Source organism: Sinohyriopsis cumingii, unplaced genomic scaffold (assembly GCF_028554795.1).
Source record: "Sinohyriopsis cumingii isolate HCF-2022 unplaced genomic scaffold, ASM2855479v2 utg000233l, whole genome shotgun sequence".
NCBI lineage: Eukaryota > Metazoa > Mollusca > Bivalvia > Unionida > Unionidae > Sinohyriopsis > Sinohyriopsis cumingii.
The window spans coordinates 376002-448090 of NW_028315880.1; the positions used below are offsets into that span (position 1 = coordinate 376002).

Below are 72089 nucleotides of genomic sequence, written 5' to 3' on the forward strand. Positions count from 1 at the left end.
CCTCCTTTTGTTGGTAATATTGATCTTGTGTTAATTCTATCATTTATTACTGATTATCGCGACCAAACAAAAACCTTTAAAACAAAGTGGTTTCCGTATAAAAAGGAAAAATAAACATCACTTTTAAACGCATTTGGACACAACAACCGGAGCATATCACGCCCTGTAAATAAAGTTGTCATCGTATGCAACTTACTCCATACAGTGAAATAAAATGGGTACTTGATTGGCATTTTTGGTCATCATAAATATACAGGATGTTATTATCGAACGGAACAAGGGAGGCAGCCACTGTTAAATCCCTTTGGAAATTAGTTGTTATCATGATCTCTAACATAACACAAAACATGCTGTTGTTGTAGGGTTTAACGCCGTTGTTCAGCACACGGCAGGCTATACATGGCGGCCAGTATTAATGGTGGAGGAAGAACCCGAGAAAACCCGGAAAGAACAACCGACCCACGAGAAGCTACTGGCAAGCTTTCTCACATACTCACATTGGCCACATAACACATGTTTTTTGTAGTTAAAGACGCATACTCTCAGATATCTATAAGTTACAGTTTATTTGTGTTCGAAAGTTTAGCTTTAATTTCATTACGAATCGTCACTTTTAGCTTTGGTAGAAATGTTGGAATAATATATAATGGGGCAACAAAGGATAAGATGTATAACTCTTCTTATCAGATCCCGATGTCATAATGCAATTTGGACACATTTCTCGAATTCAGACCGCTGCCAAATGTCGCTAACGACAAGGAAGTCCTAGTATTTTAAAAAGCATTTGAGTCATGCGATCATGATGGGTACTGCATCATTACAGGTCACATACGTTTTGTTCCAATTTAACATGGTTTCTTGCGTGCAGAAAGATTTCAGAACGGTTATGGATAACTTTATCTCAGACAAAGAACAATCGTTCCGAGGTGAAATCAATAAATGTTGTGTTTGGAAATTCAAACTCCAGGTTTATCAAAGACATCTTTGGTATCGGCTATACTGAGCCACTGATAGTCATCCTGGATAAATAATGTCAGACAAAACCCTTACTACATGCTGATACAACCAATAGTCCATTTTATGTTAGTGTTTTCACATTTTTTTTGTTGTGTTTTGCTAATATGTAATAGGCGCCTGCTACTACGATATTTGTGTTCAAGGAACGAAGATGATTTTTTAATAAGGTATTAATGATTAAACATCGAACGATTCAAAGATAGCCAAAATATATTTCAAATTTAGAAAGAACTCAATATGTCTAACGAATGATGAAATCGTTTTGTGTTAAATACATGTTGAATTTTGTGTGCTAAATGTCTAAAATTCATGTACTGTAACTATTATGGTATTTTGTTTCTATAATTAATTATTATGGAGTGAAATGTATTTGATCAAAAAATAAAATGACATAAAATACCCCCCCCATATATATATATATATATATATATATATATATATATATATATATATATATATATATATATAGTAAACTAATAAGCATTTAATTTTACAATAGATATTTAGAATTATAAAAATAAAAAAGACTACAGTATGTATATAAAAGAAAATCGAAATTAATTATATAATGTCCCCAAATAACACTTTATTGCATAGGGACACGAGAAGAAGTAGATTTTAATATACTCAAGTAGCAACTTTAAATGCATTAAAATGCAATCGTCTCTTACTCGTAAGGAACAGACAGAACTCCGAATATGCAAGTTTGATATTTCTACCTTACTCTTTTGGGCGCTTACTTATGTAGAACCTAAAGCTCGGACTGCACTCCTTTTGCGTCTAAGGGTTGAATGTTTGGTCAAAAATGTAAATGGATAGAAGGACAATATTGACAAAATATGTTTCATTTTGGACAAATTCATTATATGAACAAAACAATAACAAAAGTGATAAATCAGTCAGGGCAAATAATCACTGACCAGTTCAACATGTTGAATGGGGTGAACAAAGTTATAGGATACATTATTTAGTAAAATAGATAATAATATAATTCAAATAAAACTAGATGGTATACTGTGACTAATTGAGGTTCCTAAGTTGGCAAACGATGACTAAAAACAATTAGAGGGTGAAATAACTTTCAGAATCTTCAAAATGCCGAAAGAACATCTGTACTTTTAAACGTCCATGATTCACTAGTAATTTGTATAAATTCGTCTGGAAGTATTTAGGCCAGTTTTCATTAAATTAAAAAACTAAAGGATTCAAAGTTTATAGCTAGGAGAATAAAAAATATATTTGCGAATATTAATATATGAATGTCAGAAATGCTTTATGAAAGGTAGGTATACAGGCGAGCAAGTCAAACTGATATTCGATACTGTATGCTATTCAGAAGAGAGCAATACGAATGGTATTATTTTACATGTTGAGTTTGAAAAGGTTTTCGACACTGCCTCTCAGAGATTTATGCAGGAAGTATTTTCCTTCTTAAAAATTATATTCTCTCTTAATGTCGGTCTGTCTCACTATATATATATATATATATATATATATATATATATATATATATATATATATATATATATATATATATATATATATATATATACACACATACATACATACATACATACACGTTATAAAAGTGTATGAACGTGTGCTTCAAAGTGGATTTTCATCGAAGTGTTTTATATACGGACACACTTTGCTGATGACACATCCCTCGAACAAATCCTTGTAGGGCACCAACACATAGATCAAATGGGCTTAAAGGAAAAACGTTTGCCTTGCGCACTAAGCAGGTTTTTAAAAATAGTAGGGCTGTATCTTTTATACCAAATACATACTGGAGACAGCGAATATATCATGATCTATTAAATATGTCGCAGGCAAAAATCAAGGAGCGTGAGAAATGTTATCTTTCCACTATCCAAATCAGAGAGATGGTCATTAACTACTCTCAGAAGGGCAGTTTCAGTACTATGGCAAGGGCGATAAGTGAAATTTGCATTGTTAGAAAGACTATTGAAATTCAGGGAAATTAACACTTTTATATTTAACATAAGAAGTGATAAGAAACGGCAGTAGTTTTTAAATCGTTATGGTCAGTCGTCGGTTTCTTAAACAAGGTCTTCATAATGACAGTTGTAAAATTATGGGAATTCCCCAGAAGAAAAAAAAAAAGAATTACTGATAACATCGGTTACTGAAGATAATTTTAAATCAAAGCACTCAAGCAAAGGTGATGTCGCAATCGGATTTCATTCAAACGACTTTGCAGCACTCTTCATTACAACTGTATGTACCAAATCGCTGGAAACAGGTTCAAATGTTGTCAAAGGTTGCCGTTGATATTATCTATCACAACTGTATGGTGACAATGATTAAATTAAAATTGTGTTTACTGGTTTATCTCTAACAGATTGTACTTTCTCACGTAACAAATTTTCAGGCAGATACGGTAGTTCGACAGGAGAATATATATATATATATATATATATATATATATATATATATATATATATATATATATATATATATATAGTAATAAAATTAGAGTATGCGCATTTGGTTATAGCGCCCCGTTTTAAGGAATTCTTAGATATTTGTGATTAATTGTCTGATAATTGGAATTCGGTGCAATCGAAATATTCTTTAGCCCGAAATAATTAGCCAGTTACTAGGAGGAAAAATCACGAAGTGAAGTGTTAGTGAGTTCCCATGATGCCATGGTTCACTAGTAGTGAATTAATTTCAAAACTGAATGAATGACTATGTCGTACCTTAGTCCCTATTAAAATGTAGCGGTGTACATTGGTGGTGTGACTGCAGTGGCAGTATTTACGGTAGGAAACCGGTAAATTACACAAAGGAATAAAAAAAAAAAAGAAGGTACTCAGCAGATACCGTTTATGTCGTCATGGTGGCAAATATGATGCAGTTGTACTGTTGAAATGTGCCTGGGAACCATAGGCCTATTGTTACTTGCCTAAGGTGGCGTAGTTTAAATAGTTCCTTGTGTTAAATGATAGTTGTAAAGTTCCTACGGATAGGTTCTTTCTAGAAATGGGAGTTTATGATACTACGTCATAACAAAGTAGTTTCGAAAGCTAGTGGCAGGACAAAAAATAAATTCTTTCAAATGCAACTTTAATAGTTCCCCAAGCACGCACACACGCACACACACACGTACGTACATACATACATGCATGCATACATACATACATACATACATACATACATGCATGCATGCATGCATGCATGCATACATACATACATACATACATACATACATACATACATACATACATACATACATACATGAAAGAATTTTAGGATGCAATAAAAGGCACTAAAGAAATGGAATACCAGAAGAATTTATTCAAGTAATAGGAACCCCCATAATAGATGTCCTCACAAATATCTGCAACAAAATATGGCAAGCTGGAGATTCGCCCACCTCATGGACCCAGTCTCTGATCATCCCCTAAAAATAGGAATCTGTATTTGTACTAGTACTACCGAACATTCAGCTTCATCAGCCACCCAAGCACGGTTATGCTTAAAATCATCCTCAACATCCCGAAACCCAAGCAAGTGCATCATTGCTGAAGATCAGGCTTTTTCAGAGCAGGACGTAGCACTACAGAACAGATCTTCAACTTTAGACTCCTCTGTGAAAAGCATTTGCAGCACTGCATGTTGCAAATGCAAACATCTGCACGTTACATCTGTCATTCTGTCAAAAGAACGTAATATCTGTGGAGCACCCACTTCTGTATTTGAAACAACGAATATATCAGACGGATCGCCCTTGGTCTTTTAAATCGTATACAGAAGAAACCTCATTTTGAGGTTCATCAGCGTCACAGTGAATAGATAAAACGTCATCACTAAGAACAATAGTCAATAGTTGTAGACAATTGAGACACTGAGATAGAACCCGCACATAGGGTTGAAGGTAACTGTAGCTAAATTAAATTTTTATAACATGTAAAAACATAAATCTCGTTTTATCCAGAGTACTTAAATCGAAGGCCACACACATGATTGGGAAATAGTGTAGACTTTTCGCATGTGATAAAGCGTAACCAGTTTAGAGTATTCCCAGATGATTTGAAGAAGGATGATATAAGACCAAATGAAACCTTCGCTAGGGTGTTATATAATGTATCAAACATGCATCTGGCTTGTATCTATTGATTTGGTTTGGTGTGGATATCGAAAGATATTTCTGGTGTTGATTTATGTTTTGTGCAATTTAGAAAACGGTTAATGGAATAAAACTTGAAATTATGGCATGATGAAGCAAACAGATCAACCCGTGTAAAGAATTCTATGAATTATAACTTTCTTACAGAATGTGAAAAATATTGATATGCTGCTGAAAACAACAAAATAAGACGGTTATACATTCCTTTTAGATTAAGAGAATTTCCAATTCATATATTTATGGGCAGACAACAGATGTCGATTGGGTGCGTAAATCATGTTATTTATTGAAGATGAGTTCCATTTTTGAAAATTAAAATGTTAAAAGTAATCAGAACTAATATTTAAGCTTCTTCTGAAGTACTGTTACGTATGCCCATTTTTTAAATATTTTGATATTATATTTTAACAAATCTGATGAGGTAATCAGAAGAAGAAAAAAAAAAAAACACAGCACAGTATATGTATTTTGCCCTCTAATCATTGTGATGTGTTTGAAGTTATCATAACGTATTCACAATCATGGGCTTGAGGTTAGTTTTAATTGCCATTATTTAGGCCTCCATCCAACTTTTTTCTTCTCACCCATGTAATGGAAAAGACCGAGGATTTTCCGATTGATGATTTTGGTTAAACGAAGTAAGCCGTAAGTGTGGAAAACACAGTGGCAAAAAAGTCTTTGAGTACCTGCTTACATATTGTTTGACGAGGACATTTATGTACTAACCACACTAGTTTAGTAGGTATTTTTATTATTTGTTTAGAGAAGAATTACTTGTTTTGTAACCAGTAATCACTAATGAGAGGCACTTTCGAATTATCTACTAAACGTTATCCGTTTTCGATGTAGACATAGAAAGTAGATTTCGACTTAAATCAGGGAGCTATGGTATCGTGGGTCTTAAAGTTTGGGGTAGGCGAATAAGTTAATAAAGAATTGACCTTCAAGATAGTATATGTATGTCTATTTGATGCTCTTTGCTCTGTATTAAAATGCATCTAATTTCTAGTTTAAATTAGATGGCTGTGGGAAACGATCGATAGTCAATCACCATGTAGATACCAGGTTACCAGGGAATTTACTCAGATATCGGGTTAATACCGAAACAAATATATTTCATGATGACATATACTTTTCCTAATGTTGGGAACTTGATGTATATGTATATTATGTTGCACAAAGCGTTAACCAACTTGAAAATTGTAGGATACTTCCATGGTACTCATTCTAGGGCTGAAAAGAAAATTGTTTTTCGACACAAGCCCCGGGCTGGTGACTGTAATAAAAATTGACATAAGCCCTTACTCAAAAACTACAAGCCCAGACTACAATTGAACACCTCTGTATGGGTGGTATTGCTTTATCAATAGATATTAACAAACATGTGCTTATTATTGTCTTTCAATCAATCTATTTCATGGCCAAAATCATCTGAAAAGCATGGGTCAAGTAATAGTTTGTATTTTATAAAGGTTAAAATAATGAATAGTAATAAAAAGAACTAATCAGAATATTCAATTCATCATGTCAAATATGTTACACAAAGGTGGTGTTCCTATTTCGAAAGACATAGTACACACAGGAATGATGTATGTCCACATTTTGTTTGCCTTATGTGCAAAGAATTAAATGCCCCTTTCTCCCCCATTTTTTGGCTGGCAAACACCACAAAGTAAAATTCCATCAACCATGTGTTCTGAGATACAGCTTTGCCATAAAAAAATGAATAACATTTGTGTGTGCAGAGGTCTCGCTAGGATTTTTGAACTAGGAGTCCAGGACTCACATTTTGGTAAAAATAGGAGTCCCACCATCAAGAGTTGCAGTCCCTTCTTTCCTACAGAATCAACACAGACGTGAGTGCATCTATTTTTAGATGGAGAGGTTATCATAATATAATCACCCACTTTAATATAGCTTCATTACAACAGTCCATTGATATGATTGCAAATTTATGGTTTATTTATTTGTCTACATACTTGTAGTAATTTTAGGCAGTGGTTAAATAGTATCTGATTTGCTGTTTCCCCCCCCCCCGTATTTTCACAAATATGTGTCAAGTCGGAAAACAGATTAGACCTTAAAGCGCATCTCGCGAATTCCACAACATACCATTGTCCCGTATGTTTCTCACCTACATAATTTGCATTTTAAAGTTAAATCTTTAATAAAATAATACCTTGTCTTTGCTTTCAATGATTTGTATATTTTTCTGAAAATATTTGCCAGATGATTTATGGAAACAGACATTCTAATAAACTGGTACATCCCAGACTTAGCGAAGTCTGCCATTATTTCCCGTTAGGCTTCTGGTTCATTTACAGTTTCAAACTAATTTTATGATGAAATAGTGTACAAGAGGCAGTTAATATATATCCAGATCACCGATTCTGATCTTAAAACACATGTTTGTATGTTTCATCATCAAAGGATATAATGAAGGAAATTGATAGTTGCTACATTACTCGGAAAAGGGTTAATGGTCAGTCAGCTATAAAAACATATGCTTGTGAATGGGCAAGAGTTTGTCAATGTAATTGATATCAAAACTAGGCCTAGCTACTGATGTCTTGATGAATACATTTCACTACAACACTAGAACTAAGCAGGCTAAGGTGAGGGGCATTTTAAAAAAAGTATGGTCAGTCAATATACCTATTAAATAGCTCTTGTTCGTCTATCGAGTGATACTGAATTTTGTCAATCCAAGTAAGGACTTATTCCAAACACTAAGCTAGGCGTCACACACTTTCTTACACTTAGCTACTGTCCTCTCTGAACTATCAATTCTTGCAGCTTTAGCACTCTTCTGAATCTCGTTACAATGTTCGTAAGTTTGCCATTTAACCCCAAAATACTTATCCAAATTTACGAATGGCATTTTGTCTAAGTCTCAACATGTTTTGATTCTGAGGTAACATGCACTACTTATTTGGATACATTCGGAAATGAACACAATAATGAAAGCTAAAGTTGTTTATTTCATGTACTTTTATAAATGACTGCATGCGCATCTCAGGGTCTTTCTGACTCTGAACTCAATCACTGTAAATATAAGTGCATTTTTCCACACAGCCGCCAGTCAAAGCCTTTGAACTTGCCACCCAGCTATTGCATCGTGTTCTTTTGGATGTACTCTTATAATGGCAACATGTATGTAGATCAAGGGGTCTTTCAGTCACTGAATTCTGTCTTTGTAAATATCAGCACAGCTAATTGATCAACACATTTTCCCACAAAGTAGGTGGCTGAAGCAGGACTGGCAAGTCTTTGAATTTTGTCGCACACCTTTTACATGCATATGGAGGACTCCCGCCTCAGTGATTTTCAGTGTCCCAGATCAAAAATTGGCATCCAGATATGCGTAATTAAGTGTTTCCGAGATCTCTCTGTGTGTGTGTTTTAGAGTTTTAAGGTAGCTTTAACAATTTTTCAGTCATATCTCTATGATGTCTGCAGTGTGGCAGTTTATAGTGATGTTTAACACTGACATCATGCCACAGACATGTAGCATGATGTCCTACCCAGTCACATTATCCTGACACCAGGCCGACCAGTCCTAACACTAACCTCTTAATGCTGAGTGCCAAGCCCTTTGAAGAGAGGCAGCTGTTAGTACCATTTTTGTAAGTCTTTGGTATGACTCGGCCGGGGATTGAACCCATGACCTCCCGCATCCAAGGCAGACGCTCTAACCACTAGGCCACCGGAGCGGTGAATAACATTTGAACACTGTATCAACAAATGAAATAATCATACATTCTGTTTTATAAATGGGTTAAAATCTGACTTAAAGAAGCATTGCCACTGTACAAAAAGTTGTCAGTAATCTTTAATACACATGGCTTAAACATTCTCATTCAAAGCAGCCATATGTAATAACTTTTGTTCACCTACATGCATCTAGCATCTGTTGATTTACCTATATAGGGTTGTTCCACTTTGTAATATTTATACCTATGCAAATTAGCACAATAGGCTCACCCAATGCAGTCTTCAAACACATTACACAAGCTCTATTGTGAGTCAGTTACATAAGTAATACATGAAATGGTCATTTATTATACCATACTGCTTTGCCTATTAGTTGCCTCTATTTAAACTGCTAGAAGAATAGTTTTACATCAGCTCCAATCATAACTGTTTACCATTATACATGCTAGTGTAAGGGGCATATATAGTGGTGGTATTTTTATTGTTCTATGTTTTTAAGATTACTGAAAATCAAATGTTTCAAAACAAGCTAGTGTCATGCTTGTGGGGGAGTAAAAATCTTGTGTTTAGCATGAAAAGCTGTATTATGGCAGGTCAACTTCTTGAAAATAAATTTCTGCATTTCATTAGCACAATTAAAGTCTTCTTAGGTAAGTTAGATTTTTTCGACAAGCCCTATGGGCACATCACTTAAAATACAGGAGGAGCCTGATTTGAATTCAGAAGGCCCGTGGGCATCAGGCTATATGATTTTTAAGCACTGAATTCTGCCACCTGTGCCATCCAAAAGAACCTTTGTCAGAGAATGCAAGAAATGCAACTGTAACCACCAGTGACAGAGTAGCGCTGGGATTGTTGCTGATAATGGACCACAAGCATGATCATGAAAGTATATGTTGAGATCAGACTGTTTAAACACTGCAAGTGTTCCAGTGAAACCTAATAAATTGTGTACATCAGAGTTTTAAAGTCAACACCTGACAGTTGTGAAAGCCACTAGAAACAAAAACCATCCATACTATACATTTTGACTTTTACTTACAACCAGATTCAATCTGTTGGTTATTTATAAATACAGTAATCATGTGATCTGACTTTTTCATATCATCATTTGACAATATCAGATGACAAAGTAGATAACTGATTTGTTACAGTGAAAGTGATTTTAAGAAGATTGTGATTCTATTGAGAATATGGGATATGGCCATTATTTGGAAACAGTGAAAATTATGGGTGTATTTTAAAATAATATACACATCAGCAATCCCGAAATTTTCCCGAAATCAGCTGATTATGCAGACCTAGTAATTTATTTTGTCATGTGCTGTATATAAGATAAGTAAACAATAAGTGGCACTTTGCTGAAAAACTACAAAAGAATTTTTATAGTGATACCACAGAACCAACAGTATTGTAGGAAGCTACCACACAGTTATTCTTTGTATTGGATTGTTATTGTAAATTCTTAAAATATATGATGTTGAAAAATAAAACTTACAAAAAAATGACCCAGAGTGAAATTCCTCAAGGAATAACCATTCTAGCTGCCCCAACTGCACTCATATAGCATTTTAGTCTTTTTTTCCTTAGAATGAGTAACCTGGACTTCCTCGTTTGGTTACACTTAAAGGCTAATGGTAAAGCATAATTCAATACATTTGGGTGGGGGTTGGTACTCTGATTGTGACGGAATGGCTAAAATATAAGGTAATAGTCCATGTCTTTCAGTTACTTATTGTGCACCATTTAGCAGTGAGTGTTTGAAATAACGACTTGTACTGAAAACAATTCCAGGCATTTTGGTCCACAAAATTTGATACAGTATGCAGTAATATTAAATCTATATAAGTGAAATTGAAATGCTATTGGCACCTATGAATAATCCATTTAGTGGCAAGGAGAAGGGAATTTTCAGTAAAACTTGCAGAAATTGAACATGAGCTGTTTTTATGCAGGACTGGTACTGTTTGCCAATATAGTGCCTAAAACGAGATATGGTGGCCTGTATTGGCTATAAGCAGCATTTTTATGATGAATACAATACCACTATTCTCCATGTATTTTGGTATTAATAATAATGACATAATAGTATAATATGTAGTCATAAATATTATCATGTTCACCAAAATGAAGAGTCTGGAATATTCATATTATCTGCTCATGGTATTTGTATTGTAAATGCTGAATAATATATTGTACTACAATTGGTAATTCAGTTGTCCAAACTGTATTGGTTATTGAATATAGAAATAAAATCTAACCATGTTTTTTGTATCCTTATAAGGATTCAAGGCAAAATATATGAAAGCTAATACTTGGGTCTAATATTTTCCATTTATGAGGGACCTCCAGCCATTTTTTAACTGCCTCCTTTTATTCTGGATTCTAAAGCATCTTTTCAAATCACTACACTGTACAAAGATAGAAACTGATTTATCGAGTATTCAAATTTTATACACAAAAGAACATAATTAGTTAGTAATCACAAATATAGAAAAATGTAAATAAATTGCCACTTATATTTACATAACTAATCATACAAATAAGTGTAAAATACCCATACATGCATTTATTTGGCCTATTTGACACACCATACAGTCCAAAATAGAAAAGAACATAGATATACACATGAATATATGTCATATTCACTGAGCATATTGTACGATACTTCATTTAACATTCATGATTACTGACAATCATGACATACTACATGAGGTACTATCTTGTAAAGTATGCAAATGCTCTTTAATTTTATCACTGTAAATTTCTTAAAATTTGTCTTTTTCTTAATTTGATTCACACTCTTGTTTTGCGAGAAATGCCTTCATGCACATGTGGAAATGCATACCACAGCAAGAATAGTTCTCATATTTGCAGTTAGATTCAATATGCATGGCATGAATGCATACATATAAGATTTATTGAGGATAAGTAGCTAATGGCAAGTGTTTATGATTTATCTGTAGATTGGTATTAGGAACAAGAGAATAACGTTACCCAGTGATCAAAACTTTGGCAGATTAATACTTAGAGAAGTAAACGAAGTGAAAGTTGAGATGAAAGAAGTTGAATGTAACCAAGCATGTAAATAATTTTATAGTATGTATCTCGGGAATGTTTTGTAACTCATTTTGCTATTATCAGTTACCAGTACTGACCACAACTTTACTTTCAATATGGAAAGTTTGATAGCCATTGGGTTACATGTGTAATATGACTGTCAGTCAAGGGACCATGTTTACTTGAAGAAGACCAATATTGAAGCCCCCAGTACATGGCATTGTGATGTTTTCCATATGCATTGTTGGCAAGGCTCATTGGATATGAAAAACATAGCACTAATTGCATCTTTATTAGTCTTCATGCAACAAGATATATGCTAATTTTCTTATTCTACCTAAGGCTTAATTATATAAACAAAATACACTACAAGAAACAATGCAAATGAATGTATGCCATATTCAAAACTAAATACACAAGCTCATATTCTTCATCACACAACATTATTACTGTGCACATAACTCCGCCCAGATAAATTTGAACTTAGTCGCACACTTGACATAAGTTTCAAAAGAAAATTGCGTGCCTAGTTAAAATTGAAATTTGGAGTCATATTGTGAATGAATGTGCATTGCAACAACTTTTCCATTTGATCTAGAATGAATATATTTTGGTATTTTTTTCGATTCTACGAAATTTCGTGATTATGGACTGGATTTGTATGTGACAGTTCCACATGAAATACATCAGATTGGAGAACTAGGGAGAAGCATATTGACATCTGCAAATTTGTTTCTGTTTCTGTCATTGAATGTTTGAAATCATAATGTGGGAAATATATGAAGTCTTTCAATTGCAATTATCAAAAGGACGCTATGGAATTTAATGCTTATTTCATTTTGAGTGCAGTAAGGAGGATGTAATTGCACTTATCGTCGAAATTGCAGTACAGTTTCGAAATCTGTAATCAAGATTGAGAACCTATGACATGGCTCATGTGATTCGGATTTGCAGAACTAAGAAAGTACATTTTGAGGAAATTAACCAGCTAAAGAAGACATTATATAACTTGTAACTTGTATGTTATTTGTAAGGACCTATTCTTGCATCTGTTGTATACTGTAGCTAGCCTAAATCCGAAACATTGTATCAACGCGGAATGTGCTAAAGCAGCTGGTATGTGGCAGTCCACAAAACATCTATTTTAGTTCATTCAGAAACAAATTTAAACAACCACAACGTAAAGCGCCTTTTACTCGAGTGTACCTGATTTATGTACAAATAAAAAGTGATGGCATCTTTGTCCATTGTTTGTTTACAATAGGAAGTAGTTCCTTTATGCACGTGACGTGAATGATAATGTGTATTGCCGTAAGGTTCAGTATCGGGTAGTACTGCATGATTCTGACAATGTAAAGTTAACGGAGGAAAAAATGAGCATATAATAATGTAAAATGAGGTGACAACTGTTTTTAGATATCACAGATTCTATATTGTACACAACAAAAATAAATGTTTAGAATTGTCATTTACTTATCACAGTACAATAATACTCAGAAATTAATGGCACTGTTCTGTTCTTATTTCAGGAAAATATAACCAGGCTTAACTGATTTGAATTTGTGACTATTCTGTGATAAGGAAGAAGAGGTTATTTCTGTAGGATCTGTTCTACAATGGCTGATAATGAGGAGTACGAGATATTGGACTTGTCAGCATTTCGTCAAGACAAGAACTGGCCAAGAGACCTTTTCCGCGATATTTCACGTCAGTCGGTTTATCATCAGGTTTTGATTGGAGGGGCTACTGGATGGTAATAAACTTGCTTTAACTGAAATTTTGGTAGCAAATTTACAAGCAACATCATACATTCATCATGCCTTTTAATATGAATTGTGTTTATGTGCAGAAAAATTGAAGAATTTACAATGTATTATTAAATTTGATCAGGTAAAATGAGTCATAAAAATTAAGCCAAATGCAAGAATGGAATCTTGAAAATGTTGAACAATTTCGTGATAAAGGTATAAATGATGTGATATTTTCTGGCTGTTTGAAAAAACCACATTGCCAAATGGTGCCATATTTTCTTAATTTTCTTTTGTTTTCATGCTACAATGCTTTGTTTGAAGCATACCAGTGATATTTCACTTTGTGAGACCAAAATATCACATGATGTTTGGTTGTCTTACTTTCATTGAAAAATAAAACTCTTATGTTTATTATAGTTTATTTTATTCTTAAGAGTTTGATTAGTTATGATTTGATTGACTTGTGGTAGGTAACCCCAATGGCATGTGAAATCCTATAACACACACAAACACACAGACAGATATATATATATATATATATATATATATATATATATATATATATATATATATATATATATATATATATATATATATCTCTGTGTGTGTGTGTGTGTGTGTGTAAATATATCACAGGTATTAATTAAAGTCTAAACATCATTTAGTTAATTCCTGATTTAGGATCCATGGTAGCTCAGTGGTTAGCATGCCACAATTGCATTCAGAATGGTTCTTCCCATTGCTCATCAGGCTGGGTAGGGTTGGCCATTTTTGGTGTGTTGCTAAGTAAAGCACTTTACTCCAATGCTCTTGGCATCAGTGTGTGAAATTGTTGCAAGTCTGATGGAATGATGTCATCTAATTTCATGGTGGACAGGGCAAAACTTGAATATCCAGTTGATCTGGCCATCTGGATTTTTAGATATATTAAGTGAATTTAGTCTACTTTATTGTATATATTTATGATATTAAGATAAATATTAGAAACAAAGTAAAAATATGAATAATGTTGAATTGTTTTTGATGACCACTTGCGAATCTGGGTGAGACGACAAAGATAAATGACTCAAGAGTAGTATGCAATTATTTGATTCCTGTATCTTCAGTTAAATACGAACACATCTTTGTTATGTCTGATGATACATGCTACCTCTGATTCTCAACATCAATTTGTTGAGTATCTTGGATATCTTGAAGCCACCAGAGGCTGAGAAACTACACATAGCTAATGAGGAATGACCTATTCAAAAGGAATACAAAACGTGGAAGCTAGAAACAGGATGCATACCAAGCCATAAAAATGCTATTAACTGTTCAGCCGCATGCTTCTGATGTGGAATCCATAGCTATGCCCAAAGCATCTTGAAATGCTTGGTTTCCAAGAGTATTCTCATGGATTTTTTAGAATTTATTGCAGCAAAAATATTATATATTTAATTATATTTTTGCCCATTCCAACATACTGCTGCAGAAATTGCCCAAAAGCTCAAATCTAAAAATAGCACATATTCACTATTCAAAACTTTGGCTATCAGCGGTTTTCTTGTTAGCAATGTCACAATCTCACCCATCTCCAATATAAAAGCATCTTTTTTAATTCATTAAAATAAGGAAATTAGTGGGTATTCCAGCATGTCTAAATGTGACTAAAAATAGAAATTAAACAATTTATCCTATGTACAGTACTGTCAGCTGTCCTCAGTGGTGAATTAGACTTTGCCTCAATTTGATTTACTCCTATATATTAAAGTATAATTTAAGCATATCAAAATATTAAAACATAATGATTTGAATTTATATAATTATAAGCATTATTGTCAGTAAAAACACATTACCTAATTAATGTACACAAAGTACTTCACAACACTTGCCCAAAATGACAGAAGGGTAGATCTGTGTTCTGAACTGTTTAAGAGGCACTACCAGCCATATCAGTTGCCATAGAAACAGCCTAAAAGTGTATAACTGTAAGTAGATGAATGTTTCTATTGGCAACTGAAAAGTAATGAAATAATAGTGTTTTCTGCTGATTTTGGCTTAAATCTTAACGGAATATTGTGTTTGCTGCTAGTGACCTGTAAAACAACACCGGTCTACAATTTTTTAGAAGTTTTCTGCTTCAGAGATAAAATGTGCTATTATTATGGATTTTGATTTGCTGAATTCAGATATGACAATTAAAACAACTGAATGGGTACTGTTTCCAAGATGTTTAAATTTTTACATTTTATATCTACAAATGTTGTGTAGATAGTAGAGTTTTAATCATAAATTGTAAACCTAGGTCTTTTCACGTGTTTGTTGTTGCTTGACATGATAATATTTCACCTGTCTTGTTATGTAAGATTTTAAAAATCGGCAAAAGAGTTATATAAATAAAATTTATTGTGAAACAAAAAGGCAAAAAATTATTATGTATACATAAATACATAGTTTACTTTAGACCTTATTCAGTGTGTACTTCTTGACTTGTCTCTTGTATTCATTAAATGGAGCATCACTTGTCACTGTCCTGCAATAGTCTGGAAGCATTGATAGGCTACATTTGCCCTGAGAGCATTTCACCGTTGTTGTAATGTCCTGTTGAAATATCCTGGTGTAATGTCCAGGTGAAATCGCTTGCCGTGCTTGTTGCTCACTGCTCCACACTTCAGTGGAAAAAAATCTAGATGGGAGTGCAATAAATGTATCTGTAGTGACATGTTGTAACCAAGGTTTTGTATGCCTTGAGGAGATTTCCACCAACTCCCTGTAGACGTCGGCCTAGTTGTTTCCAAGAAAATTTGTTGCCACTAACTGGAAGGCTTTCATTGCCATCTTGTCCTTGCCATGCTGCACAATCAAATGCATCATTTCAAATTTCACGAATCTGAGGACCAACAAAGACACCTTCCTTTATCTTAGCTTCAGTTAACCTTGGAAATTTTTCTCAGAGATAATTGAAAGATGCTTGTGTTTTGTCCATGGCCCGGACAAAGTACTTCATCAGACCCAGCTTGATGTGCAAGGGTGGTAACAAAATCTTCCTTGATTCAAGAAGTGATGGATGCTGAACACTTTTTTTCCCAGGCTCCATTGACTGTCTGAGTGGCCAATCTCTCTTGATGTAGTGGGAATCTTACACGACTATCCCATTCACAGAGAAAACAGCAGTACTTTGTGTACTTAGTCTGCAGACCAAGCAAGAGAGCAAGAACCTTCAAATCACCACAAAGGTGCCACTGATGATAGTCATAGTTTATGCACCTTTAAAGTTATTTCATATTTTCATAGGTTTCCTTCATATGAACTGCATGACCAACTGGAATTGATGGCAAAACATTGCCATTATGCAGCAAAACATATTGAAGACTTGTCTTTGATGAACCAATGAACAATCTCCACTCATCTGGATCATGAACAATTTTGGGGGCTGCCATCACACCATCAATGTTGTTGCAGGCAACAGGATCACCTTCAGTGAAGAAGAATGGGACAAGATCATTTCGACAGTCAGGAACATGGAAACCCTAACATCACCAGTCAGGAGATTTCACTGCTGTAGTCTAGAACCCAACAGTTCTGCCTTACTCTTGGATAGTTCCATATCCCTGGCAAGGTCATTCAGTTCACCTTGTGTTGTGAGGTGTGATTCAGGGTGGAGGATGGGAGAAATATGGGTCATGTGACATTGATGGCTCAGGAGCAGAAGTTTCATCCTCTTCCTCATCTGACTCATGTGAGAATGATTCTGGTGCATCAGAAACCGGCAGTCCTTCTCTGTGGAGTACTGGGTATATAAGCGATGGAATGGTTGGATAATGCAGTCCACTTTTTCCTATGAAACACCTTTCCCAACTGGAGACACCATGCAGAAGTAACAATTGCTGATATGACCTGTTGGCTCTGTCCAAATCATTAGCACTGCAAAGGCATATATTTCATTTTCTTATTCAACCACTGCTGAAGATATGTTGCACAAATGTTGCAGCATATATGCGGTTCTTACCTCTTGTTCTGATCTCCAATTTTGCAGCCAAAATAAAGGTGATAGGCTTTCTTAACCATAGTGGTTATACTGTGCTTTTGTGATGCAAACATCACTTCACCACAAACATAGCGGGGGCCCTGAGTGGCCATGTGGTCTACAGCACTCTCTGTTATGGATCACTGCCATCTCACCTCTGTCTGCGTGGGTTCGATTCTCGGATTCAGCCAGTGTGGGTATGTGAGATAACTTGCCAGTAGCTTCTTGTGGGTCGGTGGTTCTTTCTGGGGTTTTCCCGGGTTCTTCCTCCACCATTAATACTGCCACCATGTATAGCCTATCATGTGCTGAAAAATGGCGTTAAACCCTACAATAACAACAACCACAAACATAGCAGAAATTATCTGCATTGTTCACACAAGTATGAGGCATTTCTGCTCACTTTTGCTAAACAGAAATGTGTCCCACTGCAAAATCAAACCCTGACAAATAAAAGAACATGACTGTCTGATTTCTAGAGCTGATATAGGGCAATTTGTGCGACAGTGATGTAAGCTTAGTTATGACACTAGAAATAACATAATGCAATTCAGCTTCAGGTTGCATCATTCATTGTTTTGCCTAAAATGCCAGTACTGTCCAAACCCAGTCATAGATTTATTCATAGATCCAGTCAAAGATGTATTTTAGTTATTTCTGGTTTAAATTGAAATCCCTTCTCTTTATAACTCAATTATCCTCTGCCATTCCCAGATCAAGAGTCATGTATACTGACCCAGCATCAGATTTTTAAAACTAGAGCCAGTCAACAATTTTAAGCATCATTTTCTTTCACATTACATAGATTTGGTAAAGTTTGACTACATTTATGTTGGAAGCATTGGGCTGTAGACCAGTGTAAGCCGCCATGTTTACAGTGTGTCTTAGTCCCAGTTCAGTTGACATGAATGACCCAATTAGTTCAAAACTCAATTTCAGACATGGTGCATCAATTAAAAGTTTGAAAATTGTCTTGAAAATTGTTTCAGATGTTGCTCTTGGTAGAAATGACATGGGTAGTGTTTGGATTAAGATGATTAAGTGCAGTAAAGATACTTAAACTTTTCTTTATTCACCTCAAATTGAGCACTAAATTTATAATAATGCATAATGCCAGATACACAATATTTGGAGCCATTACTCTGCATAAATATGCATTCCATTCAAGATGTGATGATGATAATACGAACTTGGTGCATAATTAGACATACATTGAAGTTCATTTAGTGATACTCCATTGTTTGAGTATTAGCTGTATTGATCCAGTTCCAGCATTCCACTGCTTGAATTCATCTTTCCACAGACAAAAGTTCATGAGTGGCACTACTTTGGATACCAGAGCTTCATCTTTGGAGTCTGGATTGAGTTCTGATACTGTAGTTGAGGAAAAAGCAATGGAAGTCAATCCTGTTTCTTATTCTGACTATGATTCAGACTGGTCATCACATTACAGCAACATAATTTGATGCCCAGCTTTGAGATGAGTAATGCATGATGTGGATCAGCTGGACATTAAGCATGATTGTACTGGTCAGTCATTTACAATGGCCATGTTAGGCTGTTTAATAAGTTTGACATACAATGTAATACAGATATTTATTTTGCATTTCTCATTATTTTCATGTTTCATTATATAAATGATGTTACTAAGGGCTGCTGTTCATGTCTACTTGCATTTACCATTGACTACATTTGTCTTATGTTGAAATGTTGGATGAGTTGGTTAAGACAGGAACAATTAGATTTTCGGGTTACTGGTTTTATGGGCTTGCAGCATTGTTAACACAGTGCTTGGAATGATATAGCCTTTCATGTATTGTGGTGCTGTTATACGCCGCACAAACAAATACTTTTAATTAAATTACCTTCATGGTTATAACTTTTTGTCCTTTAAAATATGCTTTTTTTGTCATTAAACTCATTGACTGGAGAAGGGTCTTATTGTTTCCACAGATCAATAATTCATTCTTCATTTGGTTATTAAATCAGTTGTTCATTGCAACCACATAATGTAGCAAAATTGTTCCCCCTTATGAAAAACTGAATTCACAGTACTTTCCAATGTTTTCTCACGGGTTTAGCACACTAACCATTGAGCCACCACAGTTTATGCATTCAAAAGTCACCACTTATAATATGAAGGAGGTTGCATTGGGGCTATTCACCATCCCATATTATATCCTGGAACTGTCTTTCTGTCCTGAAGCATGTGTTAATCATTTACATTAGTGTTTAGCATCTGTAAAACCTAATGATGTCCCTTTCCGATTTTAATTTTTAAACTTGATTGAAATAATCTCATGTTATCATGCTGAATAGCTTTAGACAGATTAAACAATTTTCTTGGCAAGTATTTGCCTACAACTTTATGAAGAGAGAGATAATCATTTGAAAATTAAAAGGTTTGTCGGAAACGTTTTTTTCTCCTGCATTGTGTAATTGACCAGTAAGCTTGTCACATTGTGTAATGGACCAGTAAGCTGTCACATTGTGTTATAAACCAATAAGCATGTCACATTGTGATGTTGACCAGTAAACATGTCACATTGTGTAAGATGAAAAGATAAGGATGTAGCCATTTAAACTGGGAACATGTTCAATAAACATTAGCTTGGGTTAATGTAAAGGGAAGATTTCTACTTAAAGTATAAAGTTGAATGGGACACTTATTTACTTCCTTGCCAGATTAAACAAAGAAAATAAATATTTTATACAAAATGGTGATTTTATTTGATTGTAATTGATAAATTATTAGGAGAAAAGGGCTTCAGACCTTATCTGCTTATGTATTATACGGTCGTTTCACTGCACTGTAAAAGGAATCAGTAATTTTCATCATGTAGTAACTAAAATCTTGTGCTCATTTTAAATGAAATTTATGAAATTCATAAAGCAATTTCCATCAGGTGCACACAAAACATGCAAATATAAGAACTGATCGACTTTTTACATGAAATATACAATTATACAAACATTGTTTAAATGCATTTGTAAAGTACTTTTTATTTATTTATTTAACAGGGTGTCTGGCTATCTGTTCGTGAAAGTTGGAAAAATTGCAGCTGTCTCACTGGGAGCAACACTACTTTTAATAAAGGTTACAACATGATTTAATTTTATGAAAAAATTTGGTAAAATATATTAATATAGCATCTGCCAGGTATTTAGAATTTGTGTTTGACAACAATCACTCACTTACATTCATACAAGTAATTCCTACCTACTTTAAAAACTATATATCCGATGACATTGAGCTTGAAGTAAAACCAATGGTATTATGTATTCTCATAATTTTGCTTAAAATAATGATGTCAGGTATCTGTCACACCTTCAGCAGTGTTCAAGTTGGTTTGGGTTTCCAATGAAATAGTGATTTGGTTTATTTTTGTGGTTTTTGGCAAAGCAACACAGTTATGCTATTTAGTGGTAAAGCTGATATGATGATAGGATTTGAACCTGCACCCTTCAGTCTGCATGCTAAACACTCACACACCACATCTTACGTCTCTGTTAGCATCCTCTTGTGATATGCTGAGGTCCACAGGAAGTGTATTCGACATCACTGAGCCCACAAGGTATGAGAAAGAAGGAATTTAGTTAATTCTGCCTAGTAATTATCTATCCCTTTTTTAATTGCTACTGTACAATAGATGTTGTATATGCAACATGCAACCATTCATAATATCTGTCCCTCCCATTCTTATTCATTATATCCTATTCATATTCATTATATGTCTCCATCCACACTGACTATATCAGTTCAACAGATCCATTCATTGTATCTGTCCCTCGCATCCATATTTTATCTTTCCCACATATCCACATTCATTATATTTGCACATTTCATTTCACATCCATTAATTTTATCAGTTCCATCCACATTATATTTGTTCCTTTCATAATATTCATTATATCTGTCCATTCCATCCGCATTATATCTGTCCCTCTTATCCACATTTATTATATCTATCCCTTCTATTCACATACAGTATATGTCCATTCCATCCACATTATATCTGTCCTTCTCATTTACATTCATTACATCAGTCTCTGTCTCTGCAATTCAGATTTATTATATATGTCTCTCACATCTGCATTATATCTATCCCTCTCAGCCACATTCAGTATGTCTGTCCCTTCCATTTACATTAATTATAACTGTCCCTTCCATTTAGATTAATTATATCTGCCCCCCTCCATCCACATCATTATATCTGTCCTGTCTGTTCACTTTCATTATATCTGTCCCTTCCATCTACACTTATTATATCTGTCCCATGCATCCACATTCTATCAGTCTTTTTCATCAGAATTCATTATATCTCTCCCTTCCATTCACATTCATTATATCTCTTCCTTCCATTCACATTCATTATATCTCTCCCTTCCATTCACATTCATTATATCTGTCCCTTCCATCCACGTTCATTATATCTGCCCCTTCCATCCACATATTTCATTATATCTATCCCTGTCATCCACATTCCATATAACATTCCCTCTCATTCACGTTCACTATATCTGTCCTTCCCTACACACACAGTGTATGTCCCATGCATCCTCATTCTATCTGTCCTTTTCATCAATATTCATTATATCTGCCTCTTCCATCCATTTTCTTTATATCTATCTTTCTCATCTGCATTCATTATACTTGTCCCTCTCACATTCATTAGACTTGTCCCATCAAACCACAATCATTATATCAGTCCTTTCCATCCACATGTGTTATATTTGTCCCATCCAGCCACAATCATTATATCTGTCCCATCCAGCCACAATCATTGTATCTGTCCCATCTATCCACATTCATTATATTATATTTGTCCCATTCAGCCACAATCATTATATCTGTCCCATCCAGCCACAATCATTATATCTATCCCATGTATCCACATTCATTATATTTGTCCCATTCAGCCACAGTCATTATATCTGTTCCATCCAGACACAATCATTATATTTGTCCCATCCATTCACATTCATTATATCTGTTCCATCCATCCACATTCATTATATTTGTCCCATCCAGCCACAATCATCATATTTATCTCATCCAGCCACAATCATTATATTTGTCATGTCCATCAAATGTTAACTTGTAATTAAAAATCTTTTAGACTGATTGCGGTTTATAATCCATTAGCAATAACAGGTGGTCTACTGTTTCTGATTAATAGACCACATTATGTGGTCAAATTGGTATAATTCATTTACCACATTAGGTTCTTTCCTCCTTTAATACATTCCGTAATCACATTAACATTACAGTGAGGTGAACTAAGCTTGCTACCTTCCAGATTCAACCCAGCTAAAAAGTAGAAAGTTTGTCTTAAGCGTTTTTGTCATACGGACAGATGACACATTTCTCCTCATCCAAGCCTCCTCATTTTTAGTGTTTACCTACAACCCCTAACATCCTCTGACATGCTACCAGTAGGAGCCAGACTCCTGGTTGGGACAGCCTATTTCCTAAAACTGAATGGGTGATCCATGTCATTTCAGTAGGGCTTCTGATTTCATTTATTCAGCCCTGTCCTGTTTCATCCTCTCCCCTTTCTTCTAACAGACATACTGTCAGGTTTGGAGAAAAGCTGTATTCTAGAACAGGAGATATGGTCACTCAACACAAACGGGCAGTAGAGATTGTGCAAAAACCACTGTGATTTTAGTCAAGACTTTCAACAAACAAAAGGCCAACAGCAAGTTGAGGCTGATCATGAGCCTGAATTGTCTCATTACATTTTGTGCTGAAGTTCAAGATGGAGATGGCAAGATCAGTGTGATACTATCAGTCTCCATCTGACCAACATATTTTCTCATGCTGTTATCCACCTGGTGTTGCAAACTTTCTTCATTTTTGCTTACTATGACAAGGCTTACCAGTTTCAAGTTCTGTTTGGTATCAACATCAACCTCTGAGTCTTTACCAAAATCATGGATTGTATTGTCACTCATTTTTTTGGTCAACTTCATCTACAACAGTGATGTGTTTGGAAGACATCTTCTGGATACATCTGATATATGTTATTCTTGTCAAGGGCAGAGACAATCTGCAATCCCTTTTGTATCATCTCAGTTTTTTTCATGAACAGGGAGGGGTCTGACCTTCATACATCTCAGTGTTTGTCAATTTAGGTATACATTTTATGACAGTTCTCAATCTGGTATAACATCTTGTGTTCCAATGGTATGGATCATTGAACTTGAGTCCATATTCAACAGGATTTGGATTTCAGTGCCAGTGTTCTTGCATATCCTTGGACTATTCAGTGCAGCAGTGGATTTAATCCCCCTTGCATCATTTTGATGCAGATTACCTTACTGATGACCTTGCTGGCTCAGTGGCATTCTTTTTCCAATATGTTGTGGGGCTTTGATAAGGTTTGAGGCATGTGGGGTCAGGTTAAAGGCCTCTCCACATCAGTCTACTTAAACTGAAGGCTATCATCAATACTTTTCAGCTCTGGAAGGACAAATTCTGTGGGAACACAGTCCTGATAATGTCGGACAACTCTGTAATGTGAACTACCTTCCCGAATGGGGCATCAGATCACCTGACCTGTATTCAGGTTTGGTAGTGTGCATTGGTATTACCAACTCCATATCAAAATACAAATCAGGCACATTCTCAGCAGACACTTTCTCCCAAAAGGGTAAAATCATTCATATAGAATGGTCCCTCCATCAGTTGACCTGTCATTGGCTTTGTACATATGGGGGGCACCCATTGATCATCTTTTTGTAACAAGTTGCAATGGGTTGTGGCCCTATGCCTACCCACCCATGGTCTTTGTACTAAAAATAAAATTTGAGGGGTCAGACATGCAAGATAATTCTGATAGCCCCACTTAGATGGGACAAATCCTGTGTCAACTTTCTACCTGATCTAGTGATAGGACTGCCTGAGAAGATTACAGCACAAGCTGATTCTGTTCATGGTTGCAGGTTTTTCACCCCTGCCTGAACTGTCTTCTTCATGCCTGGCTATTGTCAGGAATGCCTTGTAAAATGAAGAAGTTAGACCTTTGAGTGTGGAGAGAATCTCACAAATAAAGGACCTTCCACACTGAAAGTTGCTTGAGGACAGTTGCATTTTTGTAGGGACTGATGTAGAGTTGGTAACATTGTCCCTTTTGAATGCCATGATCCCTCAACTGGTCAACTCTTTTTCTTTAGCTCAAAGAGGAGAAAAGGTTGTCCTCGTGTACCATCAAAAGCTACTGCCCTATGATATCTGACCCATGCATCATGTCAGAAGAGATATTGGTCATGATAAAGAAACATGTGGCCAAAATAGGATGCCATCAGTGGGTAATCAGAGAGTCATCATACATTCCCTCACTTCGATAGGCACGTTTCAAGCAGTAGCCTGTCCATGCCCTCACGCATTACTTGAAGCTCACAGAGACGAGACATGGCAAATGCAAACAACTCTCAAGGTGAAGGCTGGGAAGCAGGATATCACCCCTCAAACCCTATTTTCATGGCTAAAGTGGTTTATATACTTGGCATACTCAGGAAACTCAAAAGATCAAGAGGATTTCAGCTTAATTAGAACCGTCTCTATGATCATTGTCTTTTTATCTTAAGTTTTGATCTGATACTTAATACAGACAGAATATGTGTCATAGGAGGGATTAACCAAAATACCAGTCAGTTGTATAATAATTACGGTTTATGTAAATTAAATATATATTTTTTTCAATTTATGGTACTTGCATTTTTGACTTTTGTTCAGAATGTTTTAGAAATCAAATAAAGACAAAATTCTTAGGCCCTTGTATTACTTTCAACCTTTATGGTCATTCAAGTGATACACAAATTCATGCACAGTGGCTTTTATGTAAACATTTCAGGAAATGTTGAAAATTCAATTTTTTTTTGTGTAAAAAATTCTTAACATTTTGGTCATGCTGTCCATAACATTGCCATATTATGTCCATAAGTGTGTTGTAATTAAGGGGTTTATGTTGTGGCACTACATCCTTTGAAGTAATAAGCATGTTTACAAAATTTGGTCATCAGTGTTTAAGTCTGGCTGTGATGGACATTATTTGTGGGTATCAATTTGCTTTGATAAACAAAAAGTCACATTTTTGTCAGTACCATATATACTCGCTTTTGAGTCAGATGCAAAGGCAGACTGTACATACCCAGATATACATTTGCAAAATGTGCTGGCTGATCTAGATCTATGCAGTAATCAGTATAACAAACATCAAAAAAAACCATGATCTGTTGGCATACCATGCAATGGCAGATTAGGGTCTGTTGCTTACAGTTGGACATGGTGTACAAGCATGTATATAAGAGTATTCAAATCTGCAGATTAAGGAAAGGGTTCTACAGTTTTCATTAGGGATGGATGGGTACCCTGCCAAGCTACCTGGACTACCAAGAAATACTTGGCTCAACTGGGTTTTCCACCACAAAGCCCCACCCATCTTCCTGGACATCAGTAATAACTTTTAAAAAAAATGTTTTATGGTTGACAAAAATGGGGTGAGAGAGGGAGTTGGGGAAACTGAACAAAATGGAAGTGAAGAATCCTGGTAAAAATTGATTCAACTGGGTAGCTAGATCTGCCACTCAGCAAACTTTCACATCCATCCCTAGTTTCCACAGACAGTTTATTGTTGAGTCTTTTATTTTGTGGTTTGTAACCAGGATATCAGGGAAAATTGGTATGTCATGGACAAAAGTACAATCATTTTGACCTAAATAAACTTGATGTAAATTAATTTGTCATGCTAAATTTGTGATATTTCTCTTTCATTTTGCTTCTCTTTCTTTTTTTCTTTGAACTGATTCCTGCTACCTTTGTGAAAATTTTCATCTTTTGCTTCACTTTCTTTTTTAAATTAATTTGAGAAAATTCTTTCTCCCAGACACAGACGAAAAACGTGTAAATTTCGAGTATGGGAAATGGCAGCTACGGTCGGTCACGCGGCCTCACTGACATGACGGTGAACGAGTTCTCTCTCGATTTTAAAGCACATAAAATATTCTTCTGTGAAAAATAATTACACAGCTATAACAATCAGACTTTACTCTAAAAATTTTCCACATAATTTATAATAGATGTCTACCTAAAACATAAAATGGTTAAAACTGCTATTAAACGTAACACCACTACATTGCTTAACAATTCACAGCCATGCCTATGCGTATGTGGTCGGCTAGGTAACAGGTGTTCTATTTATATCATGCTGCACTTTGTCAATATGCTCTATGAGGTAAAGGGTTAAATGATTAGGTTCATTAACAGTTTTGCTGAGCCTGCATTGGTTGACAGTAGTGATCAATTTGTTATTTCATCTGGTCGTCCACATTATAGATTAATTTCTACATTAAAGTTTTTTCGATTAGGCTCGTTGTTTCACTTTCCACCTAATGAAAAGGAAGGTATAACAAAAGGGAGTTGCTTGTTTTAAAAAAGTATTGCTTTTACATAAAGGGAATTTTTCTTAACTTTATTCAGATGTACTTGTTTCCTTCATGTTACAGATTGCTCAGCATCAAGGCTACATCCAAATAAACTGGCCAAAAGTCCAGCAGGAGATCAACCAGACAAGGAGACGGATTGAGAGAGATGCCATGAGGCAGTATCCTAATGTAATGAACAATGTAAATAATGGTTTTGTAGCTTTCATGAAATATTTTTGTGTTAGTATTAATATTCTGTGCAGTAAATTACAGTGAGGCTGCATGAATCTAAACTATGGTTAATCAGTTTCTTTTTAAAATCATAATTATAGAGATTTACTACAGATTTCCATCATCATATTTTTTCAATCCATTTTTTATTTATTTGTCAGACTCCTTGCTCTAGCCTGGAATTTCTTAGGTGGCACTATACAGTTTCGCATTTTGCATAGGGTTAGGAATTTAAAGAAAAAGAATGTCCCCGGCTTTCTTCACTGGTTATACTGGCTATTTAAAAAAGACCTTGTATATCTTAGGTATAATGCAAAGAACCTTTAATTCCCTTTATTTTGGTGTATGATTGATGGGTGTACTATGGGTTATAGAGTATACAGCTTGGCCTTACTTCAAATGTGCACCTTTCAAAAAAGTGCTAGCTCTACTTGGTCATTTTCACTTCCTGAACTTCAGAGGTCAATTGTATAAAAAAGAGCCGATAACTTTTTTTACATTTTATATATTTGGTAATTCATTCATTGCATTTTCAGAAGCTGGTATTGTCTAGTCTGGCAAAATTCATTTTCCCTATTTTAATAGCTGCTATGTATAGTGTACTTTAGACTAATTCAGACTGATTTTTTAACACAAGGGAGCAGTCATTTTAGTTAGCAGTGTGCTTAAATCATGTAAAATTTCCAAAAGTACAATATCCAAAAGAAATATCATCCACATTACATTAATGTAGCATAGAGGTATGCAAACGTTCTCTCCACTGTGCATGTTTTAAATGCGAACTACTTCACCTTACATACATCACTCTCTCAAAAGTACATATCATCTGGTGAGCGCCACCATAAAGAAGATGTAGGTATTATTTTTTATGATTTAATTATGTTTATATGGCTGAAACATTTAAGTCGCAAGCATCAAAACAATCCTTATGAATAATTCTCCTGCCTTTTTCCCCACAGAACAGTATTTATGAGCGTCAGAGTCTCTAACAAGTCCAGCCTACCCCCCCCCCCCATGATAAAAGTGAGCTATTTTAAGAATGCACATTACATTTTGTAAACATAGCAACCAATGTTATGCTGAATGACAGGAACATGAAACTAGCCAGAATTATTTCTGAGATATCAACAATGAATTTTACAATTAGAAAAGGGAGGTAACTCATCAGCTTCATAAAGGTCAAAGGTCAAAGTGTAAAATATTTGCCTATTGTTTAATATGGAAGAAGCGAATTCACTTTCTCTTCATTTATTTTTTATTTCATTGCAAATAAATGAAAAGAAACATTTTCACCATATATTTCTGTCACTTATTGCAACAGTTTTAAATTTAAGTTGACTCTATTCCTATATTCTAAGTCTTCTAATTTCCGCATAATTAAGGTAACTACTCACACAAACATACCTCATGGCAAGTTATGTAAGCAAGAGAAAAATGATCATAATTAGCTTATTTTCATGCTTAAATGCAATATGAATGTACCATTTTATTCAGAACATCATACATAATTATATGAAAATAAAAAATAATAATTGCAAACATTTTTTTATTTTCTTTAAGGTGGCGCTATACAGTTTCGCATTTTGCATAGGGTTATGAATTTAAAGAAAAAGAATGTCCCCGGCTTTCTTCACTGGTCATACTGGCTATTTAAAAAAGACCTTGTATATCTTAGGTATAATGCAAAGAACCTTTAATTCCCTTTATTTTGGTGTATGATTGATGGGTGTACTATGCGTTATAGAGTATACAGCTTGGCCTTACTTCAAATGTGCACCTTTCAAAAAAGTGCTAGCTCTACTTGGTCATTTTCACTTCCTGAACTTCAGAGGTCAATTGTATAAAAAAGAGCCGATAACTTTTTTTACATTTTATATATTTGGTAATTCATTCATTGCACTTTCAGAAGCTGGTATTGTCTAGTCTGGCAAAATTCATTTTCCCTATTTTAATAGCTGCTGTGTATAGTGTACTTCAGACTAATTCAGACTGATTTTTTAACACAAGGGAGCAGTCATTTTAGTTAGCAGTGTGCTTAAATCATGTAAAATTTCCAAAAGTACAATATCCAAAAGAAATATCATCCACATTACATTAATGTAGCATAGAGGTATGCAAACGTTCTCTCCACTGTGCATGTTTTAAATGTGAACTACTTCACCTTACATACGTCACTCTCTCAAAAGTACATATTATCTGGTGAGCGCCACCTTACATGAGGGTCAGCTTAAACAATAGGGTTCATTTATGGAATGAAGAAGCATATTTTATGATAGAAGTACTTTATTCGATGCCAATGATGCAATTTAGAGCTTCGTCTTTTCTGGAAGTGTAAACAGGGAAAAAACACATTCATACATTTTTACTGCTTTAAAAAGAAAGAGCAAAAAGATAGAGAAAATTAAGTTAAATAAATAGAAAATAATGGTTTCAATGAAGTGTTTTAGTGGTGTAGAGAGTGGCAGGTGGATGGGCTTTAAAAAAGCAGATGGTGGCACTTAAATGGATCCTGAGGTCAAAATGGAGGATGTTGAGGGCAGAGCATACTGCTGTTTCTACTGTGTTGAACCAGTCTTACTGTTGGATGAATGGGTTTTAATATTTTGTCCCGTTTGTGACATCAATCCAAGGAATAGTTGACTTAATGAAGTGATGTCGGCTGGACTGAACTGTGTGTAGTATGCAGAATATTTGTTGAAAAGAGGATGCCTATATGAAGATCAAAGTTTCTACAAGTACAGATTAGAGTGAGACCTGTATCTTGGAGATAACTATGTTGTGGTTGAATATAAAAAAAAGATTTCAGAAAGTTTGGATTTATTAGCAGATGTCTTTTATGGAAGGTTTCTGTTAAGACAGATTTTGCTTTCTTTTGTTTTTCTCTTCTTAGTAAAATATGCATGGATTAGTTATACTTGGTAGGGCAGTCTAACACATGACTAGTAATATGAAATATATAATTATCATCAATTACTGTGAGTATATGTGACATAAGAAATTTCCAAATCTGATTAAGTCTGATCTCTTGTTCTTTCATGTATGATATAATTACCTTGGGCAAACTGTGAATCAGTTTATTTATGGTCGGTGCAATAGATAATCCTTATCAAAAGATTGATATGATCAGTCAGTAATATTTGGTGCATCCTTGGATTTTGCCCTGTCTAGAATAGAGTAAAGAAAGGTAGAGATTTTCCATTCAACAGTTCACTTATCAGCTTTAATTTGGATAATAAATATAATTAAATTACGAACTAATAATCAAATCCTGTCGGAAAATATTTACTATGACATTTTCTGATGGGATCAGATTTAGTGCAGAGCTATGTACATTTAGTAGCATTGTCTTCGGCACTATGGTTTTCTCCAGAACTATGTAAGTGGTTGGTACCACAGTCTACATCTGACTAAATAAAAGTTCAAAACTTAAACAAAAATGGTTCTTTTATTTGAAATATTTTGAATTCAGAACCAAACCTTCTGCATTAACTTGCAGACACTATCGCATCCATTTCCATTCCAAGAGAATGGCTTTATTAATGTTAATCCCGTGCTAGAAATTTGGAACATACAATACCTTCTGGTAGTTCTGACTACCTTGATCCAAATGAATATTGGAATGCTGGATGAGTCTATATTTATGATAGGGCAAATACATTAGAAACTACCCATTTTGATAAACTGCCTCTTAGAGAAGTATATGAAGACAATGAAGCACTATGAAGCTGCTCACAGTTCCAGGCACCAATTCACATAGTATTTGAATCAACAAATACCCAAGTGACCTGGACCAAAATGTTGTGAGATTAATATTAGGCAATCTGATTACTTGAAATGGAAATTGTTATTGTAATGTTTGCATGGAGATGCAAAAAGTTGCTTTATAAAACTGACATATCTAAAAGAAATCAAAATCATTTCCATGCAAATTTTAACAATACTGTGCACAAGCCACTGAGGGTTCCAAAGAAAATTAAATTTATCAAAGCACCGTGATGAGAGAAGATAGTAGTTGGTAAGAAAAATTTCTCACTTATCTGGGGGTCAAACATTAATTAATGACCTTTGATGACCGTTTTGTTTAGTTATTAGCAAATAGAAGTGGACCAATTATCATGGCTTGAGCAGTTGTAAACAATAGAGAGGCCCAGAATAGTCAATCAATCAGTCAGAAGCATGACTGTGGTAAAAAGTTCCAAAATGTCATGGTAGAGCACCATCATAGAGGCTGTAGCAGGAAACACAAGCATATTAATACTCTTTTGAATGAATGCAGTAACTGTATTGATGCTTGTCTTGACTGTGTGATCTTGAATCACATGAATGAGTACAGTAATTGCTGGTTGTATTGACCGTCTGCCTAAATATTGGTCATGAATGCACTAACTGTAATGCTCATTGCGGTGACTGACTGTGCCTAAATATTGCTCATGAATGCACTAACTGTAATGCTGGTTGTGTTTACCGTCTGTGCCTAAATATTGGTCATGAATGCACCAACTGTAATGCTGGTTGTGGTGACTGTCTGTGCCTAAATATTGGTTATGAATGCACTAACTGTAATGCTGGTTGTGTTGACCGACTGTGCCTAAATATTGCTTATGAATGCAGTAACTGTAATGCTGGTTGTGTTGACTGTCTGTGCCTAAATGTTGGTCATGAATGCACTAACTGTAATCCTGGTTGTGGTGACTGTCTGTACCTAAATGTTGGTCATGAATGCACTAACTGTAATGCTCATTGTGGTGACTGTCTGTGCCTAAATATTGATTATGAATGCACCAACTGTAATGCTGGTTGTGTTGACCGTCTGTGCTTAAATATTGCTCATGAATGCACTAACTTTAATGCTGGTTGTGTTGACCGTCTGTGCCTAAATATTGGTCCTGAATGCACTAAGTGTAATGCTGGTTGTGTTGACCGTCTGTGCCTAAATATTAGTCATGAATGCACTAACTGTAATGCTGGTTGCGTTGACTGTCTGTGCCTAAATATTGCTCATGAATGCACTAACTGTAATGCTGGTTGTGGTGACTGTCTGTGCCTGAATATTGCTCATGAATGCACTGTAACAGGTAACAGATTAGATGGCACAAGTATGGGATTTCTAGATTTGTTCCTTCACATTTTAGACAAGTGTGGGATTTCAAGACCTGTTCCTTGACTTATTGAGAAGTATGGGATTTCTAGGATCATTTCCTGACATTTTAGAAAAGTATGGGTTTTCAAAACTTGTTGCTTGACACTTTAGAGAAGTATGGTATTTTTAGACTTGTTCTTTGACATTTTAGACCAGTATAGAATTCTAGATTTGCTGCTTGACGTTTGAAAGAATATTTTTCAAAATGGATAACAAGATACATGTTACAGTAGGATGAACTCTTTGTCCCTCAGCCATTATTATTTTAAACTGAAATTGGTGGGAGACTGATTTTTCGTGTTTCTTTCGATTAAATACAGCTTATTCAGGGAGACTTATGCTTTGCTAGATGGTTAGATGTGTAAAACATGCTGTTTTCAATTGGCTATTTGCCTGCACATGAGCAGAAGTGTGAAAATTTTACTTCCTTTTTTATGATTATTGGACCTACAATTTCATGTACAGGCTCCTTTTTGTGTTCTTTTTAGCTGTATTTGCTAACGTGAATAGAAAGTTGACATTGCTTGGTATCATCATTGTAAAGCTCCATCTTTTCCCATTTCTCAAATACCACCTGCTTTGGTCTGTTCTCAATTGTAATGATACCACATAGCTTAGAGGAAGGATACTATCTCATGACACAAAAACACAGCATTGAGGATAATGAATTAACATGTGTATGAATTCCACTGGAATGTATTGCCATATTTATCCAATTATAAGCCCTGGCTTTATGACAAGGTACCCTTCCATTTTTAGAATGGTATTTGTCAGATGATGTTTAAAGTTATTAGCATCCCTTTTATGTTAAACCACCACCCCCTTCTTTTTCCTTTCAAGAAAATTTCGGGAAATATTTACTTAGGATCTATATGTATAATACTAAGCATTACTCCAAGTTTTTATTTCAGATTTATGAAGATGCCATTTTAGTCTTCCGATGGAAGAAATACTAAATCAACTTGTGATTTCATGTATTTGATATATTTTGTTATTCTTCTTTGCAGATCAGAGAATTTGTGAGAAAAAATATGTTCCTGGCAGGAAGTTTCGCTGGAGGATTTCTGCTTTCAATGATTTTCTAATAGGAAATGATGTCAAGATGACAACAGTGATAACAAAATGTTTAGATGCATTGCAAAAATGATAAAACGCATGATGAACAGGAGAAATCCTCTGTTAAAATGCTGCATATCTGGAGCCATTATAAGGCAGTGTTATTTTATACATTTTTGTCCACCTAATTGATTTTAATTAGTTTGGTACTTGGATATTACCAGGCATAGCCATAGACTATATCAGCAAGTAATCTGATAATTGGCTTACGTATTAATGGCATTTGACTATAAAATGAATCAGGGCCTGCACAAAACAATGTAGTACCCTGTGCAAAATGGAATTCCCCTTGCTCCCCCACAGTCATTAAAATATTTGCTGATATGAAAACTTTTTAAGTAATTTGTGCAAGTTATAATGAAATAACAAGATTTTCACAGGAAGAGAAAAAGGTTTTGTTTATATTTTGCTACCTTGTCTGATTTTGGCTGCCTTTCCCTTCAGTCATTTGGCACCCCTCTGAAAACAGCTTCCTGTGAGTGTACAGCTTGCACTGGGAATAAAAAGGATATAGAAGACAGTGGCACAGTGACTGTACATATGGATATCCAATTTGTTTTATATGCATAATTAAAACCTCAAATTTTAAAACTAAGAGATTTTATCCAAGAGGTGTCATTTTCAGTTGACGGGTAGATCTGCTCTATATAATGTAGTTTAAATTACAAATATGTAATCATATGTCATCATGGTAACAATGGTTTGCAATACATGTGTGCGATATTTTTCACAGTATTTGTAATTAATCAGTCTTCAGTGAGAATAACAATAAAAAGTTAGACAATAATGTATTCAGATTTTAAAAGGAAATATTGTGTAAGTGCCACAATTATTTCTGTTATATTTCTGTGGCAACTTGTTGGTTGTTGTCTTGTGTTTCCCTATATTTTTCACCATCCTTACTAACAGTGATGAAGTCTTTTGTTCTAATTAATCTTAAACATTACTTGCCAAATCTTAATTTTATCCCATCTTTGTATTTTATCCCATCTTTGTATTTCAATGAAATTAAATGGGAAAACAAAGAAGTATATTTTTTGAGTTGAATTTTGCACAGAATGTTATATTTCAGAACATCAAAGCTTTGTGTCGTAAATATAATTTGACACAACACTTCACAACAATATAATTTGATGCCTGACAACATCAGTATAATCTGACACCAAATAAAATTGATTCAGTATAATTTGACAGTTTACATCATCAATATGTGTTGACATGTCACAACATCAGTTTCATTTCACACTTCACATCATCACATAGTAACACTAAGAAACACAAGGTTCATATAGTTAGTGAAACACTGAATCTCAAACATGCTCTCAAGGCATGAAATTAATAAATGTTTGTTAACAATGTAAATTTGCTATTAACTGCAGATAAATCCTGATTTGTTACATAAATTTTGAATCTAATGTATGCATACTGCATTTAAGCTATACATGTAATTTAAATTACCAATGTTGGATGATCCGTCATCTCATTAATTAGCAAAGATATTACAGCTATTTTGTCTATGTAGTGGGGGTGGGATATTTGGACATTATTTGTTATTGCTCATGACAGTAGATAAATATTAGATAGTAGTATTTGACACACAACAACCAAAAAATTAAAAGACTGAAAAAAGTGTAAAATTGGAGTCTTGAAATTGTGCACTGCATATTTAGTAACCTGCTATATGGTGTTGTTGAATCAGTTGTCATGGTAACCTGCTATATCATTATTGAATCAGATGTCGTGGTAACCTGCCATATGGTGTTATTTGAATCAGTTCTTATGGTAACCTGCTATATGGTGTTATTGAATCAGCTATCATAGTATTTAGAGTAGCAATTTGTTTGCATTATATTTTAATACTTGGGTTTACTTAATTGTAAACACCTATTGCATCTCCCTCTCTCTTCTCCATCCCTCTCTCATAAATTAGATACAGTAGGCTCCCTCTGCAACAGAAAAGTGGCCTTGTAAGAGGGGAACCTTTCAACAGGGAATCACACTGATATTAGTTAACACCTAGTTATAAAGTAAGACAGCCATAACTAATATTTATTAAATAATTATTTTTATTTAAAATCATGTGTATGTTATGGAATAAATGTGATAATACTTATATTTACGTTGTACAAAATAATTATGAATAACCATCGATCACAGTGCAAAGGGAAGCATCAAAAAAACTTTGTCAATACGGCTAGAGTATTACTATCACTGTAACTATCATTTTCTTTTGGAGTCTACGCTGTGATATTCTAGCTATTTCCATCCGTTCACTTTTATACTGTAAGAAAATATATATTGATTTTCTAAAATTTATTTTCATCTTCTGATATCATAATTTCTCAACAAATGATCATATAACTCTAATTTCATTTTCCTGAATTGCTTTCATGTTTTCTTCTAAACTAATACACTTTTGCACATATTGCTAAAACATGTTCTTTCATTGACAACCATGCTGTTAACAAAAACTCTTTATGGCTGTTAGAATAAATGCTCATATACTTCTCTAGTAAACAAAATGCTCAGTGTTTACAAAGGATGCATGATACATTAGTTTCAGTCTGGCACCCTTTCTAATGCTTTTCGTAATCCAATGTAGAGAAGTCACAATGGCTTACATTTCATTTTACTTAATGACAACTGGATGCCATGCTGATTTGAGTTAAACAATAATGTCCCTCTCTGCTGTTTGATTTTGTCATCTTGATAATTATGACAAGGAATGATAATTGTCAAAGTTACAAAACCTAGCATCTGGTCAACACACAACAGTAAGGATAATTGGATTACTTATGGCTTTGTATGGAGTAAACCTAGGTAAATTATTACATTATCAGCAAACTGGAACAAATGTCGATATGTTGAAGTTAGAGATCAACAAATAGTCATGAGATTTCCATCGGTCAATCTCAATATTGGTCTAGGTATGAGGGATCAGTTTCACATTTTATACACTTATATACTGGCTGCTGGCCATGTCAGATGGGTAGCCAGCCTAAAGGTGTACCTTTGAACACTAACTCTTTTGGACCAAGTATTCTGGTCATGAAAAGCAGGTGGTTGCTTGTGGATGGGGTGGGACCATTCCAAAGGGGGACCACTGTATCTAAGTGCTGTCAGTCATACTGTACACTGCTTGGAATTTGTAATGCTATTTGCATTGTATAGTTATGAATGAAATTGTAGTAAAATGTTCTGTTTTAATGGAGTTTTTAAAGGTTATCGTACATTTTACAATCTAAGTGATGCGTTCTTCTTGATGATACAAATTTTAATTTTCAGACCAGCTACAAACATTTTGTAAACATATGGTGCTGGTTACACGTTTGTAACAAGTTGTTTTGCATTGATTATTTTTAAGTGCTAGTTTTGTGTTGGAATGGGATTTGAAACAATAATTTGATAATTTTATTACTGAATGTTGACACAGAATCAGGGACATGTAATGTAGGGTAGATATTACCAGACAAACATGATTTGTATGAAAAACATTAACACACAGAAAGTGGGTCCAACAAAAAGACTCACAAACACAAATTGACACAACAAAAAATTTGAGTTCAGAATATACAAAAGATCGAAATAGGAAATGCCAATTGGAATCTTTTGTTACTATTTTTATTATAGACTTGTTTGGAATTACAAATAGAGCTTACAGATGTTAACATTTGTGGGGTGGAGCGGATATGACACCATTTTCAGTACATGACAGGCTATACAAAGCAGCTAATATATTTGGTGAAGGAGGAATCCAGAAAAACCTTTGAAAGAAGCACCAAGCCATGGGAAGCTACTGGCAAGCTTTCTCACATACCCTTGTTGGGTGAGCCAAGGCTTGAACCAATACAGACAGGTAAGATGTGAATGATCTTTAAAGACAAGCATCCTATACTACGTGGCCTCGCAGGGCCACCCAAAGTTACAGGGCCACCTGAAGTTAAGAGGCCACCCAACATTACAGGGCCACACAAAGTTAATGTACTTCTGATACAAAATATTACTATAGATTTTAATTTTTTGAAGCTGTGTCATTTTTTGTATCATCTGCAATACATAAGCAGGGCAAAGTGATAACTTTTCTGATGGCATCATCATAGGCATCACTGTTGGTTTTGTAAGTAGTAGTTTCTCCGACACTTTTGCATGCAGTCATGGAACTTAATGGGTGTATTTGAGCAAGAATGGATTGATTTAGCTAATTCTCCAATTATTTTGTGTTTCGTTTCGTTCTGTGTCAATGGATGTATTCTTGGAGGGTACTACTAACCATGGAAAAATGTAAGGTATAGTAACCTACTTTTCATGCTCCAGCAATTACATTTAAGTTTGTTTTGTTTTAAATGTAATGCAGTTATATGCACTGTTGATAAACTCAATGGGATTTCACATTGGTGTGTACTACACAACAGGCTAAATTTGGTCACAATAACTTTACATGTTGCAGTGTGTATGTTTTTGCATTTAGTGCAGGTTCAAAGTACTAATGTGCATATAGTCATGAAATGTGATGGTTGCATTTATATTAGGGATAATATTGACCTCAATAACTTTTCTTGAAGTCAGTGACCTACTTTTCTTGCTTTAGTGACCATGCAATACTTTTTAGTTATTCCATGGATGAACAGGTTAGATGTATCATTCATGGAATTTTTGTTCTGGTAAATAAGACTTCACTAAACAAGTTGTCGTAAATATTAGGTATCCAAGTGATATACTTTTGAGTCAGTGCATAACGTACATCTCAAGTAGTAAAAGTATATATCTGATGCACCTAATGTTTTCATTTTCATATAATAATACGTATACTGATATAGTGATAAAAAAGATTTTGTTGAAAAACAAGCTCTTTATAACACAAGTTTATAACTATATCCCCGATCCTCGTACATAATATTTAAGATGTTTTATTAAGGTAATTTTGTTTCTAGTGATCAATTGTTGTGTCTGTCTTTCATCAGTATGTCCCATTTTTTTAAAAATGGTGGTTAGTCCTATGTTAGGTAATGTAAAATATGTACCAGTCTGAGATCCTGAAATTATAATGACCCTTGCCATACTCTTTTTTAACATGTGAATGACATGATGGCCACTTTTTTGTCAAATTTAATATACAAATATTCAAAATAAGACGTTAAAGGTTGAGACAGAAAAAAAGAAATATTTACAGTATCATAAATTATGTCAGTGTCAGATCCAGTTCTGTTGCTTCTTTAGTAGTAGTATTATCCTTTGATGATTCACTGGTTTCAAAAAAGTTCATTTATTTTAAAAAGCTTTGTTATTCTTTTTAAAACAATGTAGGATTTCATCCAACAACAATATTTTGTCACACTATATTGTTTTTAAAATGTAATTCTTAATAGGCTTCAATCAGACTTCCTACCTCAAACCTTATAACACCAATTCAACTAACATTTTCGGTAAAGTTGGATGGAGAAGTTCTGTTGGACCAAATCCACAAATCTTGGAGGATGATAAATCTCATTTTTCCTAACTCAGGCCTATGCTTCACATATTTTATTCACAAAGTATGATGTGCTGACAGTATAGTTTAAAAGAAAACATGAGATGGAGTGAGGGGCTAATGTAAAGTCTATAGTACAGACCCTTGGGCAACTATTCAGTTATAGAGTTTTTGACAAGTCCAAGAGATAGTGGTTCACACCTCTTTTGTCAAACTTTCTGGCTATAGAGTGTTTAAACAATTGATAAAAGCTAATGACCAAGTTTTGTTGGCAACAACTCTGTTGAATTGTACAGAAGGGAAACTGTAAGCCAGACATAGTCACCCCTGAATTAAGCGTAGTCAGTGACACTTTAATTGATTGTCTGATGATGAAAGAGTCTGTAAATTAAACTTACTAACCTTTCAATTTTACTTTGTTAAGGTGTTTATTTGACATTTTAATGGATAAAATCAAATCAAAGATAATTTTTGATCTGATGAAATTTTATATAGCATAGTACCAATGTCTGGTTCTTCAAAGTATATGCTGGTCAAAACTTTTGATCTGCTGAACATATCAGGGAAATATAACGATTTCAGGATCTCTGGTGCCATTTATTTGGGGACGATAGGTGACCAGATTGTTTTGAAAATTATATTTGAATTAGCAGAGTGTGAACTATTAGCTATAACAGTCTGTTTACATTTATTCAGTATGACATGATTTGTATGTGCTTTTAAAAATAAAGTAATGGCTACAATAAATATTTGTGTCCTCTTGTCATGTGCTTCATAAGAAATAAATGTATTTATGAATATGGTGCTATGGTGGCACAATGGTTATGGCTTTAAACCCATCACCGGAAAGGTGCAGGTTTGATTCCCACCATTCAATTAGCCCAGACTGGCTACTGTCATGTGTCCTTAAGCAAGGTATTTTCTGTTCTACTTGCTATGATACTATATAACCTTTAGAATGTTGTTGTGCCATATAATCCTGCCCCCACCCCACACCCCATCTTTCATAAATGGAACTTAATAAGCCTCATGTATAATCGCTTACCTGCAGATTTCTAGTGTTGTTGACCTGTATTAAGACAGTAACTGTAATGGTATCAATATGGTCTAAGTTTTGCTAAAGCTTGGTTTATTTGATAGTGGGTTTGGCACAGCACCATATTTTTTTAATTTAAATTAAATTCAAACAGTCTAATTCTCTAAACAATTGAATTGCGTTAGTACATTTTAAAAGATAGTTCAGTTTGGTTAGTTTTCTTGGCCATATGGCCAAGTGAGCAGATGATATGATCTTGCATCTCATGTGTCATCCATTGTGCATCAACGCATTTATCCATCAACAATTGCTGATTATCACCCCAGAGTATATATTTCTGGTCAGATTTCAATTGAACTTGGGATGTGGGTTTACATTTTTAAAATTCCAGATGTGGTTGATAATGAATGGGATCCATACATACTAGTGAGGTGATCTTGAACCTTATTGGCTGACCTTCTTGTCACTCTGGAAGCCACATTTCTAATCAGATTTTGATCAAACTTGGAACATGTTTATGGAATTCAGATATCAGATGCATTCAGTATTGAGATCCACACTACTGAGATGATCTTGCATCTGATTTGTTCAACTTATTTCCAGTCTATGGCCATGTTTCTAATTAAGTTTTGATCAAAAGCATGAAATATGGTTATGTATGATCAGGAACTTTGATGGCTTTGATTATAAACAAGAGCCATGTATATTAATGAGATCTGAATGGCCGACCTTGTTACTACTTTAGAGACCAAATTTCTGATTCCGATTTTGATCAAACTCAGAACATGTGCTTATATCATCAAGATCTTCTAAGGCTCGATAATGACTATGATGCACTCATATTAACGAGTCAATATAGCATCTGCTGGCTGAGCTTGTTGCCACTCTGGAATGTATATTTCTGATCAAGTTTTGATCAAACTTAAAATAAGGCCTTGTTTCCACATGATCTTGGATGAGTTCAATAATGAGCAAGCTCCATTCATTTTACAATTTAACACTGACTGAGCTTCTTACCGCTCTTGTAGCCATGTTAATTATCATCTAATTTTGATCAAACTTGAAATGTTTACATCGTAATACAATCTGTGTTAATCAGTATTGTGGTCATTACTTCATTGAATTGCGTACACTTGAGAACTGGGAGCATATGATACTGTGTCCCAACATGGTGGCTGGAAAACACACCAATGGTACAAGAAAATTAGCATGGAATTGGAGAGTGTCAGGTCTCAACAAATGTTACTTTCTTACTGACAGAAGCAAGTGCAAGTAACCAACTTGATGGGGAAAAAAAGCTACAATGTAAATGGACATGGTTATCAGAGACACCGAAAAGTGTTCAAGAACTGAAATACACTAAAATACACACCAAAGTACACAAGTATTTACATGTTTTAAGTATATATATATATCATTATACACCCTCATTTCATGATTTCTGATTGTTCTGGTAATAATAATAATAATAAGGATAATACAATAATAATAATAAGCAGAACAAGCACTGTTTTAGATAGTGATTTTATAGTTTCATATTTTTTAGACTTTTAAAGAGAAATAAATTCCCCAATGTTCCTCACTGGTTACACTGGCCATTTAAAAACTGCATTGTATATGTTAGGTCTTAATAAAAGAACATGAAATTCTTTTTATTTTGCGATGTATGATTGATGGCTGTAATATAGGTTATATGGCCTTAGTGCAGATGTGCATCTATAAAACAAACTGCTAGCTCCGCCTGTTACTTTTCACTTCCTGGACTTCAGAGGAAAATTGTATTTAAAAAAAAACAAACATATAAATTATTTGTAGATTTCATATCTTTTGGTAAGTCAATCATTACATTATCAGGAACTTGTATTGTCAAGTTTAGCAAAATTCTTTTTTTCTATTTTAATAACTTCTAAAGATAGTGTACTTTATACCAAATTAGGCCGATTTTTGTTGATCACACGGGAGCAGTTATTTTGCTTAGCCGTTGATTACATCATCGTCATGTACAATTTCCACAAGTGCAATAGCTAAAGAACTTTTAGTCACAGGACATGAAAGTAACATAAAGCTATACATTCTCTACAATGTTTATGTTACAAATGTAAACAACTTTAATTTACACCTGTCAATCTCTCATAAGTTCTTAATATCGAGTGCGATTTTGATTCCGGATATTTTACTTAATGACGTCACTCAGTCGTACTTGATTTTACTCAGTTGGACAGGTATAAATCAGAATTTAAAATACAAGTTCGTATAATATTCAGGAGTGACGTTAGGATTGTGAGAAACTAAAATGTGTATTGACATATTTATAATTCATATACTTGTGCGTCCTAAAGTGAATAAAGATATAACTGCCACACAAAAATACAAGACGGGACTGCCACATACAATCATCCAGCTGCAAATTAGATCAGGTTACTTGTCTTGACACAGGAAAAGCTGAGTCCTTGTTGTCAAATTCAGTCTAGCAATGAATGCATTCTATGTGGCTTAAAAAGATCTTAGTTTTGTATAAGGAGAAGAAAAAACATAATAGATGGAATATTAGGTACCATTCTTTTGCAAACGATTGTGCCGTAGTCCGAGTGTCTTATGATCCTTGCCACCCCCTTTTTTGATATTTGGACAATTGATGTTGAGGTGTACGGTCAGAGTCCACTGGCTATCGAAAAGTTGAAATTCGCCGACTCCCTTTGCAAATAGCGAGATCAGGTCAAATTTCAGCAACAATGTACTTTCGACTCGTCTGTCTGCAGATTAAAAATGTGACGAATGATACGCTCCAGATTTTTGAAAAAATGAATCATATTACTATCGATTTCATGCAGGTGTATTTCGATGTAAGATCGTTCAAGTTTGCTGGGTCATCTATTAAGCGGCTACCCCATGCCGACACCAAATGGTTTCAGCAAATTCCAACTTTTCGATAGGCAGTGGACTTTGACCCTACACCCCAACATAAATGTCCAAATATCAGAAATGGGGTGACAAATGTCAGAGAAAACTCGGGATACATCTGCCGTTGCATTATCTAAATCAGGGGTCTCAATTTCGAACCACACTGAGGGCCGCATGAGAGCGTTTTCAATGGCCGAAGGGCTGCACCACCTCTGTTATCTCTCATGACACCTTATGACGCCAATCATTTTGCGGGCACATGATACGGCTTGCCGGGCCGTATGTTGGAGACCACTGCTCTAAATCATGATATTGTCAACCTACCAGCAGGGATCTGAGCATGATTTTATTTATTTATTTATTTATTTATTTTATTTAATTATTTATTTATCTATCTATTTATTTATTTATTTAACAAAATAAAATATGAACTTGCCCTGATCAACATTTACTATACTCAGTTGTTAAAGGACACTTGTACAAGAAGGTCACATAGCTACGGGAGAGTGTCTGCTAAGAATATTTTGTTTAAACTTGTGAAAAGCTATATTATTAAAAGTTAAATTAAATATATAATATAATCTAAGCGAGTACTTTTGGTACTTTCATACTTTACGCTTTCATTCTGTGTATATATTATGACTCGCCCTTTATCCTAGCTGTCGAATCATGTACGTCCAAGTTTCTTCATGATATGTCTGTTATAAGAAACTGTAAATAATTCCTTTTAAAAAGATCACTTAAATCAAATTTATTTGGTTGAGTATTTTGGTAAAAATATGTGTTGTTCGGTTTTTGAGAGCATTTCGGTGTTTTTATTAACCCCTTGACGTAGTGGGTGAGTGATAAAGGAGCGACCTGATTTGAGGCCCAGTACAACTCTTTTGAACACTATTATTATCAAACAATCCTTGTTATATAACGTTCACTTCAAAATGGAATGCAGTGGGTTAGTCATGCCTCTTTTTCATAACCTCTGAAATAAATCTTGACTTTCATGTAAATATTATGGGAATCAAATGGCTGTGTTTTGTGTTTGTACATTTCCGGGAAAATACTCAGTTTTTTGAGTAACATTTAAAAAAAAGAAAAAAAAAAAAAAAAAAGAAAAGAAAAGAAAAATCGAAATATTAAGTTTGTTTTGTATTGAACTAATACACGCATATAAAACCCGGACATCAATAGTGGTGTCCATTAACAACCAGCCACACTATAATGGAAAGGATCAGATGGACAAGTCCACAAAATTCCATTAAGTGCGATGGATCAGGTCTAAGAGGGTTGACTATAAAGCTTGATTTTGACAGATGGGTGTGTCTTAATTCTGCTTAAAATCACTACTTTGTCGTTTTAAAGTGCACTTAAACCAAACGAAGCAAGCTGAAAAATGGTTGTTTGATTAACCAGGCCCACAATCTCTTTTAAACCCTCCTGGTATGCATCTAGTTTGGTGGTCCTTGAGGCGTTTAACCGATGTGTACACACCATGTATTTAACTTTCAGTGTCCACATTACCAGCAGATAGTTATACCATCGATAAATGTGTATAACTGGTGTAAATTCTTTCACATCTTCAGAGTACATTGATCATGTTATCTCTAACCTCGTCAACGTTGGTGATATATTAATAAACATGATTAATCGCAGTGTGATATGAATTAAATAACTGCCAAATCAAGTGAGCCCAAGCCTAGCTCATCGAGATGAAACAGAAAATGGATATCTAAAATATTGGCAGGTTTGAAATGGAAGAGGCTAAACCTTTTTGTAGTATTTGTCTCGAAACCTTCAAGGATCCTAGGACTATTTCATGTAATCATGTCTTCTGTAGTGGTTGTCTCAAAAGACACGAAGAAAAAAATGCAAGAGAAGGTAGGTTTGCTTGTCCGTTGTGTAATAAGGCGGTGATAGTATCTATCGAGGGTGTCAGTAGTTTTTTGAACGTGGCCAATAGTCCGAGAGACGTTTCGAGAGAAGTTCCTGTCCAATGCGACGTGTGTGGACCGAAAATTTATGCAACTAGTAAATGCCTTGAGTGTGAGCAAAACTACTGCCAGGTGTGTTCTGCCATGCACTTGAAAATTAAAGCACTGAGAAATCACACATTACGTGAATTAGGCGCTTTTGATGAAGAAGAAAACGTAACACTATACCAGCGTGACTTCTGCCCAAAACACCCAGAAGAGGAAATCAAAATAGTGTGTAAAACATGTAAAAATATACCACTTTGCCTGTTTTGTAAAATTTCTGAGCATGACAGTCACAAATCAAGAATGCTTGCTGAAGAGGTGGAAGAAGTCAAGACTTCCCTTCAAAACAATTCGACGTTGTGTGCGGTCAGGTTAGAGCAACTTGAAAGTCGTAAGAAAGAAGGTGAAGTATTAGACAGTGTAATTGATAAATGTGAACAAGACGAAATTATCAATGTGAACAAACAAGAACAGGAGCTGATCCGTCTTCTTGAAGAATACAAACAAAAAATAAAAGACGAGGCGCAAAACTTCAGAGAGGGTATTGAACGGGTCTATAGGAAGGTTCGAGAGGAAAATGAAGATTTTAAAAAAACGATAGAGAAGGAGTTTTCAGATTGTGTTAAAATTCAAAGTCAAGCAAGAACAATTATTGAAACTGCAAAAGATTCTCAGATCGTGAAAATAGGATATGATGTGAGCAAAAAACTATCAGAAGAAAGCAAACGAGCTGTTCAAATTAAACCGTTAAACATGCGCCGTAGAGCATTCATCCCTGCGGGTCTTTCGATGCAAAAGATTGAGTGTAAGATGGGTGACATCTCAAATGATATCACGAGCAGTGAAAGGGTAATACATACATACATACATGCATGCATGCATGCATGCATACATACATACATACATACATACATCCGTCAGTTCATCCGTCCGTCCATCCATACACACACACACACACACACACACACACACACATATATATTTGTGTGTGTGTGTGTGAGTGTTACGTATATTTGATTAAATTTGTTTGATTTGATTTGATGGTTTGTGGGTTTTGGAACCTTTTTAGTTTGTCAATGTAATGTATTTTTGTTGACTCGGAATTTGACATTTTCCAGAAAAGTCAGTTTGACCTGAATTTTCCTTAGGTATCTAATAATAGAAAAATTGTTTCTAATTTTGACTTAGTTTCTTTCCTTGATTGAGGGTCAAGTAAACAACTTTTTCTTGGGGTAAAATGAGTGGTTCTTATCAAAGACATACAGGGGCTACGTGATCTTTTAAAATGTAAATTGATCACGTGAGCCTCTATTTCGCAATTAGGAATTTCCAAATTGCGAAATATTTAATGTTAATAGTGATACTGAGAAAGAGAGAGAGAGAGAGAGAGAGAGAGAGAGAGGGAGGGAGAGAGAGAGTTTTGGGCTTTTAAATACTTGATGTCAAGTTGTTTTCTTCACTTGTGACTAGTTTTGAGTTTTTGAGTTATATGTTAATTTTTCTTCAGATTATTTGGACTCTAAAATATTAATTCGTTTCTCTGGAAATATTATTGTATTTATAAAAAATTCTTGAACAGGGACATTTCTTAAAATTTTTATTTGGATTTCCAAAACGGGAGGATTAATTATTGTGTTTCTACAAGGAAATGTAGACTTCAGCACAGTACAGGCAACAGCATACGTCTTCGCCTTCCATCTTGGATTCTTCGTCAGGACTCAAATTTGAAATCATTAGAACATTTCATCAAACATACATACATATATATATATACATATATATATCTTATACATTTTGAGTCTACAATTGAAAATTAAAAAGTTATTAAGGAATGATATTGTTTTGTTCTCTCCGAGTGTTTCGACGATTTTCTTTATCGTCTTGATATGAATATTGAACAACTGCAACATTGAGTTGTCAGTGAGTCAGTTCTAGGTTAAGAATTTTGGCAAACATAGAGAAAACTTGTTATTGGACTGGAGACTTTAAACTTGAGTGTGTGTGTGAATTGAATTTTTAACATAGCTTTCAAAAAAAATTCAGTCATATCGCTACGATGTCTGCAATGTGGCAGTTTATAGCGATGTCTAGCACTGGGGCAACATGCGACAGACATGTAGCATCATTACATTATCCTGACACCAGACCGACCAGTCCTAGTAGTAATTTTTTAATGCTGAGCGCCAAGCTAGGCAGCTGCTTGTACCATTTTTATAAGTCTTTGGTATGAATCGGCCGGAGTTCGACCCCGCGACCTCCCACAACCGAGGCGGACGCTCTAACCACTAGGCCACTGGAGCGTCAGAGACTTCGAGTCTTCAACGTGTTGGCAATGGTATGAGAGTAGTTAAACCACCACTTACCTGCTTTCCTGAAAAACTTTCTTCAAGGCAAAAACGTTTAGGTTAAATTTGTACCCCCTCCCTTAGCGTAACAATTACACGCGTATATATCCCCATTAAGTATATTAATTGGCGTCTACGGTAATCATTTGCTAAATGTTCATAAACCTAGTGCATGCGTACCTGAGGATTTGGGTACCATACCACGGGTTATCTTTACAAAGAACTTGATGCGTTCACACGTTTAAGCGATAAAATAAATACATGCATGAATTATTACTATCAATTTCAAGCCGATCATTTACATACTTCATTTTACAAAAGAAATGTATTTATGTCGGAAATGGATGGGTGGAGAGAGAGAGAGAGAGAGAGAGAGATTCATGTTATGTAGTCAGTATATTCTGTGTTCTGTTCTATATCATTATTAAGCCAGATATGCCCTTATTCTTGCATATCTTATTTGATAATACACGTGTTATTAATTAGACTTTAAAGCTGTGTGCAATCGATTCGTAAGAACAATGATGTGTCAGTTATACCTACATAGCTTACCGTCTATAATTTCTCTGAATCAAACTTTATTTAGACTGTACACTTTTCTAATTTGTACCGATATGATATTTCTTTTCAATTCTTGTATATCATTGAAAATATGCAATTTAAATATGAAGATCTTTCCTAAAAGTAAAGTCAAATTTAAAATTTAATCATATTTTTTTAAATTTTAATTTCCTTATTTTGTGTCTAATGCTGTGAAGTTAAACTGTACAATGGGTATCCATTTATATTCAAGCCACCTGAACAATTGCATCCAAAGCATTTTAACGATACAGAAAACATACAATAAATGCAACTTTGATTCTTCTATTTCTGTACAAAAAGAAGATAACTTGGTCTTGTCTTATTTTCATTTAGTGTAAAAGAACGTTCGTAAGTATAATTAAATGGAATATATTTAGTTATAACCGAAAAATATAAGTATCTTTAGTACACTTGTGTACCAAAAAATAAATATTTGTTTTTTCCGTCAAACTTTTCATCTAAGTTAAGATCACTTCTCCATATATCTTTTTGCATTTGGAAAAACATTATTTTCTTTAACAACACCAGCATCCTAACAATAAAAACTGTTTAACATGGATAAATTGTTATAAAAAAAGAATATTGACACCAATAAGCTGAATATTGCATGTGAACAAAAATCCAGATTTAATTAATAATAGCATTGAACCACGCTGTCTCAGCTAGAAAGAATTGTCATGATTCAGGCTAGTTTAGTTCTTAAGGTTTTAACCAACCGAATAAACCATTCTTTCAACAACACCAAAATTTAAACCTATAGAATTGTTTTTAATAATTTCAATTCCGAAAACTAAAAATATCTAATATTTATGGATATGTTTATCCATAATATTTATGGATATGTTTATCCACTTAGCTTTATCCAAAATAAAGTATCCAGGTTGCTTTCATTGCTGTCAGAAATGCTTTAATGTTAATCAATTTCATTTCCCATTTCCTATTTAGAATAATCTAGAGTGCATACTAGTCTGTTTATCTTATCATTGGATATCGGTTTAGAAATTGAAAAAAAATCTTCCCCCCCCCAAAAAAAATATGAAAACTTTGATGAGGTTTATCGATACAAGTTTCAGATGGATTAGGTAAAGAAAGAATCAAGTGATTTTTCATGGACACATAAGACTCTTAATAGCAACGGCCGGATCAGTGGGATGAGGGGTTGTAGGATTTCCGCCCCTACTCCCGCTAGAAGAACGTACACACAAACAAACGTACATTCAGTTTTCTCTTGAAATTTGACCATCGTTTTATTCTTGCACACGTTTATTGGGTATTATGCACACTTTGAGTAAATATACACGTAGACATTTACTTTTGCGCCTTTCGAGAAAGTTAATGAGCTTCTAAAATTTTAGAACCGATCCTTCAAACACTTGATCTGATCCAGCCCTGATACCAGTATTTTTTTTTCTTCGAAAGATTGCACGATTTCTTATGACCATTTTGAGAACATAAAGTGTTAGGTTTTCAATTTTCTTTTAATAGCTTAATTCTACTATTTCTTCTAAATTTATTGTGAATTTAATGCAAAGCAGCGTGAAAGCATGCTTCCAGATTTAATAATTTTTCTGACAAAATGTTTATGTTATTTTTTATTTTTTTCCGAAACAAACAGCTCCAGCCTTTTCAATGTTAATATTATAAAGGGGATCTTTATAAAAGACTTCAAATTTATCCAAGGTACCCCCTCAATTACATTTCAGTAGCATTTAATATAACAGAGGTATCATCTACATATTGGGATAAAACATACACGTATTCAGTATTTTCAGTTTTGTTACCTTTAATACTGAGATGCGTAATTATATATCCTCGGCACATAAAGTTAATATAAATGGCCTAGCAATAGGAGATAACCTTGTTTGCAACCGCGTTCAGTTGGAAACCTTTGACAGATTTGCCTCTTGACCGTGACATATGATTTGATATCCTTGTAAAATATTTCAGTCCGTTTTTATATAATGGGTCGAAAATGAAAACAGTGAAGAACTTTGTAAATTTACATTTAATAGAATTGAAATGTCAAATCTTATCCTCCAATTAGTCTTTCATTTGAACATAGTTCATATAAGTTTTGATTGTTCAAATTGGGGGTAAAACTGGTTATTTAAATTTGCCTTTTCTACTTGTCTAAAGTTTTACAACTTGTGCAAATAGACATAACGAATATGTATGTATGGATGGATGGATGGATGTGGGTGCGTGCGTGTATGTGTGTATGTATGTATGTATGTATGTATGGCATATTCTAGCAGACATATATCTATATATTTATGTAATAAAGGTATGTATGTTATCCTATTTATGCAGTTGGTGTAAAATGTAGACATCCTATCATTTTTATTATTATGATTTTATGTTAAGAACTTAGTTTATTGCACTAAATCAGGGGCGAAACCTTTTTTATTTTACTCATTCTCCTAATTACTAATCGCAGCCTGATTCATTGTTGACAAATGGACTGTCCAATGTTTAGAATATCCGACCAGTAATCACATGTAGATCTGTAGCTATTGAAACATTTTACAATTACAAAACCTGTTATGATTATCTTTTAAATAGGGAAATACAATACAACTTTGCCTGATGCTTTTGACTGGACAAAAAACATTTCTGAAAGTAGACAACCCACCGTCCCAGACGATCAGAGAAATAAAACAGAGAATACAAGACACGCAGGGAATACCAGTGGACCATGTCATTTTGAGGTTACCTTTCCTTGGCAAAGTACTACAGGATAACCAAAGTCTTTGTAATTACTACATTCAGGATGGATCTACCATCGAGGTCCTCTATAAAACAGCCCCAGTGCAAGACGAAGATACGGTAATTAAAATCTAAACTATATGGAACTATAGCTCTTTAAATGACCTAAAGAATCGCATAAATGTTTCAATGGATAACGTACGGCCAAGCTTGTTAAAGTGAAAAAGACACCTTGTCGCAGTAACGAATCTGTTGTTGTAAGACCTAACCTTTTTATGAGATGTTATCAGTTTCTTCTTGTAAACATCATGCTTAAAATGTAGATGAGCTGTCATCCATTGAAAACATTATGTCTAACGTTTAGATGATCTTTCATACTTTGTAAACATGATGCGTACAGTTTAGATGACCTGTCATCTTTTGCAAACATAATGCCTAAAATTTAGATGAGCTGTCATCTTTTGCAAACATAATGCCTAAAATTTAGATGAGCTGTCATCTTTTGCAAACATAATGCTTAAAATTTAGATGAGCTGTGTCATCCATTGCAAACATAATGCCTAAAATTTAGATGAGATGTCATCCTTTGTAAATATAATGCCTAAAATTTAGATGAGCTGTCATCTTTTGCAAACATAATGCCTAAAATTTAGATGAGCTGTCATCCTTTGCAAACTTAAAGCCTAAAATTTAGATGAGCTGTCATCCATTGCAAACATATGCCTAAAATTTAGATGAGATGTCATCCATTGCAAACATAATGCCTAAAATTTAGATGAGATGTCATCCATTGCAAACATAATGCCTAAAATTTAGATGAGCTGTCATCTTTTGCAAACATAATGCTTAAAATTTAGATGAGCTGTCCTGTCATCCTTTACAAACATAATGCCTAAAATTTAGATGAGCTGTCATCCATTGCAAACATATGCCTAAAATTTAGATGAGATGTCATCCTTTGCAAACATAATGCCTAAAATTTAGATGAGCTGTCATCTTTTGCAGACATAATGCCTAAAATTTAGATGAGCTGTCCTGTCATCCTTTACAAACATAATGCCTAAAATTTAGATGAGATGTCATCTTTTGCAAACATAATGCCTAAAATTTAGATGAGCTGTCATCCTTTACAAACATAATGCCTAAAATTTAGATGAACTGTCATCCATTGCAAACATTATGCCTAAAAGTTAGATGAGCTGTCATCCTTTGCTTTTTCTTGTGAAGATCATGCCAAACTTTAGGGGCATTTTCATAGTTGTCTTCGAGGAACTTTTATATAGAAGAAAGAATGAGTCCTAAAATAACTATGAACTTCACACATAATAGTTTATTAATATTTGTAGAAACCTAGTACACATTTTTCAACATTCGAATTCCCATTTGTTCTGAGTATACATAATATAGTTCTAAGTAATATTATAATACTTAAAAATGTAAATTGAGTGATATTTGGTATTCAAGAGATCAGTGTTTGACTCATGGATGTTTCCCCAACCCATTCCTCCCTCCCTCCCTCTCTCAGAGTTGAACATTGAAATGATTTTTAAAAAAATAAAAATAAACCAAAATTTATATCTGTATGTGTACATACAGTGTTTCCAAATTATGAGTTTGATTATTTTGTTTGACATCTTTCATAAAAAATGCCGATTTTGATTAGAGACTATTTGTGTTAGACAGAAAGTGTTTTTATTATCAATTAATTTCAATCAGCATCATTTCTGTGATGCAATAGAAACAGTAAACTACTCTCATAAGCTTTATTCACTTAATTTTGATGTAGCTGTCACATGGTGGATTCTAATTACTTCGTATATATATATATATATATATATATATATATATATATATATATATATATATATATATATGATTTTATGTAACAGAAAAAGAACACGAATAAATTTTGTAAAATTCAACAAATTATTTTTATCTTCTTGGACAGCAAAGTCAAAAAATGTATTATTGTAAATTAAGTCCGAATATATAGAGTGTTCCGAATGAGATCCAGTTTTTAATGTGCTGAGATACATTTTGCCTTTAGTTTAAAAATATGCTAATAGTCTTGATGTATCACAATGAAATAATCTGGCATGTCTTTGAATGAGTCCTCAATAATCACAAATTAGTGGTTTAGTCCAGAAAGTCAATGAGCATTTTGTAATTCCAATGAATAATTTAAATAAATAATTCCAATCAAACTATAACTGAACACAGCTAGAAGTGATTCCACAGACTGATATTGAAATAGTATTGAATACTTGTTTATCTGTCTTTTATATTCAGACTCTCACCTGACTCATAACTCAACAAAGTGCCATAGATTTGGTTAATTTTCAGTTGAAAATGCCAACAAATATTGTCAGCAAGTTATATTCCAGAATTTTCCAAGTTAGTCATCAAGGCTAGGCCCTGAACTCAAATTAAAATAAACATATTAAAATAAATGGCAATAGTCATTTAGGCCAGAACTCTACCATCAATCATGGACAAAACTCAAGCATACATTATAAATCAAATACACTTAACATGAATCAAGGAAATGATACATAAAACAGTATGTTGTGAAAGTTTGGCAAACATGTTACAACGGATAGTATCGATGGCAACATCATTATGTGGACTATCTTACTGGCATATTTCAAATCAAATATACCTGTTTTAAGAAAAGCAACATATAGGTTTTTTTCTCTGAAAGCATTGCTGACCAGCATTATTTTTATTATAAAAATACCAGCAAAGAGGTAAAGCAATTTAAAAATTATTTGCAATAATGTTAATTTGACTGGAGACATAGGAATAGGTAAAATAAATATCTTATTGATAATGGTTCTGAAGAGCATACAACTGTACCTCAGTTATTAGAAAACCTACACTTTACAAATATCATTATAATTACGAAGCAGGTAATGAGGTTGATGAATTAAAATATAAAATTAATAAAGCATTTCTTATTATGATCGTAGTGTTAGGAGCAGGCGTGAGATTGACGGCTTAGATGAATTTATTTCTTCCAATTGATAATTTAAATGAATTACAGATAGAGTTGAGAGAAGATTACTTGACATCAAATACAAATGCGATACTTTACTTTGATTTTTAACTGTAGGTTGGGACTGCCAATTTCAACATTGAGGACTAGCCTGATAACTTTTAAACATATACATTTTTACAGATACAATATGTGATTAAGGTAACTAACTTCAGAACAGCATAGTTTACATGTATGAAATTAGAGTCATCAAAACTGACGTTAAATATAAAATCAATGCTAAAATGTATTATTCATAACCGCACTGTAAAGCATGTTAGTAATTTTGAGAGTCCTTTCCTTAGTATAGCGTTTTACATTTTGTGATTGCATTTTACAAATTGCGTTGCTAATTTTGCCTTTACTTGCTAACACATATAAAGTACTCAAACATTAAAAGCATTTTGTTCTGTTTTTCAGGATAAGAAAAATCAAAAGAAGAATAACAAAACCAATAAAAACTCCCGACATCAGTAGTTGAATTTCCTATTCTTTCATGCAGGGATTGTAAAATTAAATCATCTTTAGTAAAATTCAATTCATGTACCACCAGATATTGTTCAAATAGTAGAGTTGACTTTATCTTTTGTTTCATACCCTGTAAACGTTTGTTTCTTGTCAGAATAATTAATTACGAATTTCATTCTTGTGGTACCATTTCTCATGTATTGTTTACATTCATTTTTGCTGAACTGATCTACTTCTTTACGTTTATTACATCTGCAAGTTGGTCCTTTTGTATTCATTTCATGCAGTGTTTCTTTGAAATAGTTTTACTGCTCAAATTGTACTTTTCAATTGTGCTATTGTTATATTTAGATATGATTAGTTAGTCAGTGAACATTTTGATAAATTGAGTTGAATCAAAATTGAAGCACAGCACGATGTTGAACTTACATGTGATCTTTAAAGAATCTTATTCATTAAGTAGGCTTTGTTGTTTATGTTGACTATTTATTTTGTTGCAATATAAACAGAAGATGGAGCGAGTAAAACTAAAGAAAATAACGAAGTTTGTACACTACTAGAAGGACAAACTTCACAAAAACTAAAGATCCTTTTGAGATGATCTTGGAATATAACGTGGCTATCGTTCGCAATAATTTGAAAGATCCAAAACAAAAAAAGTTAAAATCACAAGCAATAAGCAGACAAAGACTGGTCCATTAAAAGAAGAAAAACCAAGACAATAAAAGTCTAATATTAGTTCCATCAAAATGTATTACTTAGCATGTGGTGATGTAATTATTATTTTTGGAACTGGCAGTTTTCAAAACACGTCCAAGTAACTATGACATAGAAACATATACCTTACAAACAAGCACAAAAAGAAGTAGATATTATAAATTGTTTTCATAATCTGTTGGATGATAAGAGTGGTGAAAACAATTCACTGTAACAAATAGGAAGCAAAACGAACAACATTTTGCTTCAATCACTTGGAATGAACGCTGCAGATGCTTGTTGAGGAGTTGCTTGAATATCTACAGTATTTATAACCCCTTTAGGATTTAGTGATTGTGTGCATCCTTTATTGGGGATTGCTGCAAAAGCTTTGAAAAAGCTGGTATATAAAAAAGTTGCAACAAATGATGAGTTTGTAGCTTCTCTGCTATAAAACTGTTTAACAATATGATTTTTTGAGCAATGTAAGAAGCGATAATGAAATAAGTCATTAAGAATTGAAAATTATAGGTACAAAAAAAAAATATACTAGGAGATAAGGAATGCAGTCAAGAAAAAATGTACAGTACTGAAGAGTCGACAAACCCTAATATTCGGGAAGGTGGCCAAAATAGAGAAAAAATAGGTTGTAGAGAAACATAGAGCAAAAATGAATTCAAATATATTTGCTATCTAGCGAAAACAAAGAAATTCAAAGGATATCATATGCATTGTAAAGTATGATGGTTGCTTGAGTGTTGACTGTTTTAATTTTAATTACTAAATGAAGGGCTGCATTATCGCGGAAAGACAACCCGAAAAAGAAATACATTTTTCACATGTATGTTAATATAACTAGCAAATTATTTATTTCTTTACAGAGAATACATTTTCCGAACGATCACACAGACAGTGTAATGGCAAATTTGAAATAAAAACAGTTTTAAATCAAGATGGATTCTGTAACATTGAAATGTTTCTTCGGAACATCAACGAAGAAAGTATCGATATGAACTTTTTTAAATGATTTTAGTAACTCTGAGCAATAACTACAGGTGTAGAGTGTTGTGACTGGATAGTCATTAACGTTTACATTGATATTTACAAACATCTGATGAATCAGATATAGTTTATACGTATTTTAAAAGGATTTGTATACTTGTTCTAAATCAAATCATTAAAACTAAAGGTTCCTACACTGTCATTGCCTCTTCAATAGCTAATTTTTCAAGTCGTTTAGAGTCTCTGCCTGTTAAAATGTTCAGCTCATAGTGCCACAAACAACTGCAATCATTTTTTGTAAACAGAAGAAATATCACCAGTAATCAAAACGACGGACAAGTAATAGACCTTCCACAGTATGACTTTAATGTATGTTTTCTCATAGATCGCATAGGAATATTTTAAGTTAGTAACGGTGATGTCATTTTGCGTTATGTAAATGATAAATGTCTTTTAAGAGGTCTAGCTGATGTTATTCAGATAGAGGAGAAAATAACTCCAACATTAAGCGAAATAGGTAGTGGCCTAAACATCAGGAACAGATTGTCAATATAGCTGGATCTGCCTACAACGCTCACGGTGCTAATACAGACTACGTAGATAAACTATTTAATAATAAAATAATCAAGACCTTGGAAGATACTATCTTAAATGAAATCAAGCAGGGAGAGATGACGTGAACCGTAAATTGACCTCAATAAAACAAATCTCATTTGAGGAAGAAGACAACCAGTTAGGGGAACTTCGAAAACAGACAACAAGAAGATCTGACTTGTATAAGATTCGTTCACCAGCAGATTAAATTATCTAACCAGTAATTTACAATTTTTACAAATTAAAGACCTTTAAAAGTATCAGACATAGAGGAGTAATGTCTCCAGATCGAACAAAGGTCAATTGATGAAATATCTGTGTTGGATGCTGATTTGGAGGAAATTATCAAGTCAATAGAATAATTATTTACAATCGCACGTTAACAATTACTGGATAAAGTAAACGATGAAAATCACTGAACGATGATGATATTTATAAGTTAATGGATGACTTGAAACATGTCTAATTAGTTGAGTTGTTGATTTCAAAACGCTCCAATAAAGTCGGAAGAAAAACTAATTGCTATAACCAACAGATTGTCGCTATTAAAGAATAATTATTTTAACGAAATATAAAAAAGATGGATGGAAACAATATCAAAATAAAGGACAACTAAGGAAACGACTTACGATTTTTTAAAACAACAGACTTATGCTAGAAAATTAAAACCTTAAAGATATCGATTTAGCAGCTCTCAAAACAATTTGCTTCTTAAATAGAACAATTTTAAAAAATATAACAGCAAATACTATTCAGATGGAGAACTGGTGAAGAATATTGATGTTGAACGGAAATATTTATCAATCAGATAAAAGGTGAAACTATTAAGGATTTTTAGACACGACAATGTAATTATAGTTGACCAAGATAAATGAGATGAATAGTTCGAATTACTCGTTAGTATATACAATAACATTTAAACTTTGTTGTAAGATGATATGGCTGATTATGCAGAGTTAAAATTATATTATAAATGATCTCATAAGATCCGTCTCCATGCATTCAGAGAGTAGTCAGTGAATATAACTGTTCAACATTTACCGGTACTTGATGTGTAGCAATACATATGTAGTCATTTCACTTTAAGGTGAAAAAAATGTTCTGTCCAAGTTTACTTCCTGCTCGAACTTGTCAGGCTGTATATTTTGAGCGGGTATATCGCTCTGATAACAGAATGCCTGTGTACAGCTACTGTGACCCAATTTATACAAGGGAGCATCCGATCTATATACTACGTGCACCCCACCCTCATCCCCATCTCCCTCTCTCTCTCTCTCTCTCTCTCTATCATTATTCAGGGTGAATCTATTAGTAATCGGAATCAACAAAAGCGTTCATTTGGTAGCACTGAAGAACATCACAACAAAATGCTGTGTACAGTATTTATAAATATATTTCATATTAGATGATGCATATGCATTTTTAATGGAAACGTAACAACATATATCTGAATAATCCGCAGCTGTAAAGCAATGCATTAAACTAACGTGATTTGGTCGCATCTCTCAAATCATACTGTCAGAATCGACCATGCAAAACAGACCAGATTCTTTTTTACATGAGAGTATGTTGCATTTTTCTTAGCATATTAGTATATTATCTTCAAATGACAAGAGTCACATGAACACGTTCAGAAAGACAGTATTAAAGTAAATTAAGGCAGTTGAAGACGGTAAAGATGCAACACTGATCTAAATTATAAGATCAAGTAAAAACAATCGCATCTTTAATAATATAGTAATATATCGTTTGTGTTAGGAAGTTATGAACTTGTTTATAGTTTAATTTTTTATTGTTGAAGATTATTAAATAATATAGAATATCTTAATAGTTAATAGGTTTAAATGATTTTACTTTAGATACAAATATTTTTTATATTATAATAACCTTTGAAAATGTAAACACTTATATAAAAAGGGGTCTCGAGTGGCCGAGTGATCCAAAGCGCTCTCCGTTACGAATCACTGCCATCTCACCTCTGTCTGCGTTTGTTCGAGTCTAGGATTCGGCCAATGTGAGTATGTTAGAAAGCTTGCCAGTAGCTTCTCGTGGGTCGGTGGTTCTTCCCAGGGTTTTTCCGGGTTCTTCCTCCACCATTAATACTGGCCGCCATGCATAACCTATCGTGTGCTGAAGAATGGCGTTAAACTCAACAGCAGCAACAACAACAACAACAACAACAACAACTTATTTAAAAACTGAATATATTTTGTCACTAATAAAATAGTTTCGTCTAACTTATGAAGGGTACATTATTGTGATGGTACCTCATTCTTTTCACCTATATTCAGAATGCTGGGGCTAAATTTGTCAACAAGACTTAATACATCTACAGTTTTGAGCAACAAAAGTGATGGTTCTTGAAAGTCGTCAGTTTCCCAACATCCATTTCTTACTTACTAATATTGATTTTCGAAGATGTGAAATAATTACCCGCCATTTTTGGAACCCATGACGTGGAGCCAAAATAAAGTTTCCTATAGTACTAAATCACAAAGTGAGAGAGTATATTACGAAGTTATATGCAATTACGTTTTGTGACATAGGAGAAGGCGTGGTGGACAAACACGCTAGAAAATATATGCATAGTCAGACAGAAAGATGGTGAGAAGACATAATTTCTTTAAAAATACTACTGTTGAATCCTCGGGAAATAATAGCTAACTGCATAAAGCAACGAAGGACATTCCATACCTTCAGAAACATTTCTGATTCTAAGAAGATTTCCTATTATAAGAATGAAATGTCTCGAGTGCTATGTGAAGGAAGCGAACACATAGAATTAACCCTTCTTCCGATGTCATTGGCGGACATACTTGATTCTACCGGCAGCTTTTCCACACAGATAAGCATATGACCCATCTGTTTGAGGCTCAAATTGTCCATTAGTAACTTTGTTTGACAGGAGTCTCTAGCATAAACTACTTATAGTGGCACAGTTATACTTAGTATTAGACAACAATCAATTCCTCTGTGATAATATCTTCATGATTCAGCTTTTGATGGGTACGCTGTGCGATAGATGATTACAAAGGATTCTTCGTATGTTTCTTTAATCGTGGTATAATACTCTGAAATTATGTTTTGTGAAATTGATACATTTGGAGTCTAAGTAGTAAAGATCAAAGTTTCAAAAGTTTGGTACACAACAATGGTATACTTCATGCCTTTGCGGGAACGGTACCATATAAAGGTTAAAATCTCTCTATATAGAATGTGACATACATAACCGGAACGTTAGTTTCTTACTGGACACGTCCTAACATGACTCTGAATACCAGAATTATGTATCTTGTTAGTATTGCGATGGAATGGCTGAACGCAATTTTAGGTATCCAGTGGTCAATCGCCGTTGAAAATTATTAAAATTTTATCAATCTATTACCAAAATTGAAAGTAAATTTGCAAAAGGCGCCGTATGATAAGTGTAATTCGTACGTTATATAATAGTGATTTCGACATTTCTGAAACCATACTGATGTTCATTGTAACGCGGGTATCTTGTTCATTTTGCCTTTCTTGAATAACGAATGGAAGCTGCATAGAAACGTTTTACAGTGCCCGTATTGATAAAGTCTGAAGAGAAAGAGGCTTTGTTCGAAATGGCTTAGACTTAATTCCTATTTAAGGACGAAATCTGAATAATCCATCCCTTAGAGACGGACAGTTGTTAAAGAAAATACTGAGCATTAAATTAGAGTAATACAAGTATTAATTCTGATTCTAACGCTAGCTACAATAAAATAGTTACACTGAGGAACTCTTCATGTAGAAAGATCCAATCCTGGTTCATGTCCAATGTAATCAAAGACTCATTAAAACCTGGTAGTTATCTTCTTTTATAGCAGTTGTTTAGAAGCTACTGCATACAGAACAGGTAGATCATGTCGTTATTTTAATTATAAAAGTACACAATATGCTCGGTGTTTACAAAGGATGCAAGCTTGTCACATGATACATTAGTTTCAGTCTGGCAACCTTTCTAAACCCTTTCGTAATCCAATGTAGAGAAGTCACAATGGCTTTCATATTACTTAATGGCAATTGGATGCCATGCTGATTTGAGCTAGACAATAATGTCCCTCTCTGCTGTTTGATTTTGTCATCTTGATAATTATGACAGGGAATAATAGTCTGTAATTGTCAAAGTTACAAAACCTAGCATCTGGTAAACACACAACAGCAAGGATAATTGGATTGCTTATGGCTTTGTATGGAGTAAAGCTAGGTAAATTGTTACATTATCAGAAACTGGAACAAATGACGATATGTTGAAGTTAGAGATCAACAAATATTCATGAGATTTCCATTGGTCAATCTCAATATTGGTCTAGGCATGAGGGATCAGTTTCACATTTTATACACTAATATACTGGCTTCTGGCCATTTCAGAGGGGTAGCCAGTCTAAATGTGTACTTTTGAACACTAACTCATTGGGACCAAGGATTCTGGTCATGAAAAGCAGATGGTTGCTTGTGGGTGGGATGAGACTATTCCAATGGGGGACCACTGTATCTTAGTGCTGTCAGTCATACGGTACACTGCTTGGGATTTGTAATGGTATTTGCAGTGTATAGTTATGAACAAGAGTTTAGTAAAATGTTCTGTTTGAATGGAATTTTTAAATATTATCTTACATTTTACAATCTAAGAGATGCATTCTTCTTGATAATACAAATTTTAATTTTCAGACCAGCTACAAACATTTTGTAAACATATGGTGCTGGTAACACGTTTGTAACAAGTTGTTTTGCATTGATTATTTTTAAGTGCTAGTTTTGTGTTGGAATGGGATTTGAAACAATAATTTGATAATTATTTTACTCAATGTTGACATCGAATCATGGACATGTAATGTAGGGTAGATATTACCAGTCAATCATGATTTGTATAAAAGCCATTAACACACAGAAAGTGGGTCCAACAAAAAGACTCAAAGATACAAATTGACACAATTTAAAAAAATAAAATTGAGTTAAGAATAAAAAACAGATCGAAATAGGAAATGTCAGTTGGAATCTTTTGTTACTATTTTTATGATAGACTTGTTTGAAGTTACAAATAGAACTTACAGAAGTTAACATTTGTGGGGTGGGGCAGATATGACACCATGTTCAGCACAGCTATTATATTTGGTGAAGGAGGAATTCAGAAAAACCTTTGGAAGAAGCACCACCTCATGGGAAGCTACTGGCAAGCTTTCTCACATACCCATGCTATGTGAGCCAAGACTTGAACCAATACAGACAGGTGAGATGTGGATGATGTTTAAAGACAAGCACCCTAGACTACGTGGCCTCACGTCCACCCAAAGTTACAGGGCCACCTGAAGTTAAGAGGCCACCCAACATTACAGGACCACCCAACATTATAGAGCCACACATGGTTACAGGGCAACACAAATTTACAGGACCACACAAAGTTACGGTGCTACACATTGTTAAAGAACTTCTGATACTAAATATTACTATAGATTTTAATTATTTTGAAGCTGTGTCATTTTTTGTATCATCCACAATGCATAACCAGTGCAAAGTGATAACGTTTCTAATGGCATCATCATAGGCATCGCCTTTGGTTTTGTAAGTAGTAGTTACTCCGACACATTTGCATGCAGTCATGGAACTTAATGGGTGTATTTGAGCAAAAATGGATTGGTTTAGCTAATTCTCCAAATATGTTGTGTTTCATTTTGTTCTGTGTCGATGGATGTATACTTGGAGGGTACTACTAACCACGGAAAAAATGTAAGGTGTAGTAACCTACTTTTCATGCTCCAGCAATTACATTTAAATTTGTTTTGTTTTAAATGTAATGCTATTATATGCACTGTTGATAAACTTAATGGGATATTTACATTGGTATGTACTACATTACAGGCTAAATTTGGTCACAGTAACTTTACATGTTGCAGTGTGTATGTTTTTGCATTTAGTGCAGGTTCAAAGCACTAATGTGCATATAGTCATGAAATTTTATGGTTGCATTTATATTAGAGATACTATTGACTTCAGTAATCTTTTCTTGAAGTCAGTGACCTACTTTTCTTGCTTTAGTGACCATGCAATACTTTTTAGTTATTCCATGGATGAACATGTTAGATGTATCATTCATGGAATTTTTGTTCTGGTAAATAAGACTTCACTAAACAAGTTGTTGTAAATATTAGGTATCCAAGTGATAAACATTTGAGTCAATGCATAACGTACATGCCAAGTAGTAAAAGTATATATCTGATGCACCAAATGTTTTCATTTTCACATAATAATATGTATACTGATATAATGATAAAAAAGATTTTGTTGAAAACCAAGCGCTTTATGACGCAGGTTTATAACTATCTGTATCCCCAATCCCCGTACATAATATTTAAGATGTTTTATTAAGGTAATTTTTTTTTCTAGTGATCAATTGTTGTGTCTGTCTTTCATCAACATGTCATTTTTTAAAAAAAATGTTATTCAGTCATATGTTAGGTAATGTAAAATATGTACCAATCTGAGATCCTGAAATTATAATGACCCTTGCCAGGCTCATTTTTATCATGTGAATGACATGATGGCCACAGTTTTTTTCAAATTTAATATACAAGTATTCAAAATAAGACGTTAAAGGTTGGGACAGAACAAAAAAAGAAATATTTACTGAACCGTAAATTATGTCAGTGTCAGATCCAGTTCTGTTGCTTTTTTAGTATCAGTATTATCCTTTGATGATTCACTGGTTTCAAAGAATTTCATTTATTTTAAAAGGCTTTGTGATTCTTTTTAAAACAATGTAGGATTTCATCCAACAACAATATTTTGTCGCGCTATATTGTTTTTAAAATGTAATTCTTAATAGGCTTCAATCAGACTTCCTACCTCGAACTATATAACACCAATTCAACTAACATTTTCGGTAAAGTTGGGTGGAGAAGTTCTGTTGGACCAAATCCTCAAATCTTGGAGGATGATAAATCTCATTTTTCCTAACTCGGGCCTATGCTTCACATATTTTGTTCACAAAGTATGATGTGCTGACAGTATAGTTTAAAAGAAAACATGAGATGGAGTGAGGGGCTAATGTAAAGTCTATAGTACAGACCCTTGGGAAACTATTCAGTTATAGAGTTTTTGACAAGTCCAAGAGATAGTGGTTCACGCCTCTTTTGTCAAACTTTCTGGCTATAGAGTGTTTAAACAATTGATAAAAGCTAATGACCAGACTTTGTTGGCAACAACTCTGTTGAATTGTACAGAAGGGAAACTGTAAGCCAGACATAGTCACCCCTGAATAAAGCGTAGTCAGTGACACTTTAATTGATTGTCTGATGATGAAAGAGTCTATAAATTAAACTTACTAACCTTTCAATTTTACTTTGTTAAGGTGTTTATTTGACATTTTAATGGATAAAGTCAAATCAAAGATAATTTTTGATCTGATGAAATTTTAGATAGCATAGTACCAATGTCTGGTTCTTCAAAGTATATGCTGGTCAAAACTTTTGATCTGCTGAACATATCAGGGAAATACAACGATTTCAGGATCTCTGGTGCCATTTATTTGGGGACGATAGGTGACCAGATTGTTTTGAAAATTATATTTGAATTAGCAGAGTGTGAACTATTAGCTATAACAGTCTGTTTACATTTATTCAGTATGACATGATTTGTATGTGATTTTAAAAATAAATTGATGGCTACAATAAATATTTGTGTCCTTTTGTCATGTGCTTCATAAGAAATAAATGTATTTATGAATATGGCGCTATGGTGGCACAATGGTTATGGCTTTAAACCCATCACAGGAAAGGTGCAGGTTTGATTCCCACCATTCGGCTGCTGTGATGTGTCCTTAAGAAAGATTTTTTCTGTTCTACTTGCTATAATACCATATTAAGTTTAGAGTGTTGTTGTGCCATATAATCCTGCCCCCACCCCACCACGCTGTCGTTCATAAATGGAACTTTAAATGCCTCGTGTATAATGGCTTACCTTCAGATTTCTAGCGTTGCTGACCTGTATTAAGACAGTAACTGTAATGGTATCATTATGGGCAAAGTTATGTTAAAGCCTGGTTCATTTGATTGTGGGTTTGGCACAGCATCATATTTTTTTTAATTTCAAATAAATTCAAGCAGTCTAATTAACTACACAATTGAATTGCGTTAGTACATTTTAAAAGATAGCTCGTTTTGTTAGTTTTCTTGGCCATATGACCAAGTGAGCATATGATATGATCTTGCATCTGTCATGTGTCATCCATTGCGCATCAATGCATTATATATCCATCAATAATTGCTGATTATCACCCCAGAGTATATATTTCTGGTTTGATTTCAATTTAACTTGGAATGTGGGTTTACATTTTCAAAATCCCAGATTTGGTTGATAATTAATGGGATCCATGCATATTAGTGAGGTGATTTTGAACCTTATTGGCCGACCTTCTTGTTGCTCTGGAAGCCACATTTCTAATCAGATTTTTATCAAACTTGGAACATATGTTTAAGGAATTCATATATCAGATGCATTCAGTATTGAGATCCGCACAGTTGAGATGAACTTGCATCTGATTTGTTGAACTTATTTCCAGTCTATGGCCATATTTCTAATTAAGCTTTGATCAAAAGCATGAAATATGGTTATGTATGATCAGGAACATAGATGGCTTTGATTATGAACAAGAGCCATGTATATTAATGAGATTTGAATGGCCGACCTTGTTACTATTTAAGAGACCAAATTTCTTATTCCGATTTTGATCAAACTCAGAATGTGTGCTTATATCATCAAGATTTTGTAAGGGTTGATAACGACTATGTAGTCGATATAGCATCTGCTTGCCTGAGCTTGTTGCCACTCTGGAATGTATATTTCTATCCATTTCTGATCAAACTTAAAATAAGGACATGTATCCACGTGATCTGGGATGAATTCAATAATGAGCAACCGCCATTCATTTTACGATTTAACTTCTTACCGCTCTTGTAGTCATGTTAATTATCATCTAATTTTGATCAAACTTGAAATGTTGTTTACATGATTAAGTTCTTGGGTTCTTTCAGTAACAAAACAGGTTCATGGATATTATGCAGTTTACATGTCACTGATGAACTTGTTACCATTCTGGTATACATCATTTTCTTCCAGTTGTGATCAGAATTGCAGTCAAGATCTTGGACAATTTCGAAAGTTAGGATTCTCAAAGCATATTATTGAGTTGATCTTGCATCTGATTGGCTGAACTTGTTACTACTTTTGAAGCCATAATTATGAATCTTACGTTTATTATCATTGAGATCATGAAGATACTGTGCTAATTATTTGTCTTTAGAAATAAATTTTATCAGGATATTTTAAATATGCAAAACCCCCCCCCCCCCCAAAAAAAAACAACAAACAAACATGCCTGTTTTGCTTGTATTAAAACCAGGATGTAAATAAGAATTTGAATTTTCGGGACCATTTGTATTTGAAAGAGATTGATATTGTCAGTCTTATTATCAGTAGAACTTGTCCATTCAAGTTTCCGTTTTTATTTCTCAACAGTTCAAACATATATAGAAAACTAAAACAAAATTCTTACATATCGTCGCAGGAGTTTTGAAAAACTTTCTACGAACTGTTATTGAATTCAGTTGCTGGTATTGGTTTGCATTATTATAGTAGCAGCTTAACGGATTGCCATTTGTTAATTAAACTGTAACATGTGCCATCACCGATACTTTTACCCAGGTGTGCGTATGTGTGTGTGTGTGTGTGTGTATGTGTGTGTGATTTGGAATTTTAACGGTGCTTTTTCAATCATACCTTTACAATGTCTGCAATGTGGCAGTTAATAGCGATGTCAAACACTGGGGCGTTATACCGCAGACATATAGCTTGATGTCCGACCCAGTCACATTATTCTGACACCAGGCCAACCAGTTCTAACACTAACCTCTTAATGTTGAATGCCTAGCGAGACAGTTGTTAAAACCATTTGTATAAGTCTTTGGTATGACTTTGCTGGGGTTCGAAACTAAGACCTCCTTCACCTAAGGCGGATGCTCTAACCACTAGTCCACCGAAACTGTTAGACAAATGTGATATATGCAGTTACAGTCACAAAGGTAGGTTGTTGGAACATTCAGATAGCTAGATAGCTTGATGAACACAAAAGTGACTGTCACAAAATAACCTATACAAATTAAAATCATAAATTTGCTTTCTTTTATTTTATTCCTGTGAAAAGTTAATAATCTATTCACAATTTTTCTCAGATAATGTGGTCAGACTTTTAAAGGAAATGTTCTACTTAACAAAAGATTGCCATGGTTCTTGTGATTTGTTCTTTTACCTTGAATTACCATCATCAACAAAGTGCTGAGATGCTGTTTTATGATGATTAGCCATCCTCAATGGAATGTTGTGATTTGTAATGCTGTTTTATCATTATGAACCATCATCCATGGACTGGTGATGACTGATGTAAAATGGGATGACTATAATACAAAATGAGTGCACATCTACACCATCTTCTTGTTTTAAAAATTCCTGAAAATTTATACTTTTTAGGTCATACTTGTGTATGCACATGAGTACATGTTTGATTGTATATGTTCCTATGTTCTTACAAACTGCTTGTGTGAAGATTAGAGTATGGTAATTGCCCTTCTTTCACATGTCTCACCTCTATCTGCATGAGTTTGAGTGTTAGGCTCTGCCAACATGGGTATGTGAGAAGGCTTGCCCATAGCTTCTTGTGGGTCAGTGGTTCATCTTGAGGTTTCCTAGGTTCTTACTCCATGCTGGCCAACATGTATTGCATGTCATTTTCTGAATAAGTGTGTTAAACCCATGCCAAACAAAAACATGGTTAGACTTAAAGTTCATCTGTTCATACAGTTCTGTTGCAATTCATATGATAGTAAACAAATTGGGTCAGGAGATTTTTTAATCATGAATACAGCTCCATTCATCCTCATCTAGGTCATCATGATGTATATGGCAAGTTTCAGTTGTCTTGTACGACTGTTAAATTTTATGCTGCCATTCAATAGTTTTGCTGAAGATACAGACTTGGAAATTGATAAAGTGAATAAGGAATTAAGTTACAAATATTTGAACTCTACCCATATTACACCAGCTGTTTATCAGTCATTGTTTATTTAGAATTATATTAGGTCACAGCTGACCATCTCAAGTAAAACTATGTGTAAAACATTATGTGAACACTACATAATTGCAAAGTGTGTTGACCCCTGCGGCTTTTTAGTTCACTGTCATTTGAACACCTTGGTAGGTTTTTGTTTAACACAGGAACAAATTTCGGTTTTTAGAACTTCACTTCCTTTCATGCAATATAGTGACATTTGTTAGAGTCAACCGAAAATTACTCTTTAATAGTAGGTAAAATAGGATTTTATGGGTAAAATATTATGTTAATGCATACCTTAATGTGGTGACTAATTAGATATCCTCACCATTTCTGTAGATGTGCATGTGTAGATATATAGATCTTGATGACATATTTGGGTTCTGTCAAAGCATAGCTATTTATATCAGCAAAACATGGAATCATCCAGAGAAAGGGTAGATGTAACAATTTCAGTATTTGCATTGGTTATACAAATGCAGACATGTACTTAAGTTGCACTTACAAGGGACACTTACCTATTCCCATGTGTATTTAGTTATACTTATTTTATAAGTACTTTGAGAAAATCTTGTTTTTTCTCCTCGGGAAGAGTGTCTTTTTGTTTGTGCACTGCTTTTTCCTGCCATAATAGTCACTCGGTCAGTTTAGTTACTGACTGAGTACCTACTATGGTAGAAAGTTAATTAGCTCCATTACTATCATTAATAAGTACTTCTATGAGATTACTGGTTAGAAAGATATAAAGTAAAATGGGACTACTTCTATGAGATTACTGGTTAGAAAGATACAAAGTAAAATGGTACTACTTCTATGAGATTACTGGTTAGAAAGATACAAAGTAAAATGGGACTACTTCTATGAGATTACTGGTTAGAAAGATACAAAGTAAAATGGGACTACTTCTATGAGATTACTGGTTAGAAAGATACAAAGTAAAATGGGACTTTTTATGGTAGGTATCTTGTTCAATTCACAACTGATAATGACAGGATAATAACATCTGTGTTGATCAGTGTTGTGGTCATTACTTCATTGAATTGCATTCACTTGAGAACTGGGAGCTTATGATACTGTGTCCAAATTTGGTAGTTGGAAAACAAGGTCAAGTAATCAGTGTCTAAACACACCAATGGTACAAACAAATTAGCATGAAATTGGAGAGTGTCAGATCTCAACAAATGTTATTTACACATTGTGTTCAATTGTTGAAGGGCAATCAGTCGTATAACAGTGTTCCTCTCTTACTGACGGAAGCAAGTGCATGTAACCAACTTGATGGGGACAAAAGCTACATTTTAACTGGACATGGTTATCAGAGACACCGAAATGTGTTCAAGAACTGAAATACACTAAAATACACACCGAAATACACAAGTATTTACATGTTTTAAGTGCATGAATCATTGTACACCCACATTTTTTGATTTCTGATTGTTCTGATAATAATAATAATAATAGTAATACGCAAAACAAACACTGTTTTAGGTAGTGATTTTACAGTTTCATATGTTTTAGATTTTTAAAGAGAAAGAATTTCCCCGGTTTTCCTCACTGGTTACACTGGCCATTTAAAAACCGCATTGTATATGTTAGGTCTTAATAAAAGAACATGTAATTCTCTTTATTTTGCAATGTATGATTGATACAGGTTTTGCGATGTATATAACATAGGTTATAGAGTATACAGCTTGGCCTTAATGCAGATGTGCATCTATAAAATAAACTGCTAGCTCCGCCTGTTACCTTTTACTTCCTGGACTTCAGAGGTAAATTGTATATATATATATATATATATATATATATATATATATATATATATATATATATATATAAGGAACATGTAACTTATTTGTAGATTTCATATATTTTGGTAGGTCAATCATTACATTATCAGGAGCTTGTATGTCAAGTCTGGCAAAATTCGTTTTCTCCATTTTAATAACTCCTAAAGATAGTGTACTTTATACCAATTAAGCTGATTTTTCTTGAGCACACGGGAGCAGTCATTTTGCATAGCTGTTTGATTAGATCATCATCATGTACAATTTCCGCAAGTGCAATAGCTAAAGTAATTTCAGTCATAGGACATGAAAGTAACATAAATGTATACAAACATTCTCTACAATGTGTCTGTTACAAATTTAAACAACTTTACTTTACACCTGTCTTAGAAGTTCTTAATATCGAGTGCGATTTTGATTACAAATAGCTTACTTAATGACGTCACTCAGTCGTACTTGATTTTACTCAGTTGGACAGGTATAAGTAAGAACTTAAAATACAAGGTAGTATAACATTCAGGAGTGACGTTAGAATTGTGATAAACTAAAATGTGTATTGACATATTTATAATTCATATACTTGTGCGTCTTAAAGTGAATACAGATGTAACTGCCACACAAACATACAAGACGGGACTGCCACATACTTCCATCCAGCAGTAAATTCGATAGGTTACTTGTCTTGACACAGGAAAAGCTGAGTCCTTGTTGTCAAATTCGGTCTAGCAATGAATGCATTCTATGTGGCTTAAAAAGATCTTAGTTTTGTATAAGGAGAAGAAAAAACCATAATAGATGGAATATTAGATAAAATTCTTTTGCAAACGATTGTGGTATGTTGGATACATTTGCTGTAGTCCGAGTGTCTTCTGACCCATGCCACCCCCTTTTTGATATTTGGACAATTGATGTTGGGGTGGAGGATCAGAGTCCACTGGCTATCGAAAAGTTGGAATTCGCCGACACCTTTTGGTGTCGGCATAGGGTAGATGCTTAGTAGCTGGCCTAGAAAACTTGAACTACCTTTAATCGAGATATACCTGCATGAAATCGATGGGAATATGATTTATTTTCTCGGAAATTGCGAGCATAGCATTTGTTAGATCATTAATCCGCTGACAGAGAAGACGACAGTACATCGTTGCTAAAATTTGACCTGGATCTCGCCATTGCACCCCTAGTCAACATGACTATACAAATCTCGCAACCTGCACGTTGATGACATCAGAGGTCATATAGTCACGTGACATCAACAATAACCCATTCTTAGTGATTGTGTAGGAAAACAAATCGAACATATAAATGAAAGTCACCTACTCTTTATAAAAAAATGAAAGAACACAAACTTCTCAAAATATTTATTTTGAAAATCACGACCGGAATACTGTCAATGTTGAAGCACCTTAAGTAGAACAAACTTCACTAAGCAGAGAAAACATGTCAATATGGTAGTCACTTGATACCAACAAAAACATCGCTGATACGTGATCGGTACCTTGTGAAAATAGTTTTCTCCACCCGGGTGAGGTACCGACATGTTTCTGTTCGTTGTTCTCAGAATAAATATGTTGAGAATTAAGTGTGCACTATATTTATTTACAAGCATTAAGTGACTTCTATAAAATATTTACAAATTCTATGTACAACAACTTTGCAAATTTGTTTGTTGTCGATATCAAGTGATTATATGACCTCTGTTGACATTGACATGTAGGTTGCGAGATTTGTAAGGTCATGTGACTAGGAATGCAAATAGCGAGATCCAGGTCAAATTTCAGCAACGATGTACTTTCGACATGTCTGTCTGCATATTAAAGACGTGATTAATGATATGCTCCAGATTTTTGAGAAGAAAAAAATCATATTCCTATAGATTTCATGCAGGTGTATTTCGATGAAAGGTCGTTTAATTTTTCTAGGCCATCTATTAAGCGGCTACCCCATGCCGACACCAAATGGTTTCAGCAAATTCCAACTTTTCGATAGAAAATGGACTCTGACCCTACAGCCCAACATAAATGTCCAAATATTAGAAATGGGGTGACAAGGGTCAGAGAAAACTCGGATTACATCTGCCAGTGCATTATCTAAATCAGGGGTCTAAAATTCGAACCACACTGATTGCCGCATGAGAGCGTTTTCGATGGCCTAAGGGCTGCACCACCTTTGTTATCTCTCATGACACCTTATGACGCCAATCATTTTGCGGGCCACATGATACGGCTTGGCGGGCCGTGTGTTGGAGACCACTGCTCTAAATCATACTATTATCAACCTACCAACGGGGATCTGAGCATGATTTTATTTATTTATCTATTTATTTATTTATTTATTAATTTATTTAACAAAATAAAATAGGACCTTGTCCTGATCCCCATTTACTATACTCAGTTGTAAAAGGACACTTGTACACGAAGAAGGTCACATAGCTACGAGAGAGTGTTTGCTAAGAATATTTTGTTTAAACTTGTGAAAATCTATATTATTAAAAGTTAAATTAAATATATAATATAATCTAAGCGAATACTTTTGGTACTTTCATACTTTACTCTTTCATTCTGTGAATATATTATGACTCGCCCTTTATCCTAGCTGTCCAGTCATGTACGTCCAAGGTTCGTCCTGATATGTGTGCTATAAGAAACTGTAAATAATTCCTTTAAAATCACTTAAATCAAAAGTATTTGGTTGGTATCATTATTCAAGCACGACAAATAAATTCTTCTTAATGAGTAATTTGGTAAAAATATGTGTAGTTCGGT

The 72089-nt window shown here is 34.2% G+C and overlaps 2 protein-coding genes across 2 annotated transcripts; both read left to right on the forward strand.

The window, feature by feature from the left end:
* Positions 1-5799: 5799 nt before the first annotated feature.
* LOC149774394 (FUN14 domain-containing protein 1-like) lies at positions 5800-39834 on the forward strand. The gene is made up of 5 exons (XM_089945316.1): positions 5800-5911; positions 13477-13700; positions 20726-20801; positions 27215-27334; positions 33512-39834. Exons 2-5 carry the CDS (start codon positions 13564-13566, stop codon positions 33587-33589), a joined length of 411 nt encoding a protein of 136 aa, XP_089801442.1. The 5' UTR covers positions 5800-5911; positions 13477-13563; the 3' UTR covers positions 33590-39834.
* A 4871-nt stretch (positions 39835-44705) lies between these two features.
* LOC149774395 (E3 ubiquitin-protein ligase TRIM45-like) lies at positions 44706-54588 on the forward strand. Its single transcript, XM_089945341.1, has 3 exons — positions 44706-45843; positions 50484-50747; positions 54082-54588. Exons 1-3 carry the CDS (start codon positions 44770-44772, stop codon positions 54136-54138), a joined length of 1395 nt encoding a protein of 464 aa, XP_089801467.1. The 5' UTR covers positions 44706-44769; the 3' UTR covers positions 54139-54588.
* Positions 54589-72089: the final 17501 nt, after the last annotated feature.

What these genes read in the sequence shown, in the direction of transcription:
- LOC149774394 (XM_089945316.1), top strand. Translation starts at nt 13,564, where the DNA reads ATGGCTGATAATGAGGAGTACGAGATATTGGACTTGTCAGCATTTCGT. An exon ending in CAACACTACTTTTAATAAAG is followed by an intron (nt 20,802 to 27,214) that starts GTTACAACATGA and finishes TTCATGTTACAG; the next exon opens with ATTGCTCAGCATCAAGGCTA. An exon ending in ATCCTAATGTAATGAACAAT is followed by an intron (nt 27,335 to 33,511) that starts GTAAATAATGGT and finishes TCTTCTTTGCAG; the next exon opens with ATCAGAGAATTTGTGAGAAA.
- LOC149774395 (XM_089945341.1), top strand. Translation starts at nt 44,770, where the DNA reads ATGGAAGAGGCTAAACCTTTTTGTAGTATTTGTCTCGAAACCTTCAAG. An exon ending in ATATCACGAGCAGTGAAAGG is followed by an intron (nt 45,844 to 50,483) that starts GTAATACATACA and finishes TCTTTTAAATAG; the next exon opens with GGAAATACAATACAACTTTG. An exon ending in CAGTGCAAGACGAAGATACG is followed by an intron (nt 50,748 to 54,081) that starts GTAATTAAAATC and finishes TCTGTTTTTCAG; the next exon opens with GATAAGAAAAATCAAAAGAA.